Source organism: Mastigoproctus giganteus, chromosome 12 (assembly GCF_048544385.1).
Source record: "Mastigoproctus giganteus isolate SK-2022 chromosome 12, ASM4854438v1, whole genome shotgun sequence".
In the NCBI taxonomy this organism is placed as follows: Eukaryota; Metazoa; Arthropoda; class Arachnida; order Uropygi; family Thelyphonidae; genus Mastigoproctus; species Mastigoproctus giganteus.
Window position 1 is genome coordinate 140,386,687 of NC_143586.1, and position 72,089 is coordinate 140,458,775.

Here is a 72,089-nt window from a genome sequence, read left to right on the forward strand (position 1 = left end):
CTGCATTTTTCAAAAATATATACTGACGGATCAAAATCTGAGAGTGGAGTGGGTGCATCAGCCGTTTTCCCTCATAAAACCTTTTCTGTATCACTTCCCAATGAATGCAGCAGCTATACAGCTGAATTATACGCCATCAAAATTGCAGTGGAAAATATCATCCATCTGACCATCCATAAAAGCATGATATATACAGACTCCCAGAGTGCGATTATAGCTTTACAGAAAAATTCTTCTAAAACACATCCTTTAATAAAGCTCATAAAATCCAAACTGATGCATCTTCAAGAACTCCAACGAGTGGTCATTTTCTGTTGGATCCCAGGCCATGCTGGGATACTAGGAAACGAACGTGCAGACTATGCCGCTAAACATCCATCCGACAGAGAATTATCACAGCATTACGTCCCATATCTTGACTACAAAAGTAACATTCAAAGAATGTGTAAAGAACAATGGAGAATTCAATGGCAAGCCCAAACACACAATAAACTCCGCCAAATAAAACCTGAACCGCAATCGTGGACCTCCAGTTTCCGTATGAACAGGAGGGAGGAAGTAATTTTAACTAGAGCGCGAATTGGCCATAGTCACCTTACCCACCTTTATCTCCTCACAGGTAATGATCCTCCACAATGCACACAGTGCAATTGTCCACTCACAATAAAGCATATTCTTATTGAGTGTACTTTATACACCACTGCCCGCCAAGTCTCTTTTAGCTTTCTACCAAACCTTAAAGAACCTTTGACACTCTGCCATATCATAGGTAACGACGCTAATCTACTGGAGTTCTTTCACTTCACAAAAATTATCGAATTATATGATCGTTTTTAAGTAATGCCATCACAACCACCATGCATATGTACCATTTATAACAGTGATAGGTGCAATATGGCCTAAGCAGCCCTTGCACCAAAAAACAACAACAACAACAACAACAACATCACTGATAAATAATAGTAAACCAATAACTCTTGAAAATCTCATTGGTGATAAAGCAAATATTTCTGAATTTTTTGACTTCCTCAAGCAAACTGGACTTTTTAATAATTTTTGATTTAAAATTTTCTTTTGATTTTATGGAAATTCCTCATCTCCTAAAATAATAAGTGAATAGGCACATTATAGCCATAGATGCTTATGTGCCATTAAGCCTCCATAACAACAACAACAACAACAAGCCTCCCCCTTTCTTACTTCTCGGGGATTTTAACGGACATAACACCCTGTGGGGTAGTGCTAACATCAATGGAAGGGGACGGGTCATAGAGCGTATGCTCAATGACAATGACCTTTCCTTTCTAAATACTGGAACAAACACCTTCTTCCACATGCCTTCTCGTACCTTTTCTGCCATTGATCTCTCTATCTGCTCCCCTTCTCTACTCCCTTCACTCACTTGGGAAGTGGAGGAGAATCCATTTGGAAGTGATCACTTCCCTGTGATAACCTTGTTACACAGCGGAAGACCATGTCTTCCCTTCAGGTTACCACGGTGGAAGATTGATCAGGCTGACTGGACTGCCTTCCAACATCAGGCAAATTTTGAACTCAGTACGGTCAGTCAGGAGCCGATCAATGATGCAGTAACGTACATCACAGAAATTATCGTCCAAGCAGCTGCGAATACTGTTCCAAAAACATCTACCCGGTTTCCACCATTTCCCAAACCTTGGTGGAATTCCCAATGCACAGCAGCAAAAAAGGCTCAAAACAAAGCGTGGGGGATATTCCGTCGTTATCCTACCACGAACAACCTTATAGTGTTTAAACGTGCACGAGCCAAAGCACGCTACATCCGCCGTCAGAGTCAAAGGGAATCGTGGATCCGTTTTACATCATCTATTACCCAGTCTACCAACTCTAAGGTAGTCTGGGATAAAATCCGGAAAATGAAGGGAAAATATACATCCCACCCTACTTCAATCCTAGATTATAATGGATGCGCTATTGCAGATCCAACTGCAATAGCCAACTCTCTTGGGGAAACATTCTCTAAAATCTGTGCAATATCTTCTTATTCCCCAGAGTTCCTGGTCCTGAAACAAAAAATAGAAAAACAGGCACTTAATTTTAAGTGTAAGAGCGACTGTCCCTACAACAGGGAATTCACTATACATGAACTGAAAAGAGCCCTCACTCTTTCCAAAGCAAGTGCTGTTGGACCAGATGGCATCCATTATGATATGATTAAACATCTTTCACCAAAATCTATGGATTATCTGCTCTTTCTGTATAACAGAATCTTTACCGAAGGGCAGTTTCCGGACTCCTGGCGCAAGGCAACCGTTCTTGCCTTCGCTAAGCCAGGAAAGGATCCAAAAGTCACTAGAAATTATCGTCCCATTGCTCTGACTAGCTGTTTGTGCAAAATCCTGGAGAGAATGGTGAATTCTCGTTTAATCTGGTATTTAGAAACCAATGACCTTCTCTCCAACATCCAGTGCGGCTTCCGAAGGAACCGGTCCACTTTGGACCATCTTATTAGACTGGAAACATCCATCCGGGATGCTTTCCTAAAACGTGAACACTTGGTGTCGGTGTTCTTTGACATGGAGAAAGCGTATGACACAACTTGGAGATTTGGCATCTTAAAAGATCTGCACAGCCTAGGCCTTAGAGGGCATCTCCCCGTGTTTATTCAAAACTTTTTAGCCAATCGATCTTTCCAAGTTCGTGTGGGATCCTCACTCTCTCGCTCCTTTAGCCAAGAGGAGGGAGTACCACAAGGATCAGTATTAAATGTCACGCTTTTCGCCATCAAAATAAATTCCATCACAGAACAACTTCCTCCAACTGTAAACAGTGCCCTCTATGTTGATGACTTTAGCATTTTTTGTCAGTCATGCAACATGAGGGTTATTGAAAGACAACTGCAGAAAGCCATTGACCGCCTCAACTCCTGGGCACTTGCAAATGGCTTCAGGTTCTCGCCGGAGAAGACCGTTTGCGTACATTTTTGTCGTAAGCGTAATCTTCATCCTGAACCTGAATTAAGGCTCGGACAAAATGCTATTCCAGTAGCAGCGGACACAAAATTCTTGGGACTCGTATTTGATAAAAAGTTGACCTTTCTGCACCACATCCGTCAACTTCGCACAAAGTGCACACGCGGGCTTAATATTCTCCGCTCGCTCTCCTCTACATCTTGGGGAGCGGACCGATGCACGCTTCTTCGGCTTTACCGTGCACTTGTGCGATCCAAACTTGATTATGGGTCCCAGGTATATTCTTCAGCCAGTGACAGTGCCCTTCGATGGCTGGATCCTGTCCATCACCAGGCTCTTCGTATCGCTACTGGAGCATATAGAACATCTCCTGTCCAGAGTTTATACGTCGAAGCAAACGAACCACCGTTATCGCTTCGACGTAAGCAGCTGTGTCTAAACTACGCTTTTAAACTGAAATCCCTGCCAGACCATCCTACGTGGCTATCCGTTTTTGAGCCACGATGGGAAAATTTGTACAATACCCGTAAGACTGCTAATCGTCCTTTTGGTATTCGTCTCCAAGAGCTACTCATAGAACTTGATATCAAGGTAGACAAGGTTGCCCAAACACCGAAGCAACCCCTTCCACCCTGGCATGCTCGTATTCCAATATGTGACTTGTCCCTTAAAAATTGGGGAAAGTCGGACACTCCATCATCGGTCTACCTGCAGCTTTATTCAGCACACCGAGCTGAACATTCTGACTTCGCGCCAGTTTACACAGACGGTTCGAAGTCAGAATCATATGTGGGATCTGCTGCTGTCTTTAGGGACACCACTACATCGGAGCAGATTCCCTCTGAATGCAGTATATTTACTGCAGAGCTGCACGCTATTGAGTTAGCTTTGGATCACATCAGTAAATGCCAAAACCAACGGTTCATTTTATATTCTGATTCTCTTAGTGTGTTACAGGCTTTAATAACCGTGAGATTTAATTCTCATCCAGTTCTGTCTAGCATTCAGCAGAAGATTCACTTCCTCCGTGAACGTGAATATGATATCCGCTTCTGCTGGATTCCTAGCCACATTGGGATTAAGGGAAATGATTTGGCTGACACCGCAGCCAAATCAGCAATTCCCAGAAATAATCGCTGCCTGTCAGTCCCCTATACAGACTACAGGCAAAGAATACTCGAGAAAATACACTCCCAATGGCAGGACTCGTGGAATAGACAGACTGGAAATAAACTATATCGTATAAAGCCTGTAATTGAACCGTGGCAGTCTAGTTTGCGCAGGAATCGTAAGGAGGAAGTTGTTCTTGCCCGGACCCGCATAGGACACAGTCATTTAACTCATTCATTTTTGCTGAGGGCTGATGACCCTCCTATGTGTGAGTCTTGTGGCACAGTTTTATCAATTAGACACATTTTAATCGAATGTCCAGTTTTTAGCAGTATCCGTCTTACCGCTTTTAATGATCTGACTGAGCCATATACACTCAGTCAGATTTTATCCGACAATGACAATGTGTCTGCTATTTTTAGATTTTTAAAGTCAATAAATATTTTTACTCGTTTATAAAATTTACATTTTTCTTATATTTCTTGACATAGTGACCTAACTAATTAGGTCACTGAAAGTTTAAATTATTTTATAAATGACATGGTCTTGGCGCATTATAGCCTTAGTAGCTAATGCGCCAATAAAACCAAAACAAAACAAAAAAAAACAAAACAAAGTACGTGGTGAGGGGACCTCCCAGTGACGCTGCTGGACTTCCAGACTAGCATCACTGGGATCTAACGCCCATACCTTGGTTCCAGGGTTACATCTTTGGAATCCGGCGTGTGCAGCCGTGCGCCGCGACCCGTGGAAGCGGAAAGGGGGATGCTGGTGGTTGAGGGGCCTAGCCTTAATACACCACTTTGGCCCCTGCTTCGACGAGACGGGTGGTCCCGGACCGGCCCGACTGGGATCAATCGGCGGGTGGTATTACACTGCTAGGGTCAACTGCGTTCCAATAAGTCTCCCTCCCTTTGGTCCTGGGACGGGATAAAAACCTATCGGAAACGTGGGTATGGTGTTCTAAGCGAACTCGGCGTCCCATTCGTGTACGCAGTACCTGCTAGTTCACGAGTGGGCGCCCCCCTCGTAGGTCTCCGTGGTGGGTGAGGTACTTAGGCATCAGACACTTTTTCTTTACTCTTATGAGTAATTTAAATTCTATTTCTTCTGGGGCCCCAACAAGGCCCCTACCTAACCGAGACGAAACCACAGAAAATACTTGTGCAAAAAGAGCCAGAACTGAGGATACACCACCATCTGTCACACCGCTTTTCCTCATTCTCCATTCCACCGGAGAGCAGGCACTCGGGAAAATGTCACCCTATTTCATCCAGGAAGGATTAGAAGGGTTGACAGGATCCCCAAAATCTGTCAAAAGGCTACGTTCTGGAGACATTTTAGTTGAGGCTGCAAGCCAAAAACATGCACAGCAACTACTGAAAGCCACATCTTTAGGGGGATTACCGATCATCGTTACTCCCCATAAAACCTTGAATTTCTCACGCGGTGTCATATCAGAGTGGGATCTTCTTCATGTTTCTGAAGAAGAGATCTGCTCTGAACTTAAAGAGCAAGGAGTGACGGCTGTCAAAAGAATATCGATGCGGCAGGATGGGAATCTCGTCCCTACCCGAGTTCTCATCGTAACGTTTAACACCCCACGGCCTACAAGTTCCATAAAAGCAGGCTATTTAAACTGCCCAGTGAGGGTTTATATCCCCAACCCACTGAGGTGCTTTAAATGCCAAAAGTATGGCCACTCTCAAACAGCTTGTCGTGGCAACCCCGCCTGTGCTCGCTGTGGTGCTAAAGACCATGAGAGCAAGGAATGTTTAGCTTCTAAGCCAAGTTGTACAAACTGCCAAGGGGAACACCCTGCATACTCTCGAGCATGCCAGCGGTGGAAAGAGGAGAAGGAAATTCAGAAACTAAAAACAGAGCTAAACATCTCCTATCAGGAGGCCAGAAGACGCATCCAACCTATAAATAGCGCCAAGCCTTCATATGCCCAGAAAGCTTCTGGGAAAAGTACCATTGGTACTCAGACTGATATGAGTATTCCACCAAGGGAGTCTTTTACCCCCATTGCGCGCTATTTATTAAGTTCCGAAAAGCCCACCCAAAAATCACAGTCAGCCGCCACTGCTATATCCGTACCTCCTAGTGCTCCACCACTTCCAAAACAGAGTACTAAAGAAACCAAGAAGAAAGGGGAGCAGACATCTACAATTCAAGAGACAATGGATGTCGAAAATAAGGAGGTACAGGACGACCCTGTCCTGGAACTCTTTGCGAAAGACGAAGAAGAAATGGATACGGGCCAACGTCCAGTCTTTCCAAAGAGAGATAAACCCAGGACTGAGAAAATGAAGCCCTCAGCCCTTCGGAAGCCACCAGACGGACCCAGTAAATCAAAATAATGGGTACATTTAAATTTCTCCAATGGAATTGCCGTGGATTTCGTAGAAATAGAGATGACATCAAGGCCCTCCTGAGTAAGCATGAACCAACTTGCTTTTGCTTACAGGAGACGTATTTAAAGGCAAACGAGGACCCTTACTTACGTAACTGCTCAGTTATTCGCAGAGACAGAGCTGGGGATGCACCTGCCCACGGAGGAGTCGCTATCCTTGTGGGTAACCATAACCCCTTTCAAGTTGTGCTTCTTACCACTAATCTGGAGGCTGTAGCAGTTCGTCTTACAGTTGGGTTCCTTTTAACTGTCTGCTCCATTTATTTGCCACCTGGGAACGACACCGCCCAGGCAGACCTTGACGATCTCATCAAGCAACTGCCACCCCCTTTTCTATTATTGGGGGATTTCAATGGACATAATCCGCTGTGGGGTAGTTCTGACATCCCCTCGACGTGGGCACCTGTACGTGGTGAGGGGACCTCCCAGTGACGCTGCTGGACTTCCAGACTAGCATCACTGGGATCCAACGCCCACAGCCTAGGTTCCGGGCTTACATCAATGGAATCCGGCGTGTTTGCCGTGCGCTGCGACCCGTGGAAATTCGGAAAGGGGGATCCTGGTGGTTGAGGGGCCCAGCTTCAATACACCACTTTGGCCCCTGCTTCGACAAGACGGGTGGTCCTGGAAGGCCCGGCTAGGATCAATCGGCTAGTAGGTTCGCCTGCGAGGGTCAACCGTGTCAAAGCCACGCCCCTACCCTCCCCCTCGACGTGGGCACCTGTACGTGGTGAGGGGACCTCCCAGTGACGCTGCTGGACTTCCAGACTAGCATCACTGGGATCCAACGCCCACAGCCTAGGTTCCGGGCTTACATCAATGGAATCCGGCGTGTTTGCCGTGCGCTGCGACCCGTGGAAATTCGGAAAGGGGGATCCTGGTGGTTGAGGGGCCCAGCTTCAATACACCACTTTGGCCCCTGCTTCGACAAGACGGGTGGTCCTGGAAGGCCCGGCTAGGATCAATCGGCTAGTAGGCTCGCCTGCGAGGGTCAACCGTGTCAATGCCACGCCCCTACCCTCATGGTCCGAGGGACAGGATTCAGGCTGGCGGCGGTGCGGGTATAGTGTCTGGGTAGCCCTGGCGTCCCACTCCCGAGCGCATTTATTGCATGCCGGGTAGTGGGCGTCCCTTTGGGCTCCGTGGTGGGTGGGGAGCCCGGGCACTGAACAATTTAAAAATCCTCATGAATCCTGATAAACGTATTCCTTCAGGGGCCCCAACCCGGTCCCTATCTGAAAATAACGACGGAGAGGCAGATAGCATTATTGCTACAAAGAGGCAGCGAACCGAACTACCATCAGGGCCTGTCCCAAGGTTCTTAATAATGCATTCCACCAATGAAACACCGATTGGTAAAATGTCGCCCTTTTTTATACAAAAAGGGTTGGATGGGTTAGCAGGTACACCCAAGTCAGTTAAGAGGCTCCGTTCTGGGGACCTCTTGATTGAAACAAAAAATGACGGGCAGTCTGAACATCTACTCCGAGTAACATCAATCGGAGGTATACCCATAACAGTGACACCACACAGAACACTAAATTCATCGAGAGGTGTCATTTCGGAGTGGGACCTTCTCGACGTCACCGAGGAGGAAATCTGCTCCGAATTACAACCACAGGGAGTTACTGCCGTCAAGAGAATCACTGCGCGAAGGGATGGGAAAACTGTTAAAACGAGGAGTGTTATCCTGACTTTTAACTCTCCCAAACCTCCTGATGAGATTAAAGCTGGATACATCAACTGTCCAGTACGTCCATACATTCCGAACCCTTTACGGTGTTTTAAATGTCAAAAGTATGGACATTCTCAAATGGCCTGCCGTGGAGTCCTTGCATGTGCCCGGTGCGGTGCAAAGGACCACGAAACAACAGCATGTTCAGCCACTAAACCCACCTGCATTAACTGTGAGGGAGAACATCCGGCCTATTCAAGGGCATGCCAGAGGTGGAAAGAAGAAAAAGAAATTCAACGGCTGAAGGCAGAGCTAAACATATCGTACCAGGAGGCAAGAAAAGCAGTGAAACCTCTTAACATCAAAAAACCTACCTACGCCCAGAAGGTAGCAGGGAGATGTTCGATTGGGACTCAGACGGACATGTCTGTCCCTCCTAAAGAATCATTTACTCCCATTGCACGTTATCTTTTAAGCTCCCAAAAACCTGCACAAAGGGACCAATCAGCTGCCACTCCTATATCGATACCTCCTAATGCTCCACAAGTAACAAAAGCAAAAGAAAAGAATAAGAAAGGGGAAGTAACACCTAGTACCCAGGAAAACATGGATGTCGAGCAGAAGGAGGTACATGATGAGTCAGTTTTGGAACTCTTCGCTGAGGAGGAAATGGACACAGGACAGCGTCCATACTTCCCCAGGAAAGATAAATCCAAGACTGACAAAATTAAGCCCTCAGCACCTCGGAAGCCGCCTGATGGACCCACCAAGTCCAAATAATGGCTAAATTCCTACAGTGGAATTGTCGTGGATTCCGGAAAAATACTGACGACATCAAGGCACTCTTGCAAAAGCACAAACCAGCTTGCTTTTACATACAGGAGACTTATTTAAAGGCAAATGATGACCCCACCATGCATAACATTACCATCATTCGTAAGGATAGAATTGTGGATGGTCCTGCCCACGGAGGAGTCGCAATCCTCGTCGGCAACCAGATCCCATTTCAGCCTTTGCAGCTTACAACTAGCATTGAAGCTGTAGCAATTCGCCTTACAGTGGGGTTCTTATTAACTGTCTGCTCTGTTTATTTGCCACCTGGGATTGATATCCCCCAGAAAGACCTTGATGATCTTATCATGCAATTGCCCTCCCCTTGTTTAATTCTTGGGGATTTCAATGGACATAACACTCTGTGGGGTAGTGCTGACATCAATGGAAGGGGACGAGTCATAGAGCATATGCTCACTGACAATGATCTCTCCCTCCTAAATGTGGGAACAAACACCTTCTTCCACATGCCTACCCGTACTTTCTCTGCCATTGATCTTTCTATCTGCACCCCTTCTCTCCTTCCTTCACTTGCTTGGGAGGTAGAGGAGAACCCATATGGAAGCGATCACTTCCCCGTGATAATCACATTAACTAGCGGTAGACCGTGTCTTCCATTTAGTTTACCGCGGTGGAAGCTTGATCAGGCTGACTGGAATGCCTTTCAACATCTGGGAAATCTTGACATCGCTACAGTCAGTCAGGTGCCAATCAATGATGCAGTCATGTACGTCACAGAGACAATTGTCCAAGCAGCTGCAATTGCAATCCCAAAATCATCTAGCCGGTTCCCACTATTTCCGAAACCTTGGTGGAATTCCGAATGCACAGCAGCAAAAAAAGCACAAAACAAAGCGTGGGGGATATTCCGCCGATATCCCACCACTGAAAATTTAATATCATTCAAACGTGCACGTGCAAAAGCACGTTATGTACGCCGTCAGAGCCAAAGGAAATCTTGGATTCGTTTTACATCTTCCATAACTCAGGCTGCTAGCTCAAAAGTAGTCTGGGATAAGATCCGGAAAATGAAGGGAAAATATCCACCATGCCCTTCTGTGATCCTCGAGCATAACGGATGTCCAATTGCAGATCGAACTGCAGTAGCAAATACTCTAGGGGAAATATTTGCAAAAATATCTGCAATAACATCTTTCCCCGCAGAGTTTTTGGCCCTGAAAGAGAAAAAATGAGAAAAACCCCCTGAACTTCTATTCAAAAGGGCTTGAATCTTATAACAAGCCCTTTTCACAGGAGGAATTAAATGCTGCACTCTTTCTCACGCACGCAAGTGCTGTGGGGCCCGATGACATCCACTATGAAATGGTAAAACACCTCACACCACAATGTAAGGATCACCTGTTAATTCTGTTTAACAGAATTTTTCTTAATAAACAATTTCCGGATTCCTGGCGGAAGGCAATCGTTCTTCCCTTCCCAAAACCAGGAAAGGATCCTAGAAATCCAAGTAACTACCGTCCTATTGCTCTGACAAGCTGTTTGTGCAAGATCCTGGAAAGAATGGTAAATTCTCGCCTGGTATGGTATTTAGAAACAAATGGTCTGCTTTCCAGGACACAGTGCGGCTTCCGAAGAAATAGATCCACTCTGGATCATTTAATCCGATTGGAAACGTCCATTCGTGATGCTTTTATTAAATCCGAGCATTTGGTAGCAGTTTTCTTTGATATTGAAAAAGCGTACGACACAGCCTGGCGATTTGGGATTTTAAAAGACCTCTATAACTTTGGTCTTAGAGGTAATCTTCCTCTTTTTATTAAAAACTTTCTTTCGAATCGCCAGTTTCAAATCCGTTTAGGATCCACCCTCTCTCGAGTTTTCTCTCAGGAAGAGGGAGTCCCACAAGGATCCGTTCTAAGTGTCACGCTTTTCGCAATCAAAATAAACTCTATCGCAGAACAACTTCCACCCACTGTAAACAATGCCCTCTATGTTGATGACTTTGCTATATTTTGTCATTCATGCAATATGAGGGTCATTGAAAGGCAACTGCAGAAAACCATTGACCATCTTACAGCTTGGTCTTTGGCTAATGGGTTCAGATTTTCATCACAGAAGACTGTTGGCCCTGGGTGCCAAGCGTATTTCGAGGCCAAGCGATATTCTGGTGATATATAGAGCGCTCTTCTAAAGTGATTGAAGTTATTTCCTTTTAAGTTCCTACGTTTCTACCAAAAGCCTTTCTTTTATAACTAGTTCTATACTTGAAAACCACAAGTTAGAACACAGAAAGGAAACACACCTTTCTTTTTCCTATATTTCTTGTTCTATTAACCAACTAACACTTCAACCGCTTGGCCTCCGAGCGGCACTGCTCCTGCCTCCCCGTGGCGGGGCCGGTAATCTGGGGGAAAAGTTATCCCCCAGGGCTAAAAGGAGCAACGATGGATAAAAATGAATATCCACCTCTAGAGCCTTCGAACTCAAGGCTAGACAAACCTAATGATGAAGACGTGAACCAAGCAAAAAGGCTCCGAAGAGAAGTTCAGTGCAATGAAATGCCAAACTTTCTGGTCATACACTCTCTCTCCAACCAACCTGTAGGCAAATTATCACCATTCGTCATCCAAAGATTTCTGGAATCGATTGCTGGAACACCAAAAATGGTTAAACGACTGCAATCTGGAGACCTATTAATTGAAACAGCCAACTCCAAACATTCCGAGTGGCTGCTCAAAACAACTACATTCGGTGGCCTGCCAGTATCTATTACTCCACACAACACCTTAAATTCCTCGAAAGGCGTTATAACCGAATGGGACCTACTTACAATATCAGAAGAGGAATTAGTTAAAGAACTGAGTAATCAAAAAGTAACCAACGCCAAACGCATAATGACCAAAAAAGATGGAAATCTCGTCCCAACTAGGTCAATCATTTTAACCTTCAGTACCCCAGATTTGCCATCCTCAGTAAAAGCTGGCTATTTAAACTGCCGAATTCGGGCTTATATTCCTAACCCGATTCGTTGTTTTAAATGCCAAAAATATGGACATTCCCAACAAGCATGCAGAGGAGAAGCTATTTGTCCTATTTGTGGTTCCAAGGAACATACACAAGCAGACTGTTCAGCATCAAGTCCCATTTGCCCTAACTGCAAAGAAAGTCACCCAGCATTTTCAAAATCCTGTGAAATGTGGAAAACAGGGAAGAAAATTCAAAAGTATAAAATTGAACACAAAGTCACATACCCTGAGGCACGCAGACAGGTTATGTTGACCATGCCCAGTCGTTCATATGCGTCTCACACTCGAAGCTTTATTTCAACAGCAGTACAAACAGATGTATCAATACCCCCTAGAACATCTATGGCTAATTGGGTTAAAAATACACTATCTAATTCAGGAAAAGACACACATCAAACTAAAACCAGTGAATCGACCAACACTCCAATCAGCATCCCAACTGATACTCGGACAGTCTCGCATGATAAAGAAAAATTAAAAACTACCAAAGACAACAAGAAACCTGAATCATCCACCAATAGTATGGAAGTAGATGTACACTCAGATCTTGAGGAACCCATACTAGAACTTCATGCAAATGACACTATGGATACTGGGCGCCCCAGCTTCCCAAAAAAAGACCGGAAAAAGTGCTCAAACAAAAAACAGTCTGATGAATCATCCTCAACTAAACCTAAATGAACCACAGTATCTTACAATGGAATTGCAGAGGTTTTCGTTGCAACACCGACGATATTCAATACTTAATTAACCGATATTCTCCAGCTGCCTTCTGTCTACAGGAAACTTACCTGACCTCACAAATTTCTCCTTCGATAAAGAACTATTGCCTTTATCGAAGAGATCGAAATACCGCTAATGCTGCCCATGGTGGGGTAGCAATCCTAGTAAACTCGAAGATCCCAACTAGACATATCCCAATCCAAACTGAAATAGAAGCTGTTGCTGTTCGCATAACTCTCCATAGTGCAATAACACTTATCTCAATCTACCTACCACCAAACCGTTCTTACTCTTTAAGAGATCTTGAAGACCTGTTTATACAGATACCTCCACCTCTCTGTATATTAGGGGACTTTAACGGGCACCACCCATTATGGGGTTCTCCCAAATTGGATAGACGTGGCCGACTAATTGAAAGCTTTTTAGAGGCACTAAATTTCAGTATACTCAATACTGGTACACCGACACACGTACAGCTCCCAGCAGGACACACATCAGCAATAGACCTCACAATTTGTTCACCAGTACTAGTCCCAACCATAGAGTGGAATGTAATAAATGATCCCATGGGCAGTGACCACTTTCCAATAGTATGCAACTTTCTGATAGCAAAGACTCCTTCAATTCAACCGTGCAGAAAGTGGAAATTTGTCCGAGCAGACTGGGCAAAATTTCAATCGTCAATTGACCTTGATGAGGAAAAAATCCGCCTCCAACATATTGATGATGCCACAGATTACATCACGTCGCATCTTCTAAATGTGGCTAAAAATACAATACCACTATCAAATCCCCCGGGCCGAAAGCATCATAATTACTGGTGGAATGACAAATGCACCACAGCAAAGAGAGCAAAAAATAAAGCTTGGAATTTGTTTCGGCAATGTCCGAGCACAGTCAATCTTATTAACTATAAGAAGTTAAGGGCAAAAGCACGCTTCATACAAAAGCAAGCCAAGAAAGAATCCTGGATCCGTTTTGCCTCTAGTTTTCACAGAAATACTGATTCCAAAATAATATGGAAAAAAATTAGACAGCTGTCTGGTAAGTTTCCTACCATACCTTCTCCAATCCTCTCTTGGAATGGGAAAGATCTCTCTAATCCAGTAGATATAGCTAATGCTTTGGGAAATACTTTTGCCGAAATTTCAGCAGCAACAGCCTATCCTACCTCATTCCAAAGAATTAAAAACACTGAAGAAAAGCATGCTATTCATTTTCAAACTGCCCGTCTTCTCCCATATAACAAACCTCTGCAATATTCTGAACTTTTACATGTCATTAAAACTGCCCGCAATGGTGCTGCCGGGCCAGATGGGATTTATTATGTCATGCTACAACATCTTGATGACAAAGCTTTGCGCTGCCTCCTGGTCCTTTACAATCGCATATTTTTAGAAAATGTTTTTCTAGCTTCTTGGCATCACTGTACAGTTTTGGCATTCCTGAAACCTGGAAAAGATCCATCCAACCCGAATAGCTATAGACCCATATCTCTCTCAAGCTGCCTCAGCAAAATTCTTGAGAAAATTATCCACAGAAGACTCGTCTGGATCATAGAGTCGGAACAGCTAATGAGCCATAGTCAATATGGCTTTCGTCAAAACAGGTCATGCCTAGACCTTATGGTCAAGGCTGAATTTGCCATCCGTAATGCTTTTGTCAAACATGAACATCTAGTAATGGTTTCAATAGACATAGAGAAGGCTTTTGATACCACTTGGCGGTATGGTATACTTAGTGATCTTTACCTTCTAGGACTACGAGGCAACCTTCCTATATTTATTGAGAACTTCTTACATACTAGATCATTTCAAGTTCGATACCAACATGCCCTTTCCACAACTTTCATCCAGGAGGAAGGTGTTCCACAGGGATCAGTACTGAGTGCCACTCTTTTTGCTCTGAGAATAGATTCTATCACTAAGCAGCTTCCAAATACAGTTGAGACTTACCTTTATGCAGATGACCTTTCCATCTCCTGTCATTCTCAAAATATGAGGTCTGTTGAAAGACAGCTTCAGATATCACTTAATAAAATTCAACAATGGGCAAGCCTCAACGGCTATCGGCTCTCGCAGCAAAAAACAGTTGCCATCCACTTCTGTAGACAACGCAAACTCCATCCAGATCCTGAACTTCAAATTTCTAACATCGTTGTCCCAGTCACCAGCAACATCAGGTTTCTTGGATTAATCCTTGACAACAAGTTAAATTTCCTAGACCATATTAAAAATGTACGGACGTCATGTCTAAAAAAGTTAAACATACTCAGAGCTTTATCTGCCCAAACATGGGGCGCAGATCGTACCTCGCTTCTTCGTTTATACAGGGCATTAATCAGATCCCGTCTCGATTATGGTGCTCCTGTCTATGATTCTGCCAGAAAGAGTGTATTACGCTGGCTTGATCCAATTCAGCACAGTGCTTTGAGAATTGCAATTGGTGCATTCAGAACGTCGCCAGCACATAGTCTCTACATTGATGCTCATGAGCCCCCACTAGCTTTACGCAGGAAAACACTGTTACTCAAATATGCTGTAAAGATACAAAGTTGTGCCTCTCATCCCGTTCAGTCATACCTTTTCAACCCACCATTTGAAATCTTATACAGAAACAAACCTAGCATAGTAAAGCCAGCTGGTCTTCGCCTTCTTGAATTGGAGCAAGTTTGGAATATTTCCGTCCATTCCGTACAACAAGTAGCCACATGTACTCAGCCACCATGGACTCCTCCTCCTCTTCCAACCTGTGACTCTTACCTCTGTCAATGGAGAAAGAATACTTTGCAAGCATCAAATGTCAAACAAATTCATGCAGTTCACACTCAAAGATATACTGACTTCTCCCCAATCTATACAGATGGCTCTAAATCTAATTCAAATGTTGGAGCAGCTGCAGTGTTTCCGAATACAACTGTATCAGTTTCCCTTCCATCAGAATTTAGTATATTTTCTGCTGAATTATATGCAATCAAATTAGCTTTAGAAAATCTCTGTTCAGACAGTTCCTTCAAATCAGTTATTTACACTGATTCCCTCAGCTCAATCATGTCGTTATGTAATTCCTCAGATGAAGTCCACCCTATTCTTAATGAAATCAGAAGCTTATTACTGCAAATTAAAGAACGCAACCAACTGGTCACTTTTTGCTGGATTCCATCCCATTCTGGTATTTTAGGCAATGAACTGGCCGATAAAGCTGCAAAAAATCCAACTACTTTTGATTTAACCAATATCCCTGTTCCAGCATCAGATTATGCACTAACTGTTCATGCTGCTTGCATATCACAATGGACAGCACTCTGGCACTCTCAGACTAATAATAAACTCTTTCAGTTTAAACATGATCCAAAAATCTGGCACTCCAGTATCCGTACATCGAGACAAGAAGAAGTAGTCCTTTCAAGGGCAAGAATAGGACATACCCATCTGACCCACCTTCATTTACTCACAGGAGATGATCCACCACAATGTACACATTGTTCTAATAATTTGACAGTAAAACATATTCTTATTGGCTGCCCCTATTATAAACAAGCCAGAACTTCATCCTTGATCTCACTGGTTAATCTCCATAAACCAATAACTCTTGAAAATCTCATTGGTGATAAGGCAAATATTTCTGAATTTTTTGACTTTCTCAGGCAAACTGGGCTTTTCAATTATTTCTGATTTCAGATTTTCTTTTGATTTAGGGAAAACTCATGTTTTAATATAATAAGTGAATAGGCACATTATAGCCTTAGCAGCTTATGTGCCATTAAGCCTCCAGAACAACAACAACAACAAAGAAGACTGTTTGCGTACACTTTTGTCGCAAACGTAATCTTCATCCTGACCCAGAATTAAGGCTAGGGCAAAATAACATCCCAGTTGTAGCAGAATTCAAATTCCTTGGACTTATTTTCGACAAAAAGCTGACATTCTTACAACATATTCGTCAGCTGAGGACAAGATGTGTCAAAGGGCTTAACATCCTTCGTGCCCTTTCGTCAACCTCATGGGGCGCAGATCGTGCTACCCTTCTTCGTCTCTACCGGACGCTTGTCCGTCCCAAACTCGACTATGGGTCTCAGGTCTATGGTTCTGCTAGAGATAGTGCCCTTCGGTGGTTAGATCCAATCCACCATCAAGCCATCCGGACAGCCACTGGAGCATTTCGCACATCTCCTGTCCAAAGCCTTTACGTCGAAGCAAATGAACCATCTCTGTCTCTTCGACGTAAGCAGTTGTCCTTACAGTATGCATTCAAATTAAAATCCCTGCCCGATCATCCCACGTGGCCATCCGTTTTTCAGCCGCGTTGGGAAAATCTCTACAACACCCGTCGGACTGCCAACAAACCATTTGGTATTCGCATTCAAGGGCTGCTGAATGAGCTGAACTTGACGGTAGACAATGTTGCCCAGTCACCAAGGCAATTCTTTCCACCCTGGCATGCTCATTTTCCAACTTGCGACTTCTCCCTTAAGATCTGGGAGAAGGCTACTACACCGCCATCTGTCTACCAGCAACTCTTTGCAGTACATCGACAGCAGTATTCTGACTTTCTGCCAATCTATACAGATGGCTCAAAGTTGGAATGTCATGTGGGATCTGCTGTTGTGTTCCCTCACAAAACAATATCCTATAAGATCCCACAAGAAACTAGCATTTATACTGCAGAGTTGCATGCAATACAAACAGCCCTAGATCACATTAAAAATTGCGACTACCAGAGGTATATGATTTACTGCGATTCATCGAGTGTGTTACAGGCTCTGGTATCGGTGGGTTTTAACCCTCATCCGATCCTGTCCAGGATCCAGCAGATTCTTTTTTCTCTCAAGACATTAGAATTCGATATTCGCTTTTGCTGGATCCCAAGCCACATTGGGATCCGGGGAAATGAATCGGCTGATGCTGCTGCCAAAACAGCCATTTCCCTGGATAATCATTGCCTGTCAGTCCCCTATACAGACTACAGGCAAATAATACGTTCTAAACTGCTTTCCCAATGGCAAGATTCTTGGCACGGACAGACCACAAATAAATTACATCAAATCAAGCCCGTAATTTCGCAATGGCAGTCCAGTCTACGCAGGGTCCGAAGAGAGGAAGTTGTTCTTGCTCGGCTCCGCATAGGTCATAGTCATCTAACCCATTCCTACTTGCTGAGGGCGGATGACCCACCTATGTGTGAGATGTGTAATGCTATTTTAACCGTTCGTCATATTTTAATAGAGTGTCCTGTTTTTATAGAAGCCCGACGCTTGTATTTTACCGCTTTTAATAATTTGACTGAGCCATTTACACTCAGTCAGATTATAGGTGACAGACACAATATGTCTGACATTTTTAATTTTTTACAATTTATTAATTTTTATACAAAGCTCTAAGTTTTATGCTTTTACTATTATACCTTTTTAACACAAATGTTTGACGTGGTAGCCTTGGCTACCAAAATATTTAATAGCATTTTAAAATTTGACTTGGCGCATTATGGCCTTAGCTGCCAATGCGCCATAAAAACCCAAACCAAACCAAACCAAACCCCTACCCTCATGGTCCGAGGGACAGGATTCAGGCTGGCGGCGGTGCGGGTATAGTGTCTGGGTAGCCCTGGCGTCCCACTCCCGAGCGCATTTATTGCATGCCGGGTAGTGGGCGTCCCTTTGGGCTCCGTGGTGGGTGGGGAGCCCGGGCACTGAACAACTTAAAAGTTTCCATGAATCCTGATAAACTTACTTCTTCAGGGGCCCCAACCCGGTCCCTATCTGAAAACATAGACGGAGAGGCAGATATTATTGCAACAAAGAGGCAGCGAACCGAAACATCACCATCAGGGCCTGTCCCAAGATTTCTCATTATGCATTCCACCAATGAAAAACCGATTGGCAAAATGTCGCCCTTTTTTATTCAAAAAGGGTTAGACGGGTTAGCAGGTTCTCCCAAATCAGTTAAGAGGCTCCGTTCTGGAGACCTCTTAATTGAAACTAAAAATGACAGGCAATCGGAACATCTACTCCGAGTAACATCAATCGGAGGTATCCCTATAACAGTGACACCACACAGAACACTCAATTCATCTAGAGGTGTCATTTCGGAGTGGGACCTTCTCGACGTATACGAGGAGGAAATCTGCTCCGAATTAAAACCACAGGGAGTCATTGCCGTCAAGAGAATCACTGCGCGAAGGGATGGAAAAATTGTTAAAACCAGGAGCGTTATCCTGACTTTTAACACTCCTAAACCTCCTGATGAGATTAAAGCTGGATATATCAACTGTTCAGTGCGTCCATACATTCCGAACCCTTTACGGTGCTTTAAGTGCCAGAAGTATGGACATTCTCAAATGGCCTGCCGTGGAGTCCTTGCATGCGCTCGATGCGGTGCAAAGGACCACGAAACAACAGCTTGTTCAGCCGCAAAACCCACCTGTATTAACTGTGAAGGCGAACACCCGGCCTATTCACGAGCATGCCAGAGGTGGAAAGAAGAGAAAGAAATTCAACGGCTGAAGGCAGAGCTAAATATATCATACCAGGAGGCAAGGAAATCGGTCAAACCCCTGAATACCAACAGACCTACCTACGCCCAGAAGGTAGCAGGGAGATGTTCCGTCGGAACTCAGACGGACATGACCATTCCTCCAAAGGAGTCTTTCACTCCCATCGCGCGGTATCTATTAAGTTCTCAAAAACCCGCACAAAAGGACCAATCAGCTGCCACTCCTATATCGGTACCTCCTAACGCTCCACAAGTTCCAAAGGTAACTATTAAAGAAAAGAACAAAAAAGGGGAAGTACCACCTAGTACCCAAGAAAGGATGGATGTTGAGCAGAAGGAGGTACCCGAAGAGTCAGTCTTGGAACTCTTTGCGGAGGAGGAAATGGACACGGGACAGCGTCCATTCTTCCCCAAAAAAGACAAATCCAAGACAGATAAAAGTAAGCCCTCAGCACCTCGGAAGCCGCCTGATGGACCCACCAAGCCAAAATAATGGCTAAATTCCTACAATGGAATTGTCGTGGATTCCGGCGAAATATAGATGACATCCAAGCCCTCCTGCAAAAGCACGAGCCAGTTTGCTTTTGCTTGCAGGAGATATATCTCAAGGCAAATGACGATCCCACCATGCACAACATCACAGTTTTCCGAAAGGATAGAATTGCGGAGGCCCCGAGTGCCAAGCGATATTAGTGACCACAGCGCCTTTTCATAGTGATTATCTGATACGCTTTACTGTATATACGTTTCTCCTGAGTTTCGCAAGTCCGTTAACTCTTGAGCATTATAATTGAATAGATCTCTCATATTATATAACCCAGAAAGGAAAGTACCTTTCTTTAACCCCCTTTTTTATTTTTCGTTAATACTAACCTTCACTTCGCTTGGGTCACTAGGCGGCACCGCTCTTGCCTCCACGTGGCGGGGCTGGTAACCTGGGAGAAAAAGATTATCTCCCGGGGCCAAAAAGAGCACGTCATGAGTAAATCAAACTCTGACTTATCTGGGCTGCCAGATGCACCCCAGTCAACAAAAAAGAAAGACAGTTCTATTGCAGGAACTTCAAAACGGCAGAAAACTGACTCTGACACCTATCCTATCCCAGCTTTCCTGATCATGCACTCAACTGGTGAAAATGCAATTGGCAAAATCTCGCCATTTAGGGTGCAGAAGGAATTAGAAAGCAGAGCTGGAACTCCTAAGTCTGTAAAAAGACTTAGGTCAGGAGATATTCTGATCGAGACCTCTAATAGTAAACACTCAGAGCGGCTCTTGAATATTAATCTCTTTGCTGGAATACCAGTTACTGTGACACCCCACAGATCACTGAACACCTCTAAAGGAGTGATTTCTGATTGGGATTTAATAGATGTATCCGAAGAGGAGATGCTTGAAGAACTTAAAGAAGAAGGCGTTATACAGGTCAAGAGAATTTCCACCAGAAAAGAAGGAGTTCTGACTCCTACACGTAATCTCATTTTGACCTTTAATACACCACATCGCCCAGCATCCATTAAGGCTGGATATCTCGTCTGTAATGTCAGACCTTATATTCCAAATCCCCTACGGTGTTTCCGATGCCAGAAGTATGGACATTCCCAGACAGCTTGCCGGGGAACTCCTGCTTGTGCAAAGTGCGGGTCAGTTGATCACAACTGCGAAGCCTGTACTGCACCCCAACCGATATGCCCAAACTGCAAAAAAGATCATCCCGCTTACGCTAGAACATGTGAACGCTGGAAAACTGAGAAACTTATTCAGATTTATAAAACCAATCATAACGTGTCCTATCAAGAAGCTAAGCGAAATATCTCACCACCAAACCTTGCAAATAGATCTACGTATGCTCATATCACCAAAAAATTCCAATCAACCGCATCGCAAACTGATCTAACAGTACCCCCAAAAGAGTCTTTCTCGAACTATGTAAAAACACTGTTCAATACAACTGAAACTCAGGCAGTCAATACGCCTATTTCTGTACCAATCGAAAATCACCACTCCCCGGATGAAGGGCACAAAGAAAAACAAATCGTAACTACTCACCAACAGGAAATGGATACTAAGGAAATACCCCCAGATGACCCGGTCCTACACATTTTTGTAGAAGAAGACATGGAAACAGAAAGGCCCTACTTTCGAAAGAAAGACAAAAACAAGAGTGAAAAACAGAGAACCTCAGCACCAAGAAAACGCTCGGAAAGTCTAACTAGAGATAAACAATGAACACAATAATTCAATGGAATTGTCGTGGTTTCCGTGCCAATATTAATGACCTATACGACCTTATCTCTAAATACACACCAATATGTCTCTGCCTCCAAGAGACATATTTCAAACCTCAAGACACACCAAAACTGTCTTATTACAATATCTTTAGAAAAGATAGAACTGATCAAAATACTGCACATGGTGGAGTAGCTGTTATAACAAACCCATTTGTTCCTGTCAAACAGGTCTTACTAAACTCTCCTCTCGAGGCAATAGCGGTCCGTGTAGCTGCTGACATCCATATTACAATCTGCTCCTTATATATTCCACCAAGCTATCCCATCCAACAAAATGATCTAAACAACCTCATAGCTCAACTCCCCACACCTTTCCTCATTCTGGGAGACTTAAATAGTCATCACACACTATGGGGTAACAACAATATTGACCAAAGAGGAAAACTAATTGAAAAATGTTTAGATGATAACAACCTTCTCCTTCTAAATGACGGCTCACCTACTTACGTTCACCTTCCTTCTGGAACAAATACTGCAATAGACCTGTCTATCTGTTCTGCAACTTTGTATCCTACTCTAAAGTGGACGGCAAACAATGATCCACTGCATAGTGATCACTTTCCCATTACAATTGAATTAGTAAATAAACCCTCTTATCAACTTACTAGAATTCCTCGGTGGCTAATTGATAAAGCAGACTGGGAGATGTATAAAAAATTAGCTAAAGTGGACCCTGAAATTATACAAAAATCCCCAACCAAGGAAGCGGTTGAGTATGTCACAAAAACTATACTACACGCAGCAGGACAAGCTATACCAAAATCCTCCTCAAAATTACCTGTACACCCAAAAATATGGTGGAATGACGAATGCCGTGCAGCAAAAAGAGATCAAAATAAAGCTTGGAATACTTTTAGGCGCTATCCAACCACAGCTAATCTCATTCAGTTTAAACGCGTTAGAGCAAGAGCCAGGTATGTTAGACGCAGTAATAAAAAGGCCGCTTGGATTCGCTTCACTTCAACCATCAATCAAGCAACTCCCACACACAAAATTTGGAAAACAATCAGGAAAATGAGTGGTAAATATCAAACGACACCTCAGCCTATCATGGAATGGAGAGGGCAGAACATTTCTGACCCCGCCCAAATTGCCAATATACTAGGAGAAACTTTTGCCAAAACATCAGCAACAGAAAGTTACATACCAGCCTTCAGAAGATTCAAAGCAAATTCAGAAAAACAAAAGTTAAACTTTTCTTCAAAAGCAGAAGAACAATATAACTTACCATTCACTATCCACGAACTACATAGAGCCTTGTCAACATCTAGGCGGCCCCGGGTGCCAAGCGTTTCCGTGGCCAAGCGATTCTTGCGAGTTTATAAAGCGTTTTTCCTCCAAGTGACAGAGTTTTCCTTGTTTTTCTCTTAGAATTAATATTTTCTGTTAAGTAGCTCTACTTACTTAAAAACACTAAGAAGAGAGCCCAGAAGAAGGCAAGTACCTTTTTCTTTAATTTTGCTAGCTGTACTAACTTACTAACTCTACGCTTGGCCACCAAGCGGCACTGCTCCTGCCTCCCCGTGGCGGGGCCGGTAACCTGGGAGGTAAAGGCAAACCCCCAGGGCAAAAAGGAGCGATCATGGATAAAAATCATTATCCAAACTTAGAGCCTTTGAGCTCAAGAGCGGAAGATTCTAAACCTGACCATGACTCAAGTCAACCTAAAAGACTGCGAAGAGAAGCAGAATGTCATGACGATTGCCCAAACTTCCTGGTGATTCATTCCCTATCTGCCCAACCTGTGGGTAAGTTGTCACCATTCTTAATTCAGAAAATCTTGGAGTCAATTGCTGGATCACCAAAAATGGTTAAAAGACTGCAATCCGGAGACCTTCTGATAGAAACAGCCACCTCAAAACATTCTGAGCGGCTCTTAAAAACAACAACATTTGGTGGGTTGACAGTAGAAATTACTCCCCACAAAACACTAAATTCATCAAAAGGTGTCATCAGCGAGTGGGACCTAATTACAGTCTCCGAAGAAGAACTACTCCAAGAACTCAGCAGTCAGAAAGTAGTAAATGTAAAACGGATCATGACGAAAAAAGATGGAAATCTTACTCCAACAAGATCCATCATTCTGACATTTAGCACTCCAGACTTACCATCCTCTATTAAAGCTGGTTATTTAAACTGCCGGATTCGACCATACATCCCGAATCCTGTTCGTTGCTTTAAATGTCAGAAATACGGCCATTCCCAGCAGGCTTGTCGCGGGGAAGCCACATGTCCCATCTGTGGCTCTAAAGATCACACCCAAGCGGATTGTCCAGTCAAAACTCCTGTTTGTCCAAATTGCAAAGGAAGCCATCCAGCCTTTTCCAAAACTTGTGAGCTATGGATAACAGGAAAGAAAATACAAAAATACAAAATTGAAAATAAAGTCACGTTTCCTGAGGCACGTAGACAAGTTATGTCGACCATGCCTAGTGGTCGTTCTTATGCAGCTCGAACTAGAAACTTTGTTTCTACTGCAGCTCAAACGGATGTATCAGTTCCGCCTAATACCTCTCTAGCGAATTGGCTTAAAGTTACACTTTCAACCTCTAAAAAAGATAATCCTCCGAAAAAAACTAGCGAAGCCACAAATACTCCAATCAGTATTCCTACTCATACCCCATTAGTCTCAGTTGAAAAAGAACAATTAAAATCTCACTCAGTCTCAAAAAAAATGGAATCGCCTACCAATAATATGGATGTAGATGAGCTGCTAAGTAACGAGGAGCCCATTCTAGAACTCCATGCAGATGACACCATGGATATTGGACGCCCCACATTCCCAAAAAAAGACCGGAAGAAATGTCCCACGAACAAAAAACAGTCAGACGAATCATCCTCAGCTAAATCTAAATAATGTATAACATCATACAATGGAACTGCAGAGGACTAAGTAGTCATTCTGATGACTTAAGGGATTTACTAGCTCAATTCAATCCCATAGGTGTATGCCTACAGGAAACTTTCTTGTCACCCCAAATTTCACCAAAATTTTCAAATTATGTGATGTACAGACGAGATAGGAGTTCAAACTCTCCTGCTCGTGGCGGAGTAGCTATTCTTGTTAACTCCGACATTCCATCCAGGCCGATCCAATTGAGAACCACTTTAGAAGTTGTCGCAGCTCGTATTGCAGTTGGTATTTCAGTTACCCTTGTTTCCATCTATATTTCACCATCTCTACCATTTCCGCATTCAGAACTTGACAGCCTGATTTCACAACTCCCAACTCCAATTTGTCTCTTTGGTGACTTTAATGGACATCATCCATTGTGGGGGTCTACTACAATGGATAGAAGAGGCAAATTGATGGAGGAATTCATGAACAATAATGATCTTAATTTATTAAATTCTGGATCTCCTACTTACATACACCTAGCAACAGGATCTGTTTCTGCAATAGACTTGTCAATTTGTTCACCATCTATCTTTCCAATCATGACATGGTCAGTTTTAACCGATCCCTTTAACAGTGATCACTTTCCAATTATTTGCTCACTACAAACAAGAGTAACTCCGAATCCTGTTCAACGATCCAACTGGCAGTTTAAAAAGGCAAACTGGGGAGGGTATTCTGCAAAAATACTCTTAGACAGATGTTATGTTCAAAGGCAACATATTGATGAAGTAAATACTTATATAATCAATCAGATTCTCACTGCAGCTAATGGTTCCATTCCAAAATCCACGCTTTATCACAAACACAGAAATAACTGGTGGAATACAGAGTGTTCAATTGCCAAACAGGAAAAAAACCGTGCTTGGAATAATTTCCGCAAGTATCCCACCACTAGTAACCTAATTGCTTATAAAAAACTCAAAGCGAAAGCTAGACAAGTTAGGCGGAAAGCGAAACGGGATTCTTGGATTGCTTTTGCCTCAACCATTACCAAAGACACGGATACACGAGTCATCTGGAAAAGAATACAGGCATTAAATGGCAAATTTACTCGGCTGCCCTCTCCGATACTTCATTGGAGAGGGAAAGACATTTCTACTCCTGAAGAAGTTGCAAATGCATTAGCAGAATCATTTGCAAAAATATCAGCTTCTGCCACCTATGCGTCCACCTTCCAGAACATCAAAGCAGGTGCGGAACGATATAAAATCAACTTCTTCACGCGCCGCTCACTGCCGTACAACCAACCGTTTACATTAATAGAACTTCAAGAATCATTAAACAGATCTTCCAATAGCGCTGCAGGTCCAGATGGAGTTCATTACATTATGCTAAAGCATTTACTTGATGAAGACTTGAGAACTCTATTAATTTTTTATAATCGGATCTTCACCGAAAATGCCTATCCTTCTTCATGGCGCCATTCGTTCGTTATCGCCTTACCAAAACCAGGAAAAGATCCTTCCTGTGTTGAAAATTACAGGCCAATATCTCTTACGAGCTGCATGGGAAAAATTTTCGAAAGGATGGTTCATACTAGGCTCACCTACATCCTGGAGTCAGAGAATCTCCTTCCAGAACAACAATATGGCTTTCGGAAAAATAGATCAACACTGGACGTGCTTATCAAAGCCGAATCTCATATCCGCAATGCCTTTGTCATGAAACAACATCTAGTCATGGTCAATTTAGATCTTGAAAAGGCATTTGATACAACATGGCGTCATGGTATTATTAGGGACCTTTACCATCTGGGGCTTCGGGGCCATTTGCCGGAAACAATTCAAAATTTCCTGCAATTGCGCTCTTTTCAAGTCCGATACAAAAACGTCCTCTCTACATCTCACATACAGGAAGAGGGAGTTCCGCAGGGATCAATACTCAGTCCAACACTGTTTTCAATCCGAGTTAGCACAATGACACGAGATATCCCAAAAACTGTTCAAACTTATATGTATGCAGATGATCTTACCATTTCCTGTCAATCTCAAAGTATGAATACCATTGAACGGCAGCTACAACTAGCCATAACCAAAATAGAGGCCTGGACTTCACGGAACGGTTACAGATTGTCAGAAAAGAAATGCACTGTCACTCACTTTTGCAAGAAGCGAGCTCTCCATCCGGAACCTGAACTACAAATAAACAATACTCCAATCCCAATTGTTAATACCGTTAAATTTCTTGGACTATTACTAGACCGCAAACTAAATTTCCAAGCTCACATCAGTTATTTGAGAACTTCTTGTTTAAAGCATTTAAATATACTTCGTTCGGTCTCATCTATGTCATGGGGAGCTGATCGCTGTACTTTGTTGCATCTTTATAGAAGTTTAATCCGTTCACGATTAGATTATGGTTGTCCAGTGTACGACTCTGCCAGGAGCACTACTTTAAAACGGCTAAATATGATCCACCACAGTGCTCTGAGGACTGCGCTGGGAGCTTTCAGGACTTCTCCTATCCAAAGTCTATATATTGAAGCGCATGATCCCCCATTACATCTGCGTAGAAAAACACTATTGCTTCGCTACGCTGCTAAGATCCAGAGTCTACCATCGCACCCAAGTTGGGAGTATCTCTATAATACTCATTGGGACGCCTTCTATGAGAGCAAACCAAATGAAAATAGACCCGCATCTATCAGGATAAAAGAGATTGTTCAGACTTGGAATATCAATTTAAATGAAATTTTCCAAGACACAACTACACCTGTTGCTCCTTGGACATATGTGTCTGTCTCTCAAGATACATACTTCCTCCAGTGGGGGAAAAATATACCTTCCTGCAATATCAAACAGTTACATTCAGCTCATGCTATGAACAACCATGCCTGTAAAATTTATACGGATGGTTCCAAAACTGAGAGTACGGTAGGTGCTGCTGCAGTTTTCCCTTTATGTACAATTTCAGCCACACTACCGCTTGCCTGCAGCGTCTTCACAGCCGAATTATATGCCATTAAGTTAGCGCTTAGTAAGATAATTGAGCTTTCCATCTCATCTGCCATAATTTACACAGATTCTCTTAGTGCTGTCTCTGCCATAAGGAAGAATTCCTCCATTTCTCACCCTACATTGCAACAGATTCATTCCCAGCTATTCGTTTGCAGTGTGTCCAATCAGTCAGTCAGATTTTGCTGGATCCCTGGCCACTCAGGCATTCCGGGAAATGAAAGTGCTGACTTTGCCGCTAAACATCCGGAAACCGCTCTCTCACAACATCCTCAGGTTCCTTTCTCTGATTTTAAGTCTGTCATACGCAAAGCCTGCTACAATAAATGGTCACAGACCTGGAAAAGTGACAAAAACAATAAACTATACCAAATAAAAGAAGACCCAAAGCTGTGGCTGTCTGGCTTCCGAAGAAACAGACGAGAGGAAGTAGTACTGGCAAGACTGAGAATTGGACACACTCACCATACTCATCTCTTCCTATTATTGGGAGAAAGTCCACCACAGTGCTCATCCTGTCAGACGCAACTTACAGTCCGTCATTTTCTGGTTGATTGTCCCTTGCATTCAACCATCCGGTCAAACACTTTTCAGTCTCTCTCTAAATTGAATATATCACCTGATTTATCTCGCATCTTAGGAAATGAAGCAAATATTGAAGAACTTTTATTATATCTAAAACATATTGGTTTGTACAGAAGTATATAATTTAATCTCTCTAGCAATACGTTTTTTGTAAATTAACGATTAGGAGACACAATTTGGCCGTAGTAGCCCTTGTGTCGTTAAACCGAACAACAACAACAACATCTAGGCGTAGCGCTGTAGGACCAGATAATATCCATTATTCAATGATACAGGAACTAAGTGCTGAATCACTGCAGTCACTTCTTGATCTGTTCAATAGGCTCTACCGGGAAGACACATTCCCTGAGCAATGGCACCACGCTACAGTCCTTGCATTCCTTAAACCTGGAAAAGACCCGACAAACCCTACTAGCTATAGACCCATTGCTTTGACCAGTTGCCTTTGCAAAATTCTGGAAAAGATGGTGAACCGTCGACTGATATGGTACCTGGAAAATTTCAATCTCTTAAATTCTGCACAATTCGGCATTCGACAGAACAGATCAACACTAGATATACTAGTAAAACTAGAGAATTCCATTCGGAATGCATTCCTTAGATCGGAACACCATGTAATGGTTTGCTTTGACATCAGCAAGGCCTATGATTCCACGTGGAAGTATGGAATACTCCGTGAGCTACATCGCCATGGACTTCGGGGCCATCTCCCGATTTTCATACGCAACTTCCTAGACAAGAGAACTTTCCAGGTTCGATTTAAAACTTCGCTGTCCAAACTATTTTTTCAGGAAGGAGTTCCCCAGGGCTCTGTACTCAGCGCTACACTCTTTATAATTGTGATAAACACCATTGCTGAACAACTTCCGAACACTATTGATAAGGCACTGTTCGTAGATGACCTTAGTATTTCTTGCCATGCGAAAAACATGAATACGATCGAGAGACAATTACAAGGGGCAATAAATAAGATCAGTACATGGGCACAAACCAATGGTTTTCAGCTTTGTTCTCAAAAAACGTTGTGTATCCATTTTTGCCGACAACGTAAATTGCACCTACACCCGGAACTACAACTGAACGGAAAACCAATAGCAGTTCAACCCAGCATACGATTCTTAGGAATCACCTTAGATCATAAACTTACCTTCCTGGAACATATTAAAAGACTAAGAACATCCTGCCAACAAAAATTAAATATCATCCGGGTTCTCTCAGCAACAAAGTGGGGAGCTGATCGCCTTACCTTATTACGGCTATACAGATCTTTAATAAGATCAAAACTTGATTACGGGGCCCCAGTATATAGCTCAGCAAGGCCTAGTGTTCTTCGCTGGCTTGATCCTCTCCATCATAGTGCAATACGCATTGCTCTAGGAGCATATCGCACGTCTCCAACACATAGTCTATATGCCGAAGCTCACGAACCCCCTCTCTCTATCAGAAGGCAACAACTTATATTACGCTATGCATATAAAATTAGATCTATGCCTGAACACCCAAATTGGGAATTACTTTTCACTCCCCAACACAGCAGGTTATACCATAACCGCCTTACTGCTAACAGACCGTTAGGTATAAGAATAAGACATCTTCTAGAAGAACTTAATCTGAGTTTTGATAATATCACAAGTACCCCTCCACTACTCCTTCCACCGTGGAGAATTACTCCACCTTTATGTGATAAATACCTTCATAAATGGGATAAATCTGCACTAAATAAAGAGAATTTTTTGCAATTGTACCATGCAGTGGTGGAGCAGTTTCCAAACTTCATTGTAGTTCATACAGATGGGTCAAAGAATGACAGCCACGTTGGAATCGCCGCAGTTTTCCCGAACATAACATTAGCCTACAAATTGCCACATGAGTTCAGTATCTTTTCTGCTGAACTAATGGCAATTCAGGTTGCACTGAAGCATATCGAGTCCTCCAATATTGAAAGCAGCATAATATTCTCTGATTCCCTAAGTGCACTTCAAGCCCTGGAAAACACCATGAACATCACCCACCCTGTCGTTAAAGAAATAACAAACTCTTTATATACCTTATCTGAGCTTGGAAAAACCATACACTTCTGTTGGGTCCCAGGACATATGGGAATTCCAGAAAATGAATTAGCGGACAGTGCCGCAAAAACGGCCGACTTACCACCTGATGTACAGTGGAGAGTTCCACATCAAGATTATAGACAAATAATACAGGAAAAATGCATGTACCAGTGGCAATCAACATGGCAAAATCAACTTGAAAATAAGCTTCGAAGTATCAAGCCAAATCTTGAGCAATGGCCTTCACGCCTCAGTGCAATTCGACAACAGGAGGTAATATTAGCTCGTCTCCGAATAGGTCACACTAATATTACTCATGGTTATCTTTTAAGAGGGGAGAATCACCCCCAGTGTGATCACTGTAAAACAGTACTTTCAGTGAAACATATCCTTGTGGAATGCGCAAAATTTGCAATAGAACGCCAGAATATCTTCACTCCAGCCACAACTGAAGACCCACTAACACTTGTTTCACTTTTGGGCAATAAAACAAATGTCTCAAAGATTTTTACTTTTCTCAAAGCGATCAATGTATACCACCTCCTTTAGCTAGTCAAAAATCAGTCTCCTGACCCTCGATCTATAACGAAATAGCAGAAATACTAACCTATGTATGGCGCACTATGGCCATAGATGCCCATGCGCCAAAAAAATCCCCAACCAAACAAACAAACAAACAAACAGAATTGCGGACGGCTCTGTACATGGGGGAGTGGCTATCCTTGTGGGTAACCATGCCCCAGTGCAGCCCTTGCTAATTACAACCAGCATAGAGGCTGTTGCAATTCGCCTTTCAGTGGGATTCTTATTAACTGTATGCTCTATATATTTGCCACCTGGGACTGACATCTCCCAGGCAGACCTTGATGATCTTCTAACGCAGCTGCCTCCCCCTTTCTTACTTCTTGGGGATTTTAATGGACATAACACCCTGTGGGGTAGTGCTAACATCAATCGAAGGGGACGAGTCATAGAGCACATGCTCAATGACAATGACCTTTCCCTTCTAAATACTGGAACAAACACCTTTTTCCACATGCCTACCCGTACTTTTTCTGCCATTGATCTCTCTATCTGCTCCCCTTCTCTACTCCCTTCACTGACCTGGGAAGTGGAGGAGAATCCATACGGTAGTGATCACTTCCCCGTGATAACCTTGCTACACAGTGGGAGACCATGTCTTCCCTTCAGGCTACCACGGTGGAAGATTGATCAGGCTGACTGGACTGCCTTCCAACACCAGACAAATTTTGATCTTAGTACAGTCAGTCAAGAGCCTATCAATGATGCAGTTAAGTACATCACAGAAAATATTGTCCAAGCAGCTGCTAATGCTGTCCCAAAAACATCAGCCCGGTTTCCACCATTTCCTAAACCTTGGTGGAATTCACAATGCACAACAGCAAAAAAGGCTCAAAACAAAGCGTGGGGGATATTTCGCCGATATCCTACCACGAACAACCTTATAGCCTTCAAACGTGCACGAGCCAAAGCACGTAACATCCGTCGTCAGAGTCAAAAGGAATCGTGGATCCGTTTTACATCATCTATTAACCAGTCTACCAACTCTAAGGTAGTCTGGGATAAAATCCGGAAAATGAAGGGAAAATATACATCCCACCCTTCTTCAATCCTAGATTATAATGGATGCGCTATTGCAGATCCAACTGCAATAGCTAATTCTCTTGGGGAAACATTCTCCAAGATCTCTGCAACATCTTCGTATTCCCCAGAGTTTCTGGTCCTGAAATATAAAATCGAAAAACAGGCACTTAGCTTTAAATATAAGAGTATTTATCCCTACAACGGGGATTTCACTATTTTGGAACTGAAAAGGGCCCTCGCTCTTTCCAAAGCAAGTGCCGTTGGACCAGATGGCATCCATTATGAAATGATTAAACATCTTTCATCAAAATCTATGGATTGTCTGCTCCTTCTGTATAACAGAATTTTTACTGAAGGGCAATTTCCGGACTCCTGGCGAAAGGCTATCATTCTTGCCTTTCCTAAGCCAGGAAAGGATCCAAAAGTCACCACCAATTATCGTCCTATTGCTCTGACTAGCTGTCTGTGCAAAATCCTGGAGAGAATGGTTAATTCTCGTTTAATTTGGTATCTTGAATCAAACGACCTTCTCTCCAACATTCAGTGCGGCTTCCGAAGGAACCGGTCCACTTTGGACCATCTTATTAGAATGGAAGCATCCATCCGGGATGCTTTCCTAAAACGCGAACACTTGGTGTCGGTGTTCTTTGACTTGGAAAAAGCGTATGACACAACTTGGAGATTTGGCATTTTAAAAGATTTACATAATCTAGGCCTTAGAGGGCATCTCCCCTTTTTTATTCAAAACTTTCTCGCCAAACGATCGTTCCAAGTTCGGGTGGGATCCTCACTCTCTCGCTCCTTTAACCAAGAGGAGGGAGTACCACAAGGATCAGTATTAAGTGTCACGCTTTTTGCCATCAAAATAAATTCCATCACAGAACAACTTCCTCCAACTGTAAACAGTGCCCTCTATGTTGATGACTTTAGCATTTTTTGCCAGTCATGCAACATGAGGGTTATTGAAAGACAACTGCAGAAAGCCATCAATAGTCTGAATTCCTGGGCACTTGCTAATGGCTTCAGGTTCTCGCCGGAGAAGACCGTTTGCGTACACTTTTGTCGCAAGCGTAATCTTCATCCTGAACCTGAGTTAAGGCTCGGACAAAATGCTATTCCAGTAGCAGCGAACACAAAATTCTTGGGACTCATATTCGATAAAAAATTGACCTTTTTGGATCACATTCGCCAACTCCGCACAAAGTGCACAAGAGCCCTTAATATGCTCCGCTCGCTGTCCTCCTTATCCTGGGGTGCAGACCGATGCACCCTTTTACGGCTTTACCGTGCACTTGTGCGATCCAAATTAGATTATGGGTCCCAAGTATATTCTTCAGCCAGAGACAGTGTACTTCGATGGCTGGATCCTGTCCATCATCAGGCTATACGTATTGCTACTGGAGCATTTCGAACATCTCCTGTCCAGAGTTTATACGTCGAAGCAAACGAACCACCGTTATCGTTTCGACGTAAGCAGTTGTCTTTAAAGTACGCTTTAAAACTGAAATCCCTGCCAGACCATCCTACGTGGCCCTTCGTTTTTGAGCCACGATGGGAAAACTTGTACAACACCCGTAAGACTGCCAATCGTCCTTTTGGTATACGTGTCCAAGAGCTACTCAACGAACTCAATATCAAGGTAGACAAGGTTGCCCAAACATCCAAGCAACCCTTTCCACCCTGGCATGCTCGTGTCCCGGCATGCGACTTGTCGCTTAGAAACTGGAGAAAGTCGGACACTCCATCATGCGTCTACCTGCAGCTCCATTCAGCACACCGAACTGAATATTCCGACTTCGCGCCAGTCTACACAGACGGTTCGAAGTCAGAATCATATGTGGGATCTGCTGCTGTCTTCACAGACAGCACTATCTCAGAGCAGATTCCCTCTGAATGCAGCATATTTACTGCAGAGCTGCACGCTGTAGAGTTAGCCTTGGATCATATTAGTAAATGCCAATACCAACGGTTCATTTTATATTCCGACTCTCTTAGCATGTTACAGGCTGTAATATCTGTGAGGTATAATCCCCATCCAGTTCTGTCTAGCATTCAGCAGAAGATTCACGTTCTCCATGATCGTGAATATGACATCCGCTTCTGCTGGATTCCGAGCCACATTGGGATTAGGGGAAATGATTTGGCTGACGCCGCAGCCAAATCAGCAATTCCCAATAATAACCGTTGCCTGTTAGTCCCTTATACAGACTACAGGCAAATAATACATCAAAACATACATTCCCAATGGCAGGACTCGTGGAATAGACAGACTGCGAATAAATTATATTGTATAAAGCCTGTAATTGAACCGTGGCAGTCTTGTCTGCGCAGGCCCCGGGTGCCAAGCGATTATTAGTGTAGCCAAGCGATTTCCAAGCGATCTATATATTGTGTGAGCAAAGCAAATAGTTTTCTTTAGGTTTTAAACACAATATTCTTATTTATTTGTATTGAGAAACTTTTGCACTACAAAAAGTAGGCAGAGTTCCAGGAAGGAAATTCACCTTTCTGTTTCTTGTTATCTTACTAACCAAACTAAATCAGCCGCTTGGTTACCCTTGTGGCACTGCTCCTGCCTCCCCGTGGCGGGGCCGGTAACCTGGAAAGAAAAGCTATCTTTCCGGGGCTAAAAGGAGCAAAATGATCTCTTCTACAGGACATAAAGACCCTATATGGCTGCTCATGAGACAGAAGACTCTAACTCATGCAGTGCTAAACGTCAAAAAACTGACAGTTTACAAAGAAGGCATCCAATGCACCTTGTATTGCATTCTACTCAAGAAAAGTCTCTTGGTAGTCTCTCGCCTTTTAAAATTCAGAAATACCTAGAAAATCTAATAGGATCTCCGAAAACAACTAAGCGTCTGAGATCGGGCGACTTGCTCGTTGAGGTCTCAGATGAACGGCAATCACAACGGCTCCAAAAACTGACATCCTTTGGAGGATTACCGATTACTGTCTCCCCTCATGCTACTCTAAACACCTCCAGGGGTGTGATAGCTGAGTGGGATCTCATAAACCTCTCAGAAGAAGAGTTGAAAAACGAATTGCAAGACCAGGGAATTGTGCATGTAAAACGCATATACACAAAACGAGACAATGCTCTAGTTCCAACACGGAATATAATACTAACATTTGATAGCCCCAAACCTCCAGCATCCATCAAAGCAGGTTATCTGAATTGTCAAATAAAATTATACATTCCTAACCCTACACGCTGTTTTAAATGCCAAAAATTTGGGCATTCCCAAAACGTGTGTAGAGGTTTAGCCACTTGTGCCAACTGCGGTTCACGCGAGCACAATCACTCTGACTGCAAAGCAGAGCAGCACAAATGCTCAAATTGTAATGGTCCACATACTACCTACTCCAGAGATTGTCCCCTATGGAAAAAGGAAAAAAACATTCAACGGGTCAAAGCCGAAAAAAACATCTCGTATCAAGAAGCTAAAAAATCTGTACAGGCTCAATTTAACACTCGACCCAGCTTTGCTGAAATAGTCCAAAAACCAACTGTGGTAACCAGTACTGTGCAAAGAACAATAACGACTGGTACTCAAACTGAGGTAACGTTTCCCCCAGACAGATCAATGTCAGATTGGGCTCGGTCAATTTTGGAAGCTGTGCCCCTTTCTGGTAAACAATATAAATCAAACAAGGCTGTTAACACACCAATCACTGTTCCGCATTCTACCAATAATCCAATGTACTCAAAAAGTGTCGATATTTCTAAAACTGATTCGATTGAAATGGAAGGAAACACTGACCGCGAAGATCCCGTTCTCGATCTCTTCCCAGAAGAAGAGATGGAAACAGGAAGACCGTACTTCCCAAAAAGAAAATCTGGTCACCATAAGCTATCAGTACCTCGGACAGAAACCGAGGACCACACTTTACCCAAATAATGCCCAGTTTTCTCCAATGGAATTGTAGAGGGTATCGCACCAACCTTGATGACATTCGGGATCTCCTTCTCCAGTATAACCCAGTTACCTTTTGCCTCCAAGAAACTAACTTAACAGCTTCTATCACTACCTCACTTAAACATCATGTTATCTACAGAAAAGATCGAGTTTCTCATTTAAGCAATTCGGCGCATGGAGGGGTTGCACTTGTAGTCAACTCCAATATCCCTTCCAGACCATTAATGTTAAAAACAAATCTAGAAGCAGTAGCTGCTCGAATATCCTTTCGTTTTTCTTTTACCATTGTCTCATTATATCTTCCCCCTAACCAAGACATTTCTTCCGCTGATCTTGAAACTGTTATATCTCAGCTCCCTCCTCCCTTTTGCATCATGGGAGATTTTAACGCTCATAATCCTCTATGGGGTGATAGAATAAACGATAAACGAGGAAAAATACTAGAAAAGCTTTTAGATAAATTTAATCTGACACTACTGAATACTGGTTTACCCACTTATTTTCATCTACCTTCTGGGTCGAGCTCAGCAATTGATCTCTCCATATGCTCACCAGTCCTTTTTCCGCTGTTTGATTGGTCTGTTCATGACAGCCTACTGGGTAGTGACCATTATCCAATCGTCTGCTGTGTAGAATCAAATTCACCACCTTGTCATAATCAAACTGTCAAATGGAACTTTACCAAAGCTGATTGGGTAAAATATAGGCAACTAGCCATCCTGCAAAAAACAGCTGTTTCAAATATGTCAATAAATAATGCGGTTAATTATGTAACAAATCAAATATTGCTGGCCACAGAAGCAGCAATACCAAGAGTGTCCACAGATCATAGAATAAGACCAAAACCCTGGTGGAACAATGAATGTAATCAAGCTAAACGAGAGAAAAATAAAGCCTGGAATAAATTTCGCAAAAACCCTACCGCTGCTAATCTAGTACACTTTAAGAAAGCCAGAGCCAATGCTAGACGCATTCAGCGTGCAAGTAAAAGAGAGTCATGGAAACGTTTTGCCTCAACTATTACGCGGTCCACTAAAACACAAACCATCTGGAAAAATATTAGAAAAATGTATAATAAATATCCTCCTTCGCATCTATCAATACTGAATATAAATGGCAATGATGTTTCACTACCTCAAGACATAGCCAACACTCTAGGAGAATCCTTTGCTGAAACCTCTGCCGTATCCTCATACTCGCCAAACTTTCAGAAATTAAAGTCTCTTGCTGAAAAGCAGACCCTAAATTTTAACACAGACCAATATCAAACGTACAACTGTCCCTTTACCATAATTGAACTACGGCTTGCTCTTAAGAGCTCGAAACACAGTGCTGCTGGACCTGACGGAATACACTATGTCATGTTGAAAGAGCTGAGCGAAAAGTCGCTTTGTGTCTTACTCCAGCTATATAATCGGGTTTTCACAGAAAATACTTTCCCTGATAACTGGCGACACTCATATGTCATAGCATTATTAAAACCTGGCAAGGATCCAGTCAACCCGCGTCACTATCGACCTATTGCCCTCACCAGCTGTATGGCAAAAATAATGGAAAAAATGGTAAACTCTCGACTCACCTGGGTGCTGAGCAAATACAACCTCATCAATTCATCGCAGTGCGGATTTCATACAGGTAGATCAACTTTAGACCTATTGATACAAATGGAAAACCAGATTCGCAATGCCTTCTTAAGGAAGAAACATTTGACTACAGTTTATTTAGACGTTGAGAAAGCTTTCGACACAGCTTGGCGATACGGAATTCTCCGTGATCTACATGCATTAGGTTTCAGAGGTAATATGCCAAGATTTATACAGAACTTTTTGAAGCAGCGATCCTTCCAGGTCCGTATTCAATCCACTCTTTCCCGAAAATTCATCCAAGAAGAAGGTGTTCCACAGGGCTCAGTTTTAAGTGCCACTCTATTCACTATAAAAATCAATTCAATTACCAAGGTCATTCCAGCCACTGTATTTACTACCTTATATGCAGATGATGTCAGTATATCTTGTCATTCACACAACATGAGAATGATTGAGAGACAATTGCAAGGAGCTCTTAATAAGATTACAACGTGGGCCACAGATAACGGGTTCCGCATATCACCTGAAAAAACTGTTGCAGTTCATTTCTGTAGAAGACGTAATCTCCACCCTGACCCACTTCTAAAGCTGGGGAACCATGATATACCTGTTGTGCCTACCATTCGTTTCCTTGGATTAACTTTAGATAAAAAATTGACCTTTCTTGACCATATTAAAGAACTTAGAACCACCTGTTTCAAGAAACTAAACATTTTGAGAGTATTATCAGCTACAACATGGGGTGCTGACCGTCAAACACTCCTTCATTTATATCATGCTATTGTAAGATCAAGGTTAGACTATGCGTCACCAGTTTACAACTCTGCTAGACCTAGCATTTTGAGGGCTTTGGACCCTATTCACAATAGTGGCCTTCGCATTGCTCTTGGAGCCTACCGCACATCTCCTGTGCAGAGCCTGTACGCTGAAGCTCACGATCCCCCACTCTCTCTACGAAGACAAATTTTACTGCTGAATTATGCCGTCAAAATAAAAAGCCAACCCCTGCATCCATCGTGGAAACATCTATTTACACCAGATTGGGAGAACTTGTATGCCGTTTATCCATCAATAAATCGACCCGCTGGCATACATCTCTGCTCACTACTTGATAATTGGCAGCTTGACCTTTCTAAAATAGCCACCACTAGTTTCACGACTCCTCCATGGGCATTTTGCCCTGCCACCTGTGATCTGTCCCTTCGAGAATGGGGGAAAAGTACTCTTTCTCCCCAGAATGTAAACCAGCTACATAAATCTCTACTTGAGAAATATGAATCTTATACTATGATATACACAGATGGTTCCAAAACTGATCACCACGTCGGTGCTGCTGTTGTCCTTCCATCATCTACAATCTCTAATCAGTTACCTTTAGAATGCAGTATCTTTACTGCTGAACTTCATGCCATTCAGATGGCTCTAGAAACTATAAAGTTGAAGCAGTTTACCCATAGTATTATTTTTACCGACTCTCTGAGTGCCCTTCTCGCTTTACAGCAACCAAGAAAGCATCGCAACTACCTACTTGGTAATATTCAAAACTTGCTGGCTCATCTAGCTAAGAACACGAAAGTAATAAAATTTTGTTGGGTCGCTAGCCATGTTGGCATACCTGGCAATGAGAGTGCTGACCACGCAGCCAGATCTACTGTGCAACCAATTCATGACTCTTTCAAAATTCCTTTCACCGATTATAAAAGTCTTATAACAAAGCGAAGTATGATTCACTGGCAAACCATCTGGCAAAACCAAGAAGGCAACAAACTCCTTCGGATTAAACCGAAACTCCAGTCTTGGTCATCTAGTTTCCGCTCGAACCGAAAGGAAGACGTCACACTTGCAAGATTACGAATAGGACATACACACCTTACTCACCTTTATCTTCTCTCTTCCTCAGACCCGCCTTCTTGTCCGAACTGCCATGCTCAAATCACAGTCCAGCACATTATTGTTGACTGCCCTCTCTATAATGGAATACGGCAAACTACCTTCTTATCAAACTATGCAGCCCAAACCACACCTACTTTGGAGCAAATATTAGGCGACAGATCTGACATTAATGCAGTTTTCACTTTCCTAAAAAGGATAAAATGCTATGACAGAATATAATGCTTAAATCTCACATAATGCACATATCTCACTTTTAATAAAGCCTTTTGCCTCCTACCATTGCTTGGCGCATAATGGCCTATAGGTGCCGTTGCGCGGTAAAACATACAACAACAACAACAACAACAACATTGTCTGCGCAGGAACCGTAAGGAGGAAGTTGTTCTAGCTCGTCTCCGCATCGGACACAGTCATCTTACACATTCTTTTCTGCTGAGGGCAGATGACTGTCCTATGTGCGAGCAATGCGACACCATTTTATCTATTAATCACATTTTAACCGTATGTCCACGTTTTAGACATGAACGTGATTTATAATTTACCGTTTTTAGTCATCTGGCTGAGCCTTATACACTCAGTCAGATTTTATCTGACAATGACCATGTGTCTGCTGTTTTTAGCTTTTTAAAATCAATAAACATTTTTACTGCCATATAAAATTTACATTTTATTGTGCTTTTCCATTGATTTATCTTTTATACTTTTGTTAATATTTATTTTGACATGGTGACCTAACTAGTTAGGTCACTGAAAGTTTCAATTTTTATTAATGACATGGTCTTGGCGCATTATAGCCCTAGTAGCTAATGCGCCAATAAAACCAAAACCAACCAACCAACAAGTTCTGACATCAACAGAAGAGGTCGGATTATCGAGCGATTGCTTGAAAACAATGATCTGGCCCTTCTAAATGTGGGATCTAACACCTTTTTTCACTCGGCTACCCGTTCATTTACTGCCATTGATCTTTCCATCTGCTCCCCTTCCCTCCTGCCTCTGAGTACATGGGAGGTTGAAGAAAACCTTTATGGTAGTGATCACTTCCCCGTGTTATCCACCATTTCAAATGGGAGACAATGTCACCAGTCGAGGATACCACGTTGGAAGATCGATCATGCCGACTGGAATGCCTTTCGTCATCTGGCAACGTTTAATACCACTATAGTCGGCCAGGAGCCAATTAATCAGGCAGTAAAAGACATCACAGAAAGTATAGTCCAGGCAGCAGCAGTTGCAATTCCCAGGACATCGTCCCGCTTTCCACGTTTTCCAAAACCATGGTGGAATGGAGAATGCACAGCAGCTAGGAAGGCTCAAAACAAAGCATGGGGAATATTTCGTCGTTACCCCACCACAGATAATTTAATAGCCTTCAAACGTGCACGTGCCAAAGCACGGTACATTAGACGTCAGAGCCAAAGGCCCCGAGTGCCAAGCGATAGTGACAAGCGATTTTTCTCTGCGACTCATAAAGTGATCTTTGAAAGTGATATAGTTCTATTTTTTGTTGTGCGACTTTCTTCTGTTTTGTTCACTTAAAGTGGTTCTTCACTTAAAAAGTCTTACGTAAGAACCCAGAAAGGGAATCTACCTTTCTTTTTTTGTATTTATATTAAATACTCACACTCTACTAACCTTAATAACCGCTTGGTCACTGGTGGCACCGCTCCTGCCTCCACGTGGCGGGGCCGGTAATCTGGGAGAAGAAAGACCTTCTCCCAGGGCTAAAAGGAGTAAAAATGGACTCTCATGATTTCCCGCGATTAGAGCCAAAGAGCTCTCAACATGACAGCCACGAAACTGATCATGACTTCTCATTGTCGAAAAGACAAAAAAAGGATGCAAACAAGCAGGAATCTCCAGCTTTCCTGATTATTCATTCTCTATCTTCACAACCTATCAGCAAGCTCTCTCCTTTCATCATACAGCGATGCCTTGTAAATGCAGCAGCATCTCCAAAAATGGTGAAACGTCTTCAGTCCGGTGACTTGCTAATAGAGACCTCTCACCCGAGACACTCTGACCTCCTGTTAAAACTTACATCTTTAAGTGGAATTCCAATTCAAGTCACTCCACATAACACCCTGAATTCTTCCAAGGGAGTGATCAGTGAATGGGACCTATTGAACGTTTCCGAGGAAGAAATAATCCAGGAACTAAAGGATCAAAATGTCACTCAGGCCAAGAGAATTATGATACGAAAAGACGGCACCTTAGTCCCAACACGTAGCATAATTTTAACCTTTAGTTCACCGAACCTACCATCCTCAGTGAAAGCAGGCTATTTAAACTGTCGTGTTCGGCCCTTTATCCCAAACCCTCTGAGATGCTACAAATGTCAGAAATTTGGCCACTCCCAGACAGCATGCCGTGGAGATGCAACATGCCCAAACTGCGGTTGCAAAACTCATACTCAATCGGAATGCAAGGCTCAAACCCCACAGTGTCCCAATTGCAAGGGCAATCACCCAGCTTACTCCAAAGATTGCGATCTCTGGAAGTTAGGAAAAAAATACAGAAATACAAGACTGAAAATAAAGTATCCTTTCAAGAAGCTAGAAAACAAGTAAAATTAAGTATTCCAAAAACCACTTACGCTTCGGCTACCCATAGTTTCAAATCAGTAGCATGTCAGACAGAAGTATCAGTCTCTCCCAACAAATCAATCGCTGACTGAGCTCGATTAGTACTAACAACTCATCCTACATCTGAATCACAGTTAGTGGACCAAAGTAATAATACGCCACTCACAGTTCCAACTCAAAACGTAACCCACAGTACAATTACAGAAAAATTGCATAAATCAGATCCTGTGGAGGTGAAACAACCAACAAGCATGGATACTGATGATATGCCAAATCAAGAGGATTTTCTTGAATTGCATGCAGATGGAGATATGGAGGATAGAAATGATTCAGGACGCCCTAATTTTCCCAAAAAAGAAAAATCTAAATCCGAACGTTTCAAACAACCCACGCATAAAAAGCAGACAGATTCATCTTCCTCTTACAAAACCAAATAATGGAACATGTTATCCAATGGAATTGTAGAGGTCTTCGCAGTAACTTAGATGATATACACGAATTAATTCATCAATATAAACCTCTTGCAATGTGCTTACAAGAAACTAATTTAACATCTCTGGTCTCAGTTTCAATCAAAAATTACACTGTATTCAGACAAGACAGGGCTGACTCCAATAACCCTCATGGAGGAGTAGCGATACTCGTGGACTCAAGCATCCCCGCCAGATGTATTCCATTACAAACATCCTTAGAAGCCGTTGCCACGCGTGTTGTTAATGGTATAACTCTAACATTGGTTTCCATTTATCTTCCACCTAGTCATCAATATACTATTCAGGAACTTGAAGATCTTGTTATGCAGTTACCATCACCGTTTTGTTTACTAGGAGACTTTAATGCACATCACCCATTATGGGGTTCCCCCACCTCAGACAGACGAGGTAAGCTTATCGAAATGCTGATCGATAGGCAGAATTTAACATTATTAAATACTGGGTCTCCTACATATGTGCACCTCCCTACGGGATCAACATCTGCCATAGACCTTTCCATCTGTTCCCCAATCCTTTTTCCAAGTATAGATTGGATATCTCTAAGTGATCCTTATAGCAGCGACCACTTTCCGTTAATCTGCAAAATTCAAACATCCGATTCCTTTCCAACAGAAAGTCCAATTAAATGGAAATTTTCAAAGGCTGACTGGGCAAAATATAGATCACACATCTCATTTGACAACGATATCATTCAGTCCGGTTCCATCAATAGTGCTACTGAGCATATCACAAATCAAATGCTGGCAGCTGCATCCGTCGCAGTTCCTCAATATCAAGCAAGCAATAGACGAAAAATAAATTACTGGTGGAATGAAGATTGCAATAATGCAAAAAAAGAGAAAAACAAAGCATGGAATCTTTTCCGCAAATATCCTACCACCTCCAATCTTATTAACTATAAACGGCTCAGAGCTAAAGCTCGCTACATCAGACGCAAAGCAAAAAAAGAAACTTGGATTAAATTCGCCTCATCAGTTAATAAAAATACCGATATCAGATTAATCTGGAGAAAAATAAAATGTTTGAACAATAAATTTCCACCTCTATCCACCCCGATACTAAACTGGAATGGACAAGAACTCTCTAATCCCACAGAAATATCAAATGCACTGGGAATTGTATTTTCTCTGTTGTCTTCTTGTAATTCTTATGATCAATCATTCCAAAAACGCAAAACAGTTGCAGAGAAAACCAGACTGAATTACACTGACAATTCTGCTTTATCTTATAATCAACCATTTACCATGTTCGAGCTAGAGCAATCTCTTACAAACTCAAGAAACAGTGCTGCTGGCCCTGATGGGATATATTATGTAATGCTCCGAAATCTAGATCAAAGTTCACTCTCTTCGCTGCTCATATTTTATAATCGAATTTTTTCTGAACATACCTTCCCAAGCTTCTGGAGTCATTCATATGTACTACCGATTGCAAAACCCGGTAAAGATCATTCTGCTCCTCAAAATTACAGACCGATATCCCTTACCAGCTGTCTCAGCAAAACTCTCGAGAAAATGATACATCGCCGTCTCACTTGGTTCCTTGAGTCTCAAAACTTGATAAATAACAACCAATTCGGTTTCCGGAAAAACCGATCCTCACTAGATCTCATGATCAAAGCTGAGTCAAATATCAGAAATGCTTTCATCAAAAAGGAACATCTCGTCATGGTCTGTCTTGACGTTGAGAAAGCCTTTGACACTACGTGGCGTTTTGGCATCTTAAAGGATCTACATTCTCTTGGCCTGAGAGGTAATTTACCATATTTTATCCAAAATTTCCTTCAACGGAGATCCTTTCAAGTTCGTTATCGGGGAACCCTCTCTAAAATCTATATCCAAGAAGAAGGAATTCCACAAGGGTCCGTTCTCAGCGCTACCTTGTTTGCAATGAGAATGAATCATATAATTGAACTCATTCCGAAAACTGTGGATTCATACCTTTTCGCAGATGATCTCTCAATTTCCTGTCATTCCCAAAACATGCATTACATTGAACGTCAACTTCAAATATCAATGAATCGCATCCTGACATGGATGACACAAAATGGTTATAGACTGTCCAGCCAGAAATCTACTGCTATTCACTTCTGCCCCAGACGCAATATGCATCCGGAACCTGAGCTGCATTTGAATAACCATCCGCTTCCCATAACTAATTGTATTCGTCTACTAGGATTGTTCTTTGACAATAAGTTAAATTTCCAAAAGCACATTGAACATCTCCGGACTAGTTGTCAAAAAAAACTAAACATACTCAGAGTCTTATCAGCCACAACATGGGGAGCAGATCGTTACAGCCTGCTTCATTTATATAGAACCATAATCAGATCACGACTGGACTACGGTGCACCTGTCTTCGACTCTGCTAGGGAGAGTGCTTTATCTCGCCTCAACCCTATTCAACATTCAGCTCTCAGAACAGCACTAGGTGCGTTCAGAACATCTCCAGTGCAAAGTTTGTATGTTGAATCTCATGAACCTCCCCTAAATATCAGGAGAAAGATGTTGCTGCTGAACTATGCAACCAAGATCCAAAGCCAAATGACCCATCCTAATTGGTCAATACTTTATAATCCCCATTTTACGACCTTGTATAGAAACAAACCACAGTCAGTTCGGCCTGCTGGCATTAGGCTAAAACAACTAGCAGAAGATTGGGATATTCACTTTAATAAAATCTTACAAGATCCTATAGATCCCGACCCTCCTTGGTCTGTCATTATGCCATCTTGTGACAATTATTTCCAACAATGGGGTAAACACTCCCTATCAGATACAAATATCAAACAGCTACACATAGCGCATACTCAATGTTATCCCGACTTCATTAAAATTTATACGGATGGATCGAAGTCTGAAAGTGGAACCGGCGCAGCAGTAGTACTCCCCGATACTATCATTTCTGTATCTCTCCCAAAAGAATGCAGTAGTTACACTACTGAATTATATGCCATAAAGCTTGCTATAGAACATATTTTCCATATGTCAATTCAAAAGAGCCTAATATACACAGACTCGCAGAGTTCCTTATTAGCCTTGCAAAACAACTTTCCGTCTAATCACCCTCTAATAAAGCTCATTAGAACAGAATTGATACGTCTGAGAGAACATCAACAAAAGGTTATATTCTGCTGGATACCTGGCCATACTGGAATACCAGGAAATGAAATTGCGGATGATGCTGCGAAACATCCATCAAGAGCAGCCCCAACGAATTCATTAGTACCGGCCATAGATTATAAAATTAAGATCCGAAGTATATGTAATGGTCGATGGACTCTGCAATGGCAAGCGCAAATTCATAATAAACTTTTTCAAATTAAACCTGTACCAAAATTATGGGCTTCCAGCCCCATTGCAAACAGACAAGAAGAAGTAATTCTGGCCAGAGCCAGAATAGGACATACTCATTTAACTCATCTGTTCCTCCTGACAGGAAATGACCCTCCTCAATGTAATCATTGCCATACACCACTCACAGTCAAACACATACTTCTGGAATGTACTATATATAATAATGCTCGATTAATGTCATTCATTTCTCTGGCAAGCTTAAATGAACCTTTGTCACTTAGCCATATCTTAGGCGAAAAATCAAATCTCACTGAATTCTTCTCCTTCTTAAAACAAATAGGACTGTACAGCCATTTCTAACTGTTTCTACATGAAACAACACAGGCAGTATGAATCACTTTTCTAAGTGCAATATGGCCTAAGTAGCCATTGCACTTAAAACCCCATCAACAACAACAACAACAACAACAACAGAGCCAAAAGGAATCTTGGATCAAATTTACATCTTCCCTTACACGGGCCGCCAATCCCAAAGTCATCTGGGACAATGTTCGGAAAATGAAGGGCAAATACAACTCACACCCTTCATCGATCCTGGAACATAATGGATGTACAATTGCAGATCTAACTGCAATTGCAAATACTCTCGGGGAGACATTTGCTAAAGTGTCTTCAGAAACAGCTTACCCCCCAGAGTTCCTCGCACACAAGCAGAGAGCAGAAAAACATCACCTAAAGCTGTCCTCTAACAATCGCGAGGAATACAATCAGCCCTTTACACAGTGGGAGCTGAAAGCAGCACTCTTACTCTCCAAGGCGAGTGCTGTTGGGCCAGACGACATCCATTATGAGATGATTAAACATCTTTCATTGGAATCCATGGATCTTTTGCTCCGTCTCTATAATAGAATCTATATTGAAGAGACATTTCCGGACTCATGGCATGTGGCAACTATCCTTCCCTTTCCGAAACCAGGAAAGGATCCAAAAACACCAAACAATTACCGTCCTATCGCTTTGACGAGCTGCTTGTGCAAGATCCTGGAAAGAATGGTCAATGCTCGTCTCTTGTGGTATTTAGAAGCTAACGACCTCCTTTCCAGGATACAGTGTGGCTTCCGAAGGAACAGGTCAACACTTGACCATTTAATCCGCTTGGAAACATCTATACGTGATGCTTTCCTAAAATGTGAGCACCAGGTGTCAGTTTTCTTTGATATGGAAAAAGCGTATGACACGGCTTGGAGATATGGAATTTTAAAAGATATATATAACTTTGGTCTTAGAGGACACATTGCCCTCTTTATCAAAAACTTCCTTACAGACCGGTCTTTCCAAGTTCGTGTAGGATCCACCCTCTCCCGACCATTTTGCCAAGAAGAGGGAGTTCCACAAGGATCAGTTTTAAGTGTTACGCTTTTTGCAATCAAAGTTAACTCTATAACCGAACAACTTCCTCCTACCGTAAACAGTGCCCTCTTTGTAGATGACTTTAGCATCTTTTTGCAGTCATGCAATATGAGGGTCATCGAAAGACAATTGCAGCATGCCATAGACCACGTCAACTCTTGGGCAGTGACTAATGGTTTTAGGTTCTCGCCACAGAAGACCGTCTGCGTACACTTTTGTCGCAAACGGAACCTTCACCCTGAACCAGAACTTAAACTCAGACAAGACATCATTCCAGTAGCACCCGAGACAAATCCCATGTATATCTACTGAAGCAGGATGTCCCACCTCAATGCACTCATTGTGCTTTACCACTTACTGTGAAGCATATACTCATAGATTGTAAGCAGTATTCCTACTTCCGAAGGACTAGTTTTCTTTCACTCTCACAAATGAAAGAGCCTCTATCACTTGCTCATATTATTGGAAACAATGCGAATTTAAATGAACTTTTTACTTTTCTTAAGCAGATACAAATATATGATTTTCTATGATTAAAAACTGGAATGAAATATTATATGAAAACATGTTATAGGAACAGGCACATTTTGGCCTTAGTTGCCCTTGTGCCCAAAATACCAATACCAATACCAATACCAATACCCGAGACAAAATTCTTGGGGCTCATTTTCGACAAGAAGTTGACATTTTTACCTTATATTCGTCAACTGCGGACAAAGTGCACAAGAGGGTTGAATCTCCTACGCTCTATTTCCTCTAATAAATGGGGAGCAGACCGCTCCACTTTGCTCAGCCTTTATCGTGCACTTGTCCGATCTAAACTAGATTATGGGTCCCAAGTGTACACATCAGCTAGGAACAGCGTACTTAGATGGCTGGACCCAGTCCACCACCAAGCCATCCGTATTGCTACTGGAGCATTTAGAACATCACCTGTCCAGAGTTTATATGTTGAAGCATCTGAACCACCACTGTCATTGCGACAAAAGCAATTGTCTTTAAAATATACTGTTAAATTAAAATCCCTGCCAGACAACCCTACGTGGACGTCCGTTTTCAAGCCACAATGGGAAAACTTATATAACACTCGTCAGACTGCCAATCGGCCTTTTGGTATCCGTGTCCAAGATCTGCTCAGAGAGCTCGACATCACGGTAGACAATGTTGCCCAGTCACCAAGGCAATCACTTCCACCCTGGCATGCTCGCATTCCATCATGCGACTTCTCCCTTAAAAATTGGGGTAAGTCCATAACTCCATCTTTTGTCTACCACCAACTCTACGCTGCCCACCGGACCGAATATTCCGACTTCTTGCCTGTCTTCACTGATGGCTCGAAGTCGGAGCGGTCTGTTGGATCTGCTGCTATCTTTCCAGGTCTTTCTATATCTGGAAAGATTCCCCATCAATGCAGCATATATACAGCTGAGTTGTATGCTATAGAGTTAGCATTGGACCACATTAAAACCCAAAGGTATCAAAAGTGTATGGTGTACACTGATTCTCTAAGTACACTGCAGGCTTTATCGGGTATGAGGTATAATCCTCATCCATTTGTGACCCGGATTCAGCAGACGTTGCATTCCTTGTTTGAGTGTTCATTTGACATTCGTTTCTGCTGGATTCCAAGCCACATTGGGATAGTGGGAAATGAACTGGCAGATGCTGCGGCCAGGTCACCCGAACCCAACAACACTTATTGCCTGTTAGTCCCCTATACAGACTACAGGCAGTTAATACACGATAAATTACTGTCCCAATGGCAACAATCCTGGCATGAGCAAGTCACAAACAAGCTCTATCAGATAAAGCCTGTAATCCGACATTGGCAGTCTGGTCTGCGCAGGAATCGCAGAGAGGAAGTTGTTTTAGCTCGGCTCCGCATAGGACATAGTCATCTTACACATGCTTTTTTGCTGAGGGCAGATGACAGTCCTATGTGTGAGAATTGTGACACCTATTTAAGCATACGCCACATTTTAACCGAGTGTCCACGTTTTAGACACGAACGTGATTTTTGTTTTACCGCTTTTAGTCCTCTGGCTGAGCCTTATACACTCAGTCAGATTTTATCCGACAATGACAATGTGTCTGCTGTTTTTAACTTTTTAAAATCAGTAAACCTTTTTACTCGAATTTAAAATTGATTTGGCATTCCTTTGTTCATATGTTTTGTACTTTTACTCCTTTTATATATCGACATGGTGGCCTAACTACTTAGGTCACTGAATGTTTTCATTTTTTATATATGACCGGTATTTGGCGCATTATAGCCTCAGTCGCTGATGCGCCAATAAACTCGAAACCAAACAAACCAAACAAACAGGCTTTAATATCTGTGAGGTATAATCCTCACCCAGTCCTGTCTAACATTCAGCAGAAGATTCACGTTCTCCATGAACGCGAATATGACATCCGCGTCTGCTGGATTCCCAGCCACATTGGGATTAGGGGAAATGATTTGGCTGACGCCGCAGCCAAATCAGCAATTCCCAATAATAACCGCAGCCTGTTAGTCCCCTATACAGACTACAGGCAAATAGTACATCAAAAGGTACATTCCCAATGGCAGGATTCGTGGAATAGACAGACTGCGAATAAATTATATCGTATAAAGCCTGTTATTGAACCGTGGCAGTCTAGTCTGCGCAGGACTCGTAAGGAGGAAGTTGTTCTTGCCCGGACCCGCATAGGACATAGTCATTTGACACATTCCTTTCTGCTGAGGGCTGATAACCCTCCTATGTGTGAGTCTTGTGGCACAATTTTATCGATTAGACACCTTTTAATCGACTGTCCAGATTTTAGCAATGTCCGTTCTAGCGTTTTTAATCATTTGACTGAGCCGTATACACTCAGTCAGATGTTATCCGACAATGACCATGTGTCTGCTATTTTTAGTTATTTTAAATCAATAAGGCTTTTTACTTGTATTTAATATTTACATGTTATGTAATTTCTTTATTGATTTATCTTTTCTAAATTTTATACCTTTGTTACTTTATATACTGACATGCTGGCCTAAGTAATTAGGTCAGTGAACATTGCATTTTTTATATATGACTTTAGTTTGGCGCATTATAGCCTTAGTAGCTAATGCGCCAATAAAACCAACCAAACAAACAGTCCCAGGTATACTCTTCAGCTAGAGATAGTGTCCTCCGATGGCTAGACCCTGTCCACCATCAGGCTATCCGTATCGCTACTGGAGCTTTTCGAACATCTCCTGTCCAGAGCTTATACGTCGAAGCAAACGAACCATCGTTATCCCTTCGACGTAAGCAGTTGTCTTTAAATTATGCCTTAAAGTTGAAATCCCTGCCAGACCATCCTACGTGGACATCGGTTTTTGAGCCACGTTGGGAAAACTTGTACATTACCCGTCGGACTGCCAACCGACCTTTTGGTATTCGTGTCCAAGAGCTAATCAGTGAGTTTAACATCATGGTAGACAAGGTGGCACAAACACCAAAAGAAACTACTCCACCCTGGCACTCTCATCCCCCACCGTGTGACTTTTCCCTTAAGAAATGGGTAAAGTCTGAGACCTCATCATCTGTCTACCAGCAGCTCTACTCTGCACACCAAGCTGAGCGCTCAGACTTCCTGCCCGTTTACACAGACGGCTCGAAGTCTGAATCGTGCGTAGGATGTGCTGCTGTCTTTCCGGACACTATAATATCTCAGCAGATTCCTCCCGAATCCAGCATATACACTCCAGAGCTATATGCTATAGAGCTAGCCTTGGATCACATTCGAACTTGTCAATTCCAAAGGTCAGTAATATATTCTGATTCTTTGAGTGTATTACAGGCTTTATTATCTACGAGATATAATTCTCATCCAGTTCTTTGTCGGGTTCAGCAGAAGAGACATTCTCTTCATGAATGCAAGTTTGATATCCGCTTCTGCTGGATTCCTAGCCACATTGGGATAAAGGGAAATGATTTGGCTGACGTTGCAGTCAAATCAGCAACACCCACTCATAATCGCTGCCTGTCAGTCCCCTATACAGACTACAGGCAAATAATACGCAAAAAGATATATTCCCAATGGCAAGAACTATGGCAGAGACAGAGAACAAATAAATTATATCAAATAAAGCCTGTAATAGAAACATGGCAGTCTAGTCTGCGCAGGAATCGGAGCGAGGAAGTTGTTCTTGCTCGACTCCGCATAGGACACAGTCATCTGACACATTCTTTTCTGCTGAGGGCTGATGACCCTCCTATGTGCGAGTCTTGCGACACCATTTTATCAATAAAGCATATTTTAATAGATTGCGTTAATTTTACCCATGTTCGCAATATATATTTTACCGCTTTTACTCATCCGACTGAGCCTTATACACTCAGTCAGATTTTATCAGACAACGACCACGTGTCAGCAGTTTTTAAGTTTTTACAAGCTATTAATATATACACACATATATAAATTGGATCATTTATTTTTAAACTTATACTGCTTTTATACATATATATATATAAATAATTTGACGAGGTAACCTTTTTAAAGGTTACCAGAATTAATTTTTAGTGTTATTTTAATCATTTCTTGGCGCAGTATAGCCTTAGTTGTTTTTGCGCCAATAAACACCAAATCAAATCAAATCAAAAACACTCGTCAAACTGCCAATCGGCCTTTTGGTATCCGTGTCCAAGAGCTGCTCAGAGAGCTCAACATCATGGTAGACAATGTTGCCCAGTCACCAAGGCAACCACTTCCACCCTGGCATGCTCGCCTACCATCGTGCGACTTCTCCCTTAAAAATTGGGGTAAGTCCATAACTCCATCTTCTATCTACCACCAACTCTATGCTGCCCACCGGGCCGAATACTCCGACTTCCTGCCTGTCTTCACTGATGGCTCGAAGTCGGAGTTGTCTGTTGGATCTGCTGCTATCTTTCCAGGTCTTTCTGTATCTGGAAAGATTCCCCAACATTGCAGTATATATACAGCCGAGTTGTATTCTATAGAGTTAGCCTTGGACCACATTAAAACCCACAGGTACGAAAAGTGTATGGTGTACGCTGATTCTCTAAGTACACTGCAGGCTTTATCGGGTAGGAGGTATAATCCTCATCCATTTGTGACCCGGATTCAGCAGACGTTGCATTCCTTGTTTGAGTGTTCGTTTGACATTCGTTTCTGCTGGATTCCAAGCCACATTGGGATAGTGGGAAATGAACTGGCAGATGCTGCAGCCAGGTCACCCGAACCCCAAAACAGTTATTGCCTGTTAGTACCCTATACAGACTACAGGCAGTTAATACACGATAAATTACTGTCCCAATGGCAACAATCCTGGCATGAGCAAGTCACAAACAAGCTCTATCAGATAAAGCCTGTAATCCGACATTGGCAGTCTAGTCTGCGCAGGAATTGCAGAGAGGAAGTTGTTTTAGCTCGGCTCCGCATAGGACACAGTCATCTTACACATACATTTTTGATGAGGGCAGATGACTGTCCTATGATCTAGCGATTTACAAAGCGAATTTGAAAGCGTTTTTCTAAAGAGAAGTTGATAAAGAGATTTCCAAAGGCTTTACTTTCAAAGTTGTTTATTTTCTGGCTCTTTGTAAATAAAGAAGGAAGCCTCCTACAAGAAAGGAAAGACACCTTTCTTTTGTATATATAACTACTTTTCTAACACACTAACCACTAACCTTTTATCGCTTGGTCACTGGTGGCACCGCTCCTGCCTCCACGTGGCGGGGCCGGTAACCTGGGGGATAAATCAACCCTCGGGGCTAAAAGGAGCAGTAATGGAAACCAATGAATTTCCACGTATAGAGCCCAAGAGTGCTCAATATGACAATCATGAACCCGACCATGACTTTTCTACCTCTAAGAGAATGAAAAAAGATGCAGGCAGACAGGAATCACCAGCTTTCCTGATTATCCATTCTCTGTCGGCACAGCCTGTTAGCAAGCTCTCCCCTTTCATCATCCAACGATGCCTTGAACATGCAGCATCATCTCCAAAAATGGTGAAACGTCTCCAATCCGGGGACTTGTTAATAGAGACTTCTCTCCCAAGACACTCTGAACAACTACTGAAACTCACCACTCTAAGCGGAATTCCAATACAAGTCACTCCGCATAACACCCTGAATTCATCCAGAGGAGTGATTACTGAGTGGGATCTACTGAACGTGTCTGAAGAAGAAATAGTACAAGAACTAAAGTCACAAAATGTAACTCAAGCAAAAAGAATCATGATACGAAAAGATGGTACCTTAGTCCCAACACGTAACATAATTCTAACTTTCAATACACCGAATCTACCAGCATCAGTCAAAGCAGGTTACTTAAATTGCCGTGTTCGACCCTTTATCCCAAATCCCCTAAGATGCTACAAGTGCCAGAAATTTGGTCACTCCCAGACAGCATGCCGTGGCGTTTCAACATGTCCAAACTGTGGCTCCACAACTCATACCCAGTTAGAATGCAAAGCACAAACTCCACAGTGTCCTAATTGCAGGGGAAGCCATCCAGCATACTCTAAAGAATGTGATCTCTGGAAGATAGGCAAAAAAATTCAAAAATATAAGACTGAAAATAAAGTCTCCTATCAAGAAGCTAGGAAACAAATTAAACTAACCATGCCAAATAGCTCTTATGCCTCGATTATCCACTCTCACCAATCAGTAGCATGTCAGACGGAAGTGTCACTCTCTCCAGATAAATCGATTGCAGACTGGGCTCGATCAGTTCTATCGACCCAGCCTACATCAAAGCCAAACACAGTGGACCAAAGTATGAATACACCTATCACAGTTCCAACCCAAATCATAACCCAAGGTAAAGTAACAGAAAAACCTCAAAAATTAGATCCTGGCGAGGTTAATCAACCACCCTCAGCAAGGATGGATACCGACGATACGACTACCCAAGACCTCCTTGAATTACATGCAGATGATGAAATGGAAGATAGCAATAATTCAACACGCCCCAATTTCCCCAGAAAAGAAAAACCTAAGCTGGATCGTCACAAACAACCCACTTATAAAAAGCAGTCAGATTCATCTCCCTCTTTCAAATCCAAATAATGGAACAGATCATCCAATGGAACTGTAGAGGCCTTCGCAGCAACATCGATGATATCCATGAATTAATTCACCTATACCGACCTCTTGCAATGTGCTTGCAGGAAACGAATTTGACACCTCAGATCTCAATCAAAATCAAAAATTATACCTTGTTTAGACAAGACAGAGCTGACACTAACAGTGCTCACGGAGGAGTAGCAATACTCGTGGATTCAAGTATCCCCTCCAGACGCATCCATTTACAAACCTCCTTAGAAGCTGTTGCCACTCGCGTTGTAAATGGTATTACACTGACACTGGTTTCAATCTATCTTCCACCAAATCATCAATATACCATTCAAGAAATCGAAGATCTTGTCTTGCAGTTACCATCTCCCTTTTGTATCCTAGGAGACTTTAATGCCCACCATCCAATATGGGGTTCACCTATATCAGACAAACGAGGGAAGCTTATTGAAATGTTGATAGACAGGCAAAATTTAACTTTACTAAATACTGGCACTCCCACATATATCCATCTCCCTACAGGTACAACCTCTACAATAGACCTTACCATTTGTTCCCCAATCCTCTTTCCAAGTATAGAGTGGGTAACTCTAAGCGATCCTTATAGCAGTGATCACTATCCCATAATCTGCAAAATTCAAACATCCTGTTCCTTCCCAACAGAAAATCCAATGAAATGGAAATTTTCAAGAGCTGATTGGACAAAATACAGAACGCAAATATCATTTGACAACTACATTATTCAGTCCTGTTCCATCGACAGTGTTACTGAGCACATCACAAATGAAATTCTGTCAGCCGCATCCGCTACCATTCCTCAATATCAAGCAAGAAATAGACGAAAAACAAATTATTGGTGAAATGAGGACTGCAACCATGCGAAAAAAGAGAAAACCAAAGCCTGGAACCTTTTCCGCAAACACCCAACCACCCTCAATCTTATTAGTTATAAACGTCTTAGAGCAAAAGCTCGTTACATCAGACGTAAAGCGAAAAAAGAAAACTGGATTAAATTCGCCTCGTCAGTGAATAAAAATACTGATATTAGAATAATCTGGAGAAAAATAAAATGTTTAAACAGTAAATTTCCTCCTTTATCCACTCCACTACTGAACTGGAATGGACAGGAGCTTTCTACCCCTACAGAAATATCAAATGCACTGGGAACCACATTTTCTCAGCTGTCCTCTTCTATCGCCTATGATCAAACATTTCAAAAACTTAAAACAATTGCAGAGAAATTCAGACTAAATTTCACTGACAATTCCGCTTTACCTTATAACAAACCATTTACCATGCTTGAGCTGCAACAATCCCTTAACAACTCAAGAAACAGTGCTGCTGGCCCAGATGGGATATACTATGTAATGTTGCAAAATTTGGATCAGAGATCACTCTCATTACTGCTCATATTTTTCAATCGCATTTTTTCCGAACATACCTTCCCAAGTTCCTGGAGTCATTCTTATGTACTAGCAATTGCAAAGCCCGGTAAAGATCATTCTGTTCCGCAAAATTACAGACCAATATCCCTTACCAGCTGTCTAAGCAAAACCCTAGAGAAAATGATACATCGCCGTCTCACTTGGTTCCTGGAGTCCCAAAACTTGATTAACAACAACCAATTTGGATTCCGGAAAAATCGATCTTCATTGGATCTCATGATCAAAACCGAGACAAACATTAGAAATGCTTTCGTCAAGAAGGAACATCTCGTAATTGTCTGTCTTGATGTTGAGAAAGCCTTCGACACTACTTGGCGATTCGGCCTCTTAAAAGATCTGCATTCTCTTGGCCTGAGAGGTAATTTATCATACTTTATCAAAAATTTTCTACATCAGAGATCCTTTCAAGTCCGTTACCGGGGAACCCTCTCTAATATCTTTACCCAAGAAGAAGGAATTCCGCAAGGGTCGGTTCTCAGTGCCACTTTATTTACAATGAGAATGAACCACATAATTGAACTCATTCCGAAAACTGTAGATTCCTACCTCTTTGCAGATGATCTCTCAATATCCTGTCATTCTCAAAACATGCATTACATTGAACGCCAGCTACAAATATCAATTAATCGCATCGTGTCATGGATGACAGAAAATGGTTATAGACTGTCCAGCCAGAAATCTGCTGCCATACACTTCTGTAACAGACGAAATATGCATCCTGAGCCCGAGCTCCACTTGAATAACCAACCTCTTCCCATAGCTAATTGTATTTGTCTACTAGGATTATTTTTCGACAACAAGTTAAACTTCCAAAAACACGTTGAATATCTCCGGACAAACTGTCAAAAGAAACTGAACATACTCAGAGTTTTATCAGCGACAGCATGGGGAGCAGATCGTAACACCCTGCTTCACCTATACAGAGCCATAATTAGATCACGCCTGGACTACGGGGCGCCTGTTTTTGATTCTGCTAGGGAGAGTGTTTTATCTCGGCTCAACCCTATCCAACATTCAGCTCTTAGATCAGCATTAGGTGCATTCAGAACATCTCCAGTGCAACGTTTATATATCGAAGCCCATGAACCTCCTCTAAATATCAGGAGAAAGATGTTGCTGTTAAACTATGCAATCAAGATCCAAAGCCAGGTAACCCATCCTAATTGGTCAATACTTCATGATCCGCTGTATATGACCCTGTATAGAAACAAAACACAGACAGTTCGGCCTGCTGGTATTAGGCTAAAACATCTAACAGAAGATTGGGATATACACTTCGATAAAATCTTGCAAGATCCTATAGATCCTGACCCTCCATGGTCTGACATCACGCCATGTTGTGACAAGTACTTCCACCAGTGGGGTAAACACTCTCTATCAGGCCCCTCGACGTGGGCACCTGTACGTGGTGAGGGGACCTCCCAGTGACGCTGCTGGACTTCCAGACTAGCATCACTGGGATCCAACGCCCACAGCCTAGGTTCCAGGCTTACATCAATGGAATCCGGCGTGTTTGCCGTGCGCTGCGACCCGTGGAAATTCGGAAAGGGGGATCCTGGTGGTTGAGGGGCCCAGCTTCAATACACCACTTTGGCCCCTGCTTCGACAAGACGGGTGGTCCTGGAAGGCCCGGCTAGGATCAATCGGCTAGTAGGCTCGCCTGCGAGGGTCAACCGTGTCAATGCCACGCCCCTACCCTCATGGTCCGAGGGACAGGATTCAGGCTGGCGGCGGTGCGGGTATAGTGTCTGGGTAGCCCTGGCGTCCCACTCCCGAGCGCATTTATTGCATGCCGGGTAGTGGGCGTCCCTTTGGGCTCCGTGGTGGGTGGGGTGCCCGGGCACTGAACAACTAAAAAATCTCTATGAATCCTGATAAACTTACTCCTTCAGGGGCCCCAACCCGGTCCCTATCTGAAAATTTAGACAGTGAAGCAGATAGCATTATTGCTACAAAGAGGCAGCTAACAGAAATATCATCAGGGCCTGTTCCAAGATTTTTAATAATTCATTCTACCACAGAAAAACCGATTGGCAAAATGTCGCCCTTCTTCATACAGAAAGGGTTAGATGGGTTAGTAGGTTCACCCAAGTCAGTTAAGAGGCTCCGTTCTGGAGACCTCTTAATCGAAACCAAAACTGACAGGCAATCTGAGCAGCTACTCCGTGCAACATCAATCGGAGGAATACCCATAACAGTAACACCACATAGAACACTAAACTCATCGAGAGGTGTTATTTCAGAATGGGACCTTCTCGACGTAACCGAGGAGGAAATCTGCTTGGAACTGAAACCTCAGGGAGTTATAGCCGTGAAGAGAATTAGTGCGCTTAGGGATGGGAAACTTGTTAAAACCAGGAGTGTTATCCTCACTTTTAACTCTCCCAAACCTCCTGATGAGATTAAAGCTGGCTACATCAACTGTCCAGTGCGTCCATATGTTCCAAACCCTTTACGGTGTTTTAAATGCCAGAAATATGGACATTCTCAAATGGCCTGCCGCGGAGTCCTTGCATGCGCCCGATGTGGCGCAAAGGACCACGAAACAACATCATGTTCAGCCGCAAAACCCACTTGTATTAATTGTGAAGGCGAACATCCGGCCTATTCACGAGCATGCCAGAGGTGGAAAGAAGAAAAAGAAATTCAACGGCTGAAGGCAGAGCTAAACATATCGTATCAGGAGGCAAGGAAAGCAGTGAAACCTCTCAACATCAAAAAACCTACCTACGCCCAGAAGGTAGCAGGGAGATGTTCCGTCGGAACTCAGACGGACATGTCCATCCCCCCAAAAGAATCATTTACCCCTATCGCACGTTATCTCTTAAGCTCCCAAAAACCTGCACAAAAGGACCAATCAGCTGCCACTCCTATATCAGTACCTCCGAATGCTCCACAAATAACAAAAGCAATCACGAAAGAAAAGAATAAGAAAGGTGAAATACCACCTACAACCCAAGAAAACATGGATGTAAAGCAGAAGGAGGTACAAGAAGACTCAGTCTTGGAGCTCTTTGCTGAGGAGGAAATGGACACTGGACAGCGTCCGTACTTCCCCAGGAAGGATAAATCCAGGACTGAAAAAGGTAAGCCCTCAGCACCTCGGAAGCCGCCTGATGGACCCACCAAGCCAAAATAATGGCTAAATTCCTACAGTGGAACTGTCGTGGATTCCGGCGAAACAATGATGACATCAAGGCCCTTCTGCAAAAGCATGAGCCAGTCTGCTTTTGCTTACAAGAGACATACCTGAAGGCAAATGAAAACGCTTCGCTTCGTAACACCACTATCATTCGAAAAGACAGAAGTGACGATGGACCTGCTCATGGGGGTGTTGCTATAATATTGGGCAACCATACCCCATATCAAACTATTGCGCTCACCACCAACATAGAAGCGGTAGCGGTTCGCCTTACGGTAGGTTTTTTAATAACAGTCTGCTCAGTTTATTTACCACCAGGGGCTGATATCTCCCAGACGGACCTTGATGATCTCATTGTGCAGCTCCTACTCCTGTATTACTCCTGGGCGATTTTAATGGACATAACACCCTGTGGGGTAGTGCAAATGTTAACAGAAGGGGACGTGTCATAGAGCATATGCTCAATGACAATGACCTATCCCTCCTAAATGTGGGAAGTAACACCTTTTTCCACATGCCTACCCGTACGTTCTCTGCTATCGACCTGTCTATATGCTCCCCCTCTCTCCTTCCTTCAATCAACTGGGAGGTAGAGGAGAATCTTTATGGAAGTGATCACTTCCCCGTGATAACCAGCTTACTTAAAGGGATGCCATGCTCACCTTTTAGGTTACCGCGATGGAAGATTGATCAGGCTGACTGGAACACCTTTCAACACCTGGTAGACTTTAACATCAGTACAGTCAGTCGGGAGTCTATCAATGATGCAGTGGCGTACATCACAGAAAGAATTGTCCATGCAGCTGCAGCTACAATTCCGAAAACATCTAACCGGTTTCCACCATTTCCAAAACCTTGGTGGAATACTGAATGCACAGCAGCAAAAAAGGCACAAAATAAAGCTTGGGGGATATTCCGACGATATCCTACCACAGCCAATCTCTTAGCCTTCAAACGTGCACGCGCGAAAGCGCGATATATTCGTCGTCAGAGCCAAAAGGAATCGTGGGTCCGCTTTACATCCACCATTTCCCAGTCAACCAGCAGTAAAGCTATATGGGACAAAATCCGGAAAATGAAGGGTAAATATACATCGCACCCTTCATCGGTCCTGGAGTATAATGGATGCGTTATTGCAGATCCAACTGCAATAGCCAATGCACTTGGGGAGACCTTTTCTGCCATCTCGTCAACATCTGGTTACTCCTCAGAATTTCTGGTCTGGAAAGATAAATGTGAAAAACAGCCAATAAACTTTAAATCAAGAAGGTCTCATCCCTATAACGGGCCCTTTACCACGGAAGAATTAGAAACAGCTCTAACTCTTACCAAGGCAAGTGCTGCCGGACCAGATCTTATCCATTATGATATGATCAAACATCTGTCTGCAAAATCCATGGACCAACTGCTTTTTCTATATAACAGAATATTTAAAGAAGAGCAGTTTCCGGATTCCTGGCATAAGGCAATCGTGCTAGCCTTTCCTAAACCAGGAAAGGATCCCAAAATCCCAACGAACTACCGTCCTATTGCTCTGACTAGCTGTCTGTGCAAAATTCTGGAGAGAATGGTCAATGCCCGCCTTATCTGGTATTTGGAGTCTAATGGGTTTCTCTCCAGATTTCAGTGCGGCTTCCGTAGGAATAGGTCAACTTTGGACCACTTAATCAGGCTCGAAACTTCCATTCGAGATGCCTTTTTAAAACGAGAACACCTGGTGTCAGTGTTCTTCGATATGGAAAAAGCTTATGACACAACTTGGAGATTTGGAATTTTAAAAGACATCTACAGCATCGGCCTTAGAGGTAATCTCCCCAATTTTATTAAAAACTTTTTATGTCACCGATCTTTCCAAGTCCGTGTAGGATCTACTCTCTCTCGCTCTTTTATCCAAGAGGAGGGAGTACCTCAAGGATCCGTTTTAAGTGTTACGCTTTTTGCCATTAAAGTGAATTCCGTCACAGAACAACTTCCTCCAACTGTAAACTGTGCCCTCTATGTTGACGATTTTAGCATATTCTGTCATTCCTGCAACATGAGGGTAATTGAGAGGCAACTGCAACGTACCATTGACCATTTGAACTCATGGGCAACGAATAACGGGTTCAGGTTCTCTGCACAAAAGACTGTTTGCATGCATTTTTGCAGAAAGCGCAATCTTCACCCTGAACCTGAACTGAGGCTTGGACAAAATGCAATCCCAGTAGTACCTGAGACTAGATTTTTGGGGCTTATATTCGATAAAAAGCTGACCTTTCTGGAACACATCCGTCAACTACGTGCGAAGTGCACGAGAGGTTTGAACATCCTACGTGCAATCTCCTCACATTCCTGGGGCGCTGACCGGTGTACCCTTTTGCGCCTCTATCGTGCACTCGTACGATCTAAGTTAGATTACGGGTGCCAGGTATACGCATCCTCTAGACTCAGCGTACTCCGATGGCTGGATCCCATCCACCATCAGGCTATCCGTATTGCCACAGGAGCATTTCGAACTTCTCCTGTCCATAGCCTCTATGTCGAAGCGAATGAGCCCTCGTTATCGCTTCGTAGGAAACAGTTGTCTCTACAGTATGCTTTGAAACTGAAATCCCTGCCAGACCATCCGACGTGGACATCCGTTTTTGAGCCACGTTGGGAAAATCTGTATAACATTCGCCAGACTGCCAATCAACCATTCGGTATTCGTATCCAAAGGCTTCTCAACGATTTGAACATCACGTTAGACAATGTTGCCCCATCACCAGGGCAACCTTTTCCACCCTGGCATGCTCGTGTCCCAAACTGCAACTTCTCCCTTAACAACTGGAGAAAGGACAATACTTCGTCCACCGTCTACCTGCAGCTCTTTTTAGCTGATCGCTCCGAACATGCTGACTTCTTGCCCATCTACACAGATGGCTCGAGGTCAGAAATGTCTGTTGGATCTGCAGCTGTTTTCCCAGATGCCACGGTATCTGAGCAGATCTCCAACGAATGCAGTGTGTTCACTGCAGAGCTGCATGCGGTTGAGCTAGCCTTAGATCGCATACGAACCACCCACCACAAAAAATATATTATATATACCGATTCTCTGAGTTCATTGCAGGCTTTATCATCGATGAGGTTTAACCCTCATCCTGTCCTCACTCGGATACAGCAGAAGCTGCACTTCCTTGTACAATCTCGATTTGATGTTCGTTTCTGCTGGATCCCAGGCCACATTGGGATCTCAGGAAATGATTTGGCAGACACTGCAGCCAAATCAGCAAACCTATTTAACTCTTGCCTGTTAGTCCCCTATACAGACTACAGGTCGGTAATTCGAAAGAAACTTGTATCCCAATGGCAACACTCATGGCATGGACAGATTACAAACAAGTTATATGAGATTAAGCCTGTAATTGAACATTGGCAGTCTAGTCTGCGCAGGAACCGAAAAGAGGAAGTTGTTCTATCTCGACTCCGCATAGGACATTGTCACTTGACACACTGCTATTTGCTGAGGGCAGACGATCGTCCTATGTGCAGAAATTGTGACACCATTTTAACAGTCCGTCATATTTTAATTGAATGTCCGTCCTTTTATAATGACCGCCGTTTATGTTTTAGCCATCTGTCTGAACCTTATACACTCAGACAGGTTTTATCGGACAATGACAACGTGTCAGCTATTTTTAAGTTTTTACAACTTATTAATCTAAATAATTCTATCTAAAATATTTTTATCGTTTTATGCTATATGAACGATTTATGTCGTATATTATTTTACAATAATATACAAATAATTTTAATATTATAGTTTTATATTCTACAACCTTTTGACTTGGCGCATTATAGCCTTAGATGCTAATGCGCCATAAAACCCTAAAACAAACAAACAAACAAACTCTCTATCAGACTTTACCATCCAACAGCTGCACACTGAGCATGGTCAACATTATCCTGACTTCGCTAAAATATATACAGATAGGTCGAAATCCGAGAGTGGATCGGGTGCAGCAGTGGTACTCCCTGATAAAATAGTTTCTCAATCTCTTCCGACAGAGTGTAGTAGCTACACAACTGAATTATTTGCCATAAAGCTTGCATTAGAAAATGTCTTCCATATGTCAATTCAAAAGAGCATAATATACACAGACTCGCAAGGTTCCGTATTAGCATTGCAAAACAATTCCCCACCTACTCATCCGATATTAAAGCTCATCAAAACACAGTTGATACGACTTAGAGAGCATCAGCAAAAGGTTATCTTCTGCTGGATTCCAGGCCATACCGGAATACCAGGGAATGAAATCGCAGATGATGCTGCCAAAAATCCATCCAGCCCAGCCCCAACGAATTCGCTAGTACCTGTCACAGATTATAAAATGAATATACAAAGAATATGTAAAGATCAATGGACTCTTCAGTGGCAAACACAATTCCAAAATAAACTATTCCAACTAAAACCCTTACCAAAATTATGGGCTTCTAGCTCTATAGCAAACAGACAAGAAGAAGTAATTCTAGCCAGAGCCAGAATTGGACATACTCATTTAACCCATCTGTTTCTTTTGTCAGGAAATGATCCTCCCCAGTGTAATCATTGTCATACACCACTCACAGTCAAACACATACTTCTGGACTGTACTCTATATAATAATGCTCGACTAATGTCTTTCAATTCTCTGTCAAATTTAAAGGAACCTTTGTCACTTCACCATATCATAGGCGAAAATTCAAATCTTGCAGAATTCTTCTCCTTTCTAAAACGGATAAGATTGTTTAACCGTATTTAACTGCTTATAAATCAACAAACACAGACTGTATGCATCACTTCCATAAGTGCAATATGGCCTAAGTAGCCATTGCACTTTAAACCCCAACAACAACAACAACAACAACAATGACTGTCCTATGTGTGAGAATTGTGACACCTATTTAAGCATACGCCACATTTTAACCGAGTGTCCACGTTTTAGACACGAACGTGATTTTTATTTTACCGCTTTTAGTCCTCTGGCTGAGCCTTATACACTCAGTCAGATTTTATCCGACAATGACAATGTGTCTGCTGTTTTTAACTTTTTAAAATCAGTAATCCTTTTTAATCGAATTTAAAATTCATTTGACATTCCTTTGCTCATATGTTTTGTACTTTTACTCCTTTTATATCTCGACATGGTGGCCTAACTACTTAGGTCACTGAATATTTTTAGTTTTTATATATGACCGGTATTTGGCGCATTATAGCCTCAGTTGCTGATGCGCCAATAAACCCCAAACCAATCAACTCACTCTAAAACATTTCCTTATAGAATGTCCACAATACCACATGGCGCGAGCATGCAAGACAGTCTCTACTCATGCACTACAAGTGATCACGGGCGCTCTCCCTCTTGATCTTGAGGTGATTCGCAATGGCATGCTTCAGCAACTCAGACGTGGCAAAGTCACAACCTTCCAGGACCACACTACGGACCCGGCTAATAACTGTGAAGTTGAGAAATACAGGCTGCAAACGTACTTGACATCGATATGGCAACAACGCTGGACGATTTCTGACAAAGGAGACATCACGCGAAGGTTCTTTCCGAACTTGCAAAAGGTGTACCCAAAATATCCGACATGGCTCTGCCCTGGTCTCCACGTCACCTACCTTCTCACAGGACATGGAGCTATCCGCCACAAGCTACACCTCTTTGGACTGACAGATAACCCAGCCTGCGCATGTGGTTCCCTCGAGACCTGGGACCACCTGCTACACGAGTGTGAACTGTACGAAGATCTGCGTGGACACCTCATCACACGAGTCCAGTTCAACCCCAAAAATCAGGAGCACTACCTACTGGAGGACGAGGGAACCTACAATGCCCTAACCAACTTTGCTCAGTGCCTCTTTGTAAGACGCCAGACTCTTCCTTTGCCGGAAAATCTAGGACAACTAGGATAAATACAACAACAATCACAACAAATGATGAACCAAGATAAAACTGGACTGTGCCTGAACTGCACTCTCCCAAATACTGACCGATGGAGGACACCGATTCCATTTGAGAACTGTTAACCAAATGCATTGACTACAATCGGACCTTCGGGAGTCCTCCCTGACTGTGACTGAAGCCTATCCTACTGAATATCCACTAGTGGATGGACCTGGATCCCACGAGTAACTACTTAATAAAAGACGAAGCATGATCTGCACAAATGTCATACAGACCTGGACTGAAAACCTGGACAGAGATATCTTCACTCCACTCCTGGGAATACCAAATGGGGCAGCCCTGACGCCTTGGCGCCCGACTGAAGCCACCCCACATGTATGCCCTGTGGGCAAATAGGCCAGCTCCCTTGCCTGGCCTACTTTCTACCCGTCCCTGGTGGGGGATGAGGGGACAGCCCTGCTGTCACCTCCCCTTCTCGCCACCCCTTCTTTTCCTTCTGGTGGGGCATGGGCATGCCCCACTGTAAACTGGAGTTGTCTTCCCTATCGGCTCCATACTTCTATCTATCTCCCCCCCAGTCTTCAGTCTCCCTCCCCACTCTACCTGCACGCTAGTGAACGCCCCACACAACCTAAATTCCACAAGTGAAAATCAATTTCGCCCACCATTTCTTTTGACCTCCTAGCACTTCCTCCTCAACGTGATCACATTTTTATTTATTTATTTTTATTTATTTTTATTTTATTTTATTTATTTATTTTATTTTTTTTTTTTTATTTTATTTTTTTTTTTATTTTATTTATTTTATTTTTATTTTTTATTTTATTTATTTTTTTTTTATTTTTTTTTTAGGTCCTAGCCACTGAAATCTCAGGAAATTAGGTGGCAGGACCTGCCAGAGTGAACTATATTCAAGTGGATACCTGGTCTGCCTCCACGGGGCGAAAGTGGGGCAACGTCGGGCCTCAGTAGAGGTCTGGCGGCTAAATGACCAGATGAACAACGGTACAAGGCATCACACATATACAAAGTCCATACACTTTTAAATCTCTGGCTTTTCCAGTAAACTGGTTCACATACAATGTAACCTACGCGGAGATGGGGGAAACCCCTGGTGCCGCTTGACCCTAAACACACTTTACACTTTACACTTTACACTTTACCACATGGCGCGACAATCAGCCTTCCATCTCCCTATAAATTTCCAAGATTCTCTGACCTTATCACAAATCCTAGGCGATAATTCCAACATTGAAAATATATTTACTTATTTAAAATTAATAGGATATTTTATCAATTGAAATCCAAAGTAAACACATCACACCATATGAACTGGCGCATTATGACCCGTGTAGTCCATACGCCATTAAACCTCAATACAAACAAACAAAACCAATGTGTGTATTTTGATTTTCGATACCGATAGTAATAGCTATTAAAGTACAAAAAGTAATATTTTATACAAAATAAACAATGTTATTTACAAAAGCGTATCAGGAAAAGTAAAGATTTTTTCAATTATCAGTTATTTTAACATTTTTACAGATAATTTTGGAGTTCTTTAATTTATTATATAAAGTAATTTCTTGTTTTTATGGCAGTGCCCTAAATTATAACAACTTTTGTTCTTTATTTTAGATTTTTGGAACCATCATCACCTACACCATAATATTAGTGCAGACAGTACCACTACCATCAGAGAAATGATGTTCATTCAAATCAAAAGGAAATCCCGTGTTACATTTTACAGAATGAAGACCGCTTGCTGTTTCCTTATTACATGTTTCCTAAACGCAAGCATATTTCAACCATATAGAGTTGAAGAACGGGTTCCGGAATATCGTATATTTTCATTCAGACGATACTTGACAAAAGGAAAGAAGATGTGATTAAACAAATAAGGGGAGGCATAAATTTAAATCGGAAAAAGGTTGGTTGCATAGTAGATGCGAGAAAATTTGCTTTCACCCATGGAATAATTGAATGCTGGAATAAACTTCGATCTGGCGATGTGGAAGTAGTTAGTCTGTATAAATTTAAGAAATTATTAGAGAAGAGGGATGAACAGATGAAGTGGGTCTATTTTTGATGATTATAAGCTTTTTTTTCGTTGATATTGCTATTCCGTTTCTAATGTTGTAATAGTTAAAGGGTTACTAGGCCATAGAGAAACAACGGAGGACTCTGCCACTGTTCTTCTTATTAAATGAGTTCCAATGGAGTGCATCACTAACAAAGAGTAACGAATATGGTAAGTGATCGTGGCCAAAACATCGTTTAAAAATAATTCCCAATCATATTACTAATTATATCAACGCCATCAGAAATTGGTTGTGCGAAAAGTCAACACTTTCGTGAAATTCAATGTATACTACTTCGGTTCACCGAAAAATAGGTTAGTATAATAACAATATTAACCATCTCCAGGTGCATGCCTGCACTCTCTGAACAACAGAGCCTTTAGTAAGAGATTTTATCCGTCTTTCAGCAAAGTAACAAAGATCTCTCTCTGGCTCTCTTCTTCTTCCGAGAAGGTTGGAACTACATTTACTGTACAAACCGAATATCATGTCTGGAAAGAAAATGTGGATATAATGGTATTTCAAACGAAACTAAAACTCTTGGAAAGACAACGAACAAATAAACATTTGCGTTTCGGATTACACAAGCGATAGATTATGAACGTAGAATGTTTTTTAAATTGCGTGTTTTATTTTCCATGTAATGTGTAATAATGGATACCTTTAAACTATTCAACTAAACTAAAATATTTATTTTATAAAAATGAGCTAGAGATAGAACCGATATCTGCATGAAGAGTGTGATAGAAAGATTTCGGAATGACAAAATAAAAGAACCAGTCAAGCTTTTCTCATTTCATATATATCCTAGAAACAAGAAAAGCTTCGAACTTGGCCTTAGGTATTTTAGTAACAATTGCAGAACGCAAATCATTTGCCTTTCTTTACAGTTAAGACAAAATGAATTTTGCGTGACGAAGCCTTATTAGCAGCCATCTTGGGATACCTGCCTACACTTTCTAGACAACCGAGCCCCTAATTGGAAATTTTGTCCGTCTTGCAGCAAAGTAACAAAGATCTGACTTCAGAGAACGTTCAAACTATTTCAAGCACATACAAGAAAGAAAACGTGATGTGGAATGATCGTTCAAACGAAACGCATAACAAATAAATAAACATTTACGTTTCGTTCTTGACTAATTTTCCAAAAAACCTTTGGCTCCTTCGCTTTTAGCTGCTGTACTTTTTTGCTGTATCTTATCAAAATGAAGAATGTCCTTTCTGTTATTTATACATGCAGAAAAATATGAGTTTTCGACGTACTGAAATAGGCAACGAATACTTTGGCTCTATTAAATTTCCCTGTCTTCGAATTCGATGCATATTCAGAAATAAAATGAATCAAACGAAATATTCGCGAAAAAATGAAAATTGTGATTAAGTGCGATAAGTGTATCCAAGAAGGAGATAATTTTGGAATTTGTTTTATCTGCCATTTATCCATTAAAATTAGCATGTGGCCATAGCATTTCTGCCTTTACCACTCTTTGCACAAGGTCTTTGGCGAAGTGAAGCCATGCAAACCATAGCTTCGTTAAAGACCAGGAAGTTGGCCAACATTTATTTACTTTCTATGTACTATTTTGGAAGTATATGTATCTGGTTATTAATAATAGCAATTGTGCTGCCAATTTGTATCTTATGTACCCAAAAAAAATGTACCCAAAAAAAAAAAAAAAAACACATTCCATAATGACATCTCTTTCCTGTGTTGTACAAATCTCATTACTCGTCAGAGTTACATTACGTACAAAAATGCAGTTCCAATTCCGCTTTGGTTTTATTGCAAACAATTTATGGATAATATCCACCTCATTGTGGTTATGCAAAATAAATGTACTGGATAGACTATATGTCAGTTTACCAATAAGTAAATGACGAACAGGTTGAATAATTCATTTAAATGTTTTTAATAGCATTGTGTAAATATAATACACGTCGTAAGAACGAAATTGCAGCACCCTGAATGCAGAGAGGATAGTTAGATAGGAGTAAAGGAACACGTGATAACAGTTGCAGACTAACGTGTGTGTGTGTGTACGTACAAAATGATGCTTATAGTGGACAGAACAATATGTAAATCCACCATGGTTGCCTAAATATAGAGCTAAGCCTCTCGTCATTCAGTCATACAGTTGTGGAATTGACTTCTGCAGTGTTTTCGATCAAGCCTCTTGCACCTAGTTCCGCAGATTATACGTGGTCTACGCTCGATGCGGGTGGCTTGAAGATGGTATCTAACCATGGAAGTATGGAAATCTGAAAAACTATGCTGGCCAAGGCAGTACATCCATACCACGAACGCAATTTGAGGAAACCCCTGCTGTATGTGTTCGGGCGTTGACGTCCCGAAAAATGGTGTCAGGTACCCAAGTAAGAAATGAGAGAGCAACGGGTTCCAGAATCTCGGAGACATAGCGTCGAGCTTCACATCGCCGTTAACGAGCACCAACGATGATGATCAAGTATTCTTTTCCCAACCATAACACCAGCAGGGTGTGCAGTATGGGTTTCAGCAGTGGCCCTAAAATCATTGCGTTCATCGTTTCTTCGCCACATGTGTATGCGACGATCATTGAGCCTCAAGCAGGAACAGGGTTCATTGTTGAACATCACCTGACGCCTTTCTGTATTCTAGGTGGCCTGGGCGCTGCACCATTCCAGATGCTGATAACGAGGCCAGCGTTATGAGTAATCGACGCAGTGGCCGATCACTACGGTCCCTTTCTGCCAGTCGGAGTGCAATGGTTCAACGAGTGATGGGGCGAGAGCCAGCTGACGTTACTGTCCTTTGGATTGTATATTTTATATTAGGTTTGGCGTGATTATAGGAACGGTGTAAACCTGTCGACGGAAAAGATGATTTTGTTGTTCTATAATCCTCGGTCATGCTCACTACCCATTCGATGAGCAGTCACTGTTGCTCACTTATCTATACAATGTGGTGATGTCACGGTTCATCTCACGATTTTCATCAATACTGTCTACTTATGTGGCGACTATTAGCCAATTCATGATTATTTAGATGGTAGAAATTAAACTGCATTGTTCTGGTACTGCATATGACTGATTAATGTGATAATGAAAGAATGGCGTCTAGAACATGGTATTTCCTTAATATTATTTTGTTTTGTTTTTTTCTTAGACTACACATCTATTTGCTATAAACTTTCTTTGTAGAAAGAGGAACAAGTCTTACTGTCACGGTTGTATATTTTTTCATCAAAGTGCATCTCTTTTATTGTGTAAAGTCTATTTTCAAAACATAAAAATAAAGAAAATTCTATATTATATATTACAACAATGGTGTTCTGGTTTCTGTCTTATGTGTTATTCTTAACAACATTGCTCATTTTTTTTTTCTTTTGCAGTAGTTGTTTTATTAATTGACAATTATTAACAACATTTCATAGAGAGAGAGAGAGAGAGAGAGAGAGAGAATCACAAAAAACTAGGCCCTGAGTGCCAAGCGTATTTCGAGGCCAAGCGATATTTGTGCGATTCATATAGCGCCCTTCAAAGGCGATTAAAGTTATTTTTAAGTTCTTATATTTCTCTAAAGTCTTATTTTTAAAACAGTTCAATACTTGAAAAGCCACAAGTTAGAACACAGAAAGGAAACCCACCTTTCTTTCTTTATCCATATTTCTAGGTCCCTAACCAACTGGTCCTGGGTGCCAATCGTTCCGTGGCCAAGCGATTTCAGTGCGTTCGTTAAGGCGATCCTCCTAAAGAGCTTTTGCCAGATATAGATTCTTTTTCGTTCCTAAATACCGTTTTCCTCATTTTGTATTAGAGTAGCTCTTTCACACTACAGGTAGTAGGCAAAGGCCCAGAAAGGAAAGTCACCTTTTGGTTTCTTTTTCTTCTCTCACTAACACAACTAACAGCCGTGGCGGGGCCGGTAACCTTGGCAGAAAAGTTAATCTGCCAGGGGCTAAGAGGGGCCCCGAGTGCCAAGCGAGTGACTATAGCGATTTCTAAGCGATTTTGAAAGCGATTTACTTAAAAGAGCGGTTGATTATAGAATAGTGTTATTTTTCTGAAGTTATTTAATTTTGCACTTCTGAAGTAAAGAAGTTAGCTCACTTGACAGAAAGGCAAGACACCTTTCTTTTTGTATATAGGAATAACTTATTAACACACTAACAACTAATCTCTTTATCGCTTGGTCACTGGTGGCACCGCTCCTGCCTCCACGTGGCGGGGCTGGAAGTCTGGGAGAAGAAATCCACTCTCCCAGGGCTAAAAGGAGCAGTAATGGAAAACACAAAACAGTCCGGCCCCGGGTGCCAAGCGAATCCGAGGTCAAGCGTATCTAGTGCGAATCAAACAGTGATCTTTCTGAGAGATAAAGTTCTTTTTAAGTTATACCGTTTTGTATAAGCAGTTTATTTATCATAAATAAGTTCCGCACTTGTAAAGTATCAAGTAAAGACAGAGAAAGGAAATTCACCTTTCTTTTTATTATATATATTATATATTCTTTACTAACAACTAACCTTTCTAACCGCTTGGCCTCCTTGCGGCACTGCTCCTGCCTCCCCATGGCGGGGCCGGAAACCTTGGCAGAAAAGTCCTCTTGCCAAGGGCGAAAAGGAGCAAAAATGGCAAATATAGACCAAAATGACATAATTAATGACAACCCTAAGAGATTGAAGACAGATCAGATGGAGCAACCCTGCCCATCTTTCTTAATCTTTCACTCTCTAAGTAACCAGCCTATGAGCAAATTGTCTCCCTTTGTTATACAGAAACATCTGGAGGGTATAGCAGGATCTCCCAAGACAGTGAAGAGACTGCAATCAGGAGACTTACTTATAGAAACCATGAATTAAAGACATTCTGAAAAGCTTCTACAACTAACAAGCTTTGCTGGAATTCCTGTAAAAATATCACCTCACGCAACCCTAAATTCATCTAAGGGTGTCATATCGAGTTGGGATTTATTAACTGTCACCGAGGAAGAAATAACTCAAGAACTGCAGGGACAGAACGTAATTGAAGCGAAAAGAATAATGATTAAAAAAGATAATCAACTGACACCTACAAGAAATATTATTCTCACCTTCAATACGCCAAATTTACCCTCCTCTGTAAAAGCAGGTTATTTATTTTGTCGCATTCGCCCATACATTCCCAACCCTTTAAGGTGTTATAAATGCCAAAAGTATGGGCATTCTCAAACTGTATGTAGAGGAATTCCTGTCTGCCCCAACTGTGGATCCTCAGACCATATACAAAATGACTGTACTGCTACAAAAATGACATGTACAAATTGCAAAAGCGACCATCCTGCATATTCGAAGACATGTGAAAAGTGGAAAACCGAGAAAAAAATAGTAAAATACAAGGTTGAAAACAAAGTCAGTTACCAAGAAGCAAGAAAACTAGTCGCGCCAACTATAAACCAGAATATTACCTATGCAAATGCTGTAAAAAAATATCAAGCAGTCTCCGTTCAAACCGATGTCACAGTCCCCACTAATAAATCAATTTCTGATTGGGTCAGACATATCCTCTCTGAGATGCAACCAACTGTACGCAAGCAACAAACCAAGACCACAGACCAAGCAAATAATACACCTCTGACAATACCAGCGGTAACTCCTCCACCAGTGATTGCTACCACATCTTGTATTACAAACACAAATACTGTGAAAATATTCAGGACACAACCATGGACACGGTTGGCACATCTATA